The sequence below is a fragment of the Canis lupus genome, chromosome 19 (assembly GCF_011100685.1).
Source record: "Canis lupus familiaris isolate Mischka breed German Shepherd chromosome 19, alternate assembly UU_Cfam_GSD_1.0, whole genome shotgun sequence".
Lineage (NCBI taxonomy): Eukaryota > Metazoa > Chordata > Mammalia > Carnivora > Canidae > Canis > Canis lupus.
In genome coordinates, this window is record NC_049240.1 from 49265789 (window position 1) to 49332012 (window position 66224).

General features: G+C 35.0%; 1 long non-coding RNA gene across 1 annotated transcript; it reads left to right on the plus strand.

The window, feature by feature from the left end:
• The first annotated feature begins 28866 nt into the window (after positions 1-28866).
• LOC102156621 lies at positions 28867-50407 on the plus strand. The gene is made up of 7 exons (XR_005374301.1): positions 28867-28917; positions 32038-32198; positions 32408-32484; positions 36527-36663; positions 46699-46904; positions 48120-48205; positions 49500-50407. It is a non-coding gene; the product is annotated as an uncharacterized LOC102156621 (long non-coding RNA).
• The last annotated feature ends 15817 nt before the right edge of the window (positions 50408-66224 follow it).

Sequence of the window (66224 nt, forward strand, 5' to 3'; positions counted from 1 at the left end):
AATGAAAAAAGAAACACTTTAATTATATATTTATAATTATGTTATATGATTAACGGATAACTAATATTATATGTTTTGTTTAATTATTTAACATACATTGAAATCCTACTGTTTGCCCGGCCCCAAATGCCAATTTCTCTCCATCCTTGCTCTAATTTAGGCCTTCAACCCTCATCTGAAACTGTGGGATCATCTCTTTGAACGGTCTCAGCTTAAACACAATATTAATAAAAAAATACAATATTAATGATAATAGCACTTATTACTTAATAAATAAGTATATTAGCTTATTTACTCTACACAGAGGCCCAATCTGGGACAGACAATATTAACCATCAATTGTAGTTTTCAAATAATAAAATTAATGCTCTTAGGAATTAAGTAAATTGCCTATCAAATGTCCTGGCTAGTAAGAGTGGGAGTTAGGATTTGAACCCCGGTGATCAACACAGACACCACACTTATAGTCATGACAGTCTGATGCTTCATTTAAGCTTTAATCATTTTTATGTATTTCTTACCAGCTACCTCTAGGATCTAGGTGCCACTGGCCCCAATAGGTGATGCTCTTAGTTGCAGAGGACAAAATGTAAGCTCAAAGGACCTCCATGACTTAGTACCCCTCTTCTTTTGCAGACCTATTTTTGGCTACTGTCTATTTCTCATTTGTTTTCACATACTAGAGGAGTGTTTGTGGATTCACTTATACTCCATGCTTAGCCACACCTCTATGTCTGTGTTCTTGTGCACCTGCTCTCTGGAAAACTGTTCTTACTCATTTCCACCAACTATAATATTGGTCAGCAATTCAGTACAGTTATCATTCTTTGGAAACTTCTCTGATCATAAGATAAGTGAAGTGCCATCCTGCCCTGCTCTACAGGTCTAGCACGACGTGCATAAAACTATTTTATCACTTATTTTATTTAGATTAACTGCTCATGTGCCCCTCTTCTACTAGATTTTATACATTAGGAACAAAACACTGCTTATTTTTTGCTCTACCACAATGTCTACCACATTGCTTAGCGTATAAAATGCATTCAACAACTGAATATGTTGAACTGAAATGAACTTTTGGGTGTAGGAGGGGACAGAGATGGACAAGAGGCCCACAACCTCACTCAATTTCACTTGTTTATTTTGTCATAGCAAATATAACACTAGTGATCATTAAAATCTAACAATTCTGAAAGTAACTGGTCAAGAAACACTTTCATCAACACTGGGATAGTTCTTCCTGGTTTGCCTCTTCTATCCATGATTTCATTTGATCCTCACAATGAAAGTGTGAGGTAGACACTACTATTATCCTCAGATTAGAGAAGAGGAAATTCAGAGTTAGAGAACTTGGATGACTTCCCTGAGATCACACTGCCAGATGGCAGCCAGAGAATTGAAACCAGGCCATCAAACTCTAAAAACGTTTGTCTGATACTAAGCATTAAGGTTATTAAAAAATAGTAAAAGAAAACAAAAAGATGTGTTCCTTGAGCCCTCCTAACACATCAGTGACACTCCACTGGTGGTAAATGAGGTATTTTGTGGGCGAGGGGACAGTTAACAATACATATTTGTTCCTTGTGTGATAGAAGAAAGCTCTAATTTTGGAATTAATATACAGTAGTTCCCCTTATCCACAGTTTTATTCTCTGTGGTTTTGGTTACCCACAGTCAATGTGGTCCAGAAGCGGATGATCCTCCTTCTAACATATGGTCAGAGGGTCAGTATAGCCTAAGGCTACACCACAGTGTCTACATCATTCAGTCACTTCCTCTCCTCACATAGGCATTTTATCATCTCACATCATCACAAGGAAGAACGGTGAATATAGTACATAAGACATTTTGAGAGAGAGAGAAAGATACCACATTCACATAACTTCTATTTATTATTGTTATCCTTTTCTATTTTATTATTAGTCATTGTTGTTAATCCCTAACTGTACCTGATTTATAAATTAAACTCTATCATAGATATGTATGTATGGGGAAAACATAGTGTATGTTCAGTACTATCTGCCATTTTAAGAATCTAATGGGGCTCTTAGAACATATCACCCAGTTAAGGGTAAGGTACTGTATCTATGAAATGATTTTGTAACATGCAATATATGTTCTATAAAAGGCATTTAGTGATTATTCACTAATTTCACTTCTATCTTTTAATCTATGGAGTATATATTAATATGTAGCATATTGAAAATTTAATGGGCATCTTCTATATAATTATTACCTTGAGTTTTCTATATACTTTCATAAGTAAGTTTTTAATAAACATAAATAATTTAAAGCTCAAAACTATACATTTTCATTTTTATATGTTCTCCTTATCTTTGTATGAAGTAGACTTGCAACTATAATGCCCAGAAACCATAATACGACATTGGTATTAAATCGTTCTCCAAATAAGAGTGTTTCTTATTTTAGACCTAGCATAGGAGAAGAATTGTGTTCTATAATGTGATGATGTAAATAAAGATGAAGGCATCATATTCCTTTATATTTGCATTTTGTTGGTGCTGAAATTGAATAGGGCTGAGGTCATATTTGAAGAAGCTGTGAATTTTGGAAAAGAGGTTCAGAAATAATTTGGTAGACAGAATAAAATAAGAAAAGGAGATTAGTACTTTCATCTTATTAAAATATCTTTGATATTATTATGAACTAGAGAAAGTCTAATAGTATAAAATCCCCAGAAGGTTATTATTAAGTAAATACATGTGTGTGTGTGTGCATGTGAGTGAGTGTATATGCACAAAAAGAAAGTCTTACCAATATCAACAGCAATGGAAATTGAAGAGAAATGACTGATGACAGAGACATGGCCACACTGAGGCTGACACAACTAGGCTCATTGGCTGGATGCAGTGAAGATTAACCAGGAGGCCAAACAAAAATATTTAAAAGTTGTCAACTGGAAATATATTATCTCATCAATACACACACACACACACATCTATGTCCACTCATTTATATGTGCAAAATTTCCTGCCCCTCCCCAAGAGTTTATATGTTCCTATAATGCATACTTCTAATTTCATGAGAAATATTCCACTAAGCTTGTATCAAAAAGCACAGATCTGTGCTCCCTGATAGTGTTTCCTATGTATAGACTGCTGAAAATATGTGACTTCAATGAAATGTGCATGCCTTTGTAGGACAAAGGAGATAGAGACACTTTAAAAAAGTAGTGTTGAGGCTCTCAGGTGGCTCAGTCAGTTAAAAATCCAACTCGATTTCAGCTTAGGTCATGATCTCAGGGTCTTGAGATCAAGCATCGAGTCAGGTTCAGCGCTTAGCAGGGAGTCTGCTTCAGATGCTCTCTCTCTCTCTCTCTCTCTCTTTTTCTGCCCTTCTTTCCACGTGTGCTCTCTCTCTCTCTCTCAAATAAATAATCTTTAAAACATTGAAATAAAAAGTAAAATGTTGTAATTACAATGTTAAAATTCAAAAAAAAATAAGTGCAGAGTCTAAAATAAGCACCTAAAAATTCACACTCAAGTACCCAAATTTGGATATGTCTATGAATAATAACAATCCATTATACTTGTTTACCATTTTTATTCCCCAAACGCTTTCAAATCTAATTTTTTGAAGGACAGAATTTTAATACATGCTTCAGTATGTATTAAAAAGAGTATGTATGTAAAAGAGTGCTTCAGTTTTACTTAAGTAAAAACTCTATGTGTCATGGGGAGTTCAAATGCCAGCATACAATTTTGGTGACATTCTGACTTGCATCTCCCCAGATGGGAACTGAAAAATCAATGCAGCATTCTGCTTTAATTATCTTCCTAGAGACACTGATTATAGTACTGCTTCATCACCTGTTGGGAAAGTATTTACTGAGCATTTCCTATGGGCAAAGTGCTCAGGTAGGTGTTGATGGCCATATTTTGGCTCAAACATCCCAGAATCACTCTTTTCTCAGATAAGCTACTCTATACTTGCCTACTACATTCCATATTAAAGCAATTTCCAGGTTTTTAATATACTTGTGTTATGTTCCATTTTGCTAAGAATTAATTTTTTAAAAATAATTACAAAAACCTTGATGAAGCCACTGTATGTTAGTGTGCTGAGTAACACTATGATCTGCTGCTTTGTAAATTTTACAATGTTCCAATTCCCCTGAGATGGATTGAGGCCACATTAGTTACATGGTGGTCAATAGGCAAGTGCTCAAAATCCTTTGAAAATGGTATTAGTGTCACCTAATGACAGTTAATCCTATGAAATAATGCTTCATAGCCAAGTTTTTGAAGCCATTGAAATAAAGAGCTAAGAAGCCTTGAGATTTTATATAATCAGTCTTTAAGTTGTATCTCTTAAATATTTTCTCATCAAGGTTTTTGAAAGGACTTGGATATCAAACCATTTGGAGGTCATGCCTTTTAGAATGTCTTGATTTCAAGTTTCCTACATTGTTAAAAAGGGCAGAGATCTATGACATAGAAGTCAGATAAGCTGGTAATTGAGTGGCTATTCTTTTGCACATCTGGGAAAGGTGATTTTTGTGTGTTGGTCCTCTACTTTTACACATCAAAGACATCAATGGGAATGGCTAGCAGAATATAAATAAAATGAGGGGGGGTTTCATTAGTGATGAAATAGAAAGGATGATAGTTTTACACCTTGAACCTCAAAGGATTTTAATTAAATAATAAACAGAGGGAAATTATGAATTGAGTAAAAATACTGGCTCAGTCCAGATCCTTCACTCAATAGCTGCATGGTCTTAGGAGGAAATGCTAAAAATCCCTATCCCTTGCTTTTCTCATATGCAAAATGGGAAGGAGTTATATTTATATCTATCTCATAGAGTTGTGAGATTTAAATGACAGGCAAATGCTCAGCCTGGTGCTTCATCTATGGTAAGCCATCAACAAGTGTTACTTAGCAGGACTCATCAGCCCCATCTTCCTCATCATCATTACACAAGAGGGAATTGGGGTCAGATTCTGCCCCTCTCCCACCAACAGTGTTTTCCCAAAGGAGCAGTGTGGCCAGGATCTGAGTGGAGAAAATGCTGAGAGAACTCGGTTCACAGTCTCTGTGAGGGAAAACGACAGGATGTGGTCTCAATGAACATTTTACAAACCCAATATGGCAGGATTTCTTCCTTCTCTAGCAGCCAGAACAAACAGAAAGTCTCTAACTGAATATCAGAGAAAAAATACTACCAGTTCTATAAAAAGGCGCATTATGTCAAAACAAGAGGACATTCCTGAATACTTAGAGGAATTGATTCAATGAAATAGATATACTGTAAAAACACAATAAAGCAATCTAAAAACCACACAACAGAATTTCTAAAAAAAACACTACATTAGGAGCTTTCTGATTTACGATCTCATTAAGATCTGAGAGAATATTTTATTTATTTGCATGGAGGAGGGAAATGTGAAATAGCAACAATTTAAAATCAGAATATATTGCATGAGAAAGAAAAATATGATAGCTTCAATGAAACTGTAACGGGTTTCAGAAACTACAGATGTGAGAGAAGACTGCTTTATAGAAATCCGATTCACGGAATTTGTCTATGACTCAGATGAAAACTGTAAAAAATAAAAAGAAAACATGAGAAAAAATCAAATATAGATAGAAGGAATAAAATATAGACAAAAGCCCAAACAAGAACAAAAATCAGGAGCAATAATCAAATTATTTTTTAAGGAAAATGTTCTTGAAATGATAAAAAAAGATCCAGAGTTACAGATTGATACATCTCCACAAATATTAAGATCAAGAAAATTGAAGAAACTCTATTTTGAGGAAAATCTTTAACCCTAATGACTAAAAAAAAAAAATGTACTAGCAGCCAGGATAATAAGTAAACCCTGAGGCAATAATTTAGTATAGCAAGTGAAACAAATATTGTGAATTATAATTTAACAATTGTCACCTGGATCAAAACCAGATTTTCCAAGCAAATATTGGCGTTATTTGAGCCAAGAGTGTGCGGGGAGGCAAAATTTATGGGGGATTTCTCTTGTTACGCAGATGATTTCAATATTTTCTCATTCAACAACTAGATATTGAATGTTGGAATTAAGTGGCAGGCATTATGTACTGAAATTTATTTATTGATAATTTGTTTCTTACAAAGTTTACAATATTTCCCCAACCTTCAAATTAAAAAAAGTTATAAGAAGAAAATAAAAGTAAAAAGAAAATGCCTAAGAAAGTAAAGGGCAAGAAGGAGAGATAAGACTCTGAGGCAATTTAAGAACGTAACTACTATTCCCATTCCAAAGGATGGACTACTCCTCTTTGCAAGGAGCTAGATCATACTGATTTCCAAAGGCAGGGCTTTCTCATCTTCACCAGCCATCCCTCAAGGGCAGGAAGTCGAGGCCAGGGAAAAAGGGTCACAGCGACGAGGCCAGTCAAAACCTTTGAAACCTCCTCACATGGTGTCCCTCTGCTCTGAGACTTTCTTTCACACCACCACCATTTCAAACAGCACATGGGCACTCCACAGCTCTTGTTTCTTCTCAGAAAAGTCCACCATAGTTGTTGGGCCCTGTAACCTTGGACAAGCCATTTCCTTCCCCTTGGCTTCAATCTTTTCCCCTGAGCAAAAGTTAGAAATGGACAATATTCTTTATATTTCTAATTTGCCAGTGGCTTGTGGATTACGGTCGTGAGCCTCAACCTTGGCTAATCCTGGAACAGTGTGGCCAGTTTTTGTTTTGTTGTGTTTTGTTTTGCTCTATTGTATTTTAACACTGATGCCTGTGTCTTATCCCCAGATTCTAACATCAGTGGTGTTGAAATAAGGCCTGGTCATTGAGATTTTAAAAGCTGATCAGATAGAGAACCATGGAATGAAATCAATTTCTTGGACATCCAGAAAGTATATCCATGGAAAAACTTTGTGTTTTGGTGCAAAGTTGAATTACAGTAACCAAAACTTAAGTTCATTTGCTTTTGGGGTGGGGAGAGGGGTGATACCTGCCAATAAAAAATAAATGTCTGAAACTTCAAGAGCTTTTACAGAATAATCTGGTTCCTTAAAATCGAGATTTTGTGCCAAAGATGGCGGCTGTCTTGAGAGTATTCCTTGTGGACATGCCAGTCACAGGACCAAGCATATTTTCACACACCAGATAAGAAAAGACACTTCATGCGTAGACTGGAGCATTGACTCTGGGAAAAGGGAGCAATAACAGGGGGGACTCTGAAGCTAGCAAGCATTGGGGAAAACTGAAAAATCCTGCTCAAGCAGGACAAAACTTTTGCCATGAATTCTCTCTCCAGAGACGACCCATATGTCCCTCTCACCGTTTTTGATCTAAAAGGATCTCTCATCAACAAAGCACTCCCTGAGCATTCTATCTATAACCTCACCCCTTCTGTATACATCTCTGTACTTGGTGTTGTTTTATTTGTCTTCATAGGACCAGTTGGCTTATTCATATAGTTAATTGTTTGAGTGTGTGCACTAGTTCCACTCTAGAACGGTTTTGGGATTATAATATGCAATTAATACGCTGACAATGCTGGAAGGCTGGAGTTCTTGTAAAGAATAAACTTTAAATCTGCTCCAAGAGATGATCCACTTTTCTATTGAAAGACTACTTCTTAGTGTTTATAGAAGATCTTCATAGAACTCAACCTAAATGCTGTTATTTGAGAAGATGTTAATAAGCGATTAGATCATCAATAATATTCTTCAATAACACATCTATATAATGTTTCAGCAACTTCCCCTAATAGATTTCCATCTGCTGACAGGCTCCCTCCCAAATCTCCAGTCGATTTAACTACATTTATAAGAATCCTCATGGTTACTTTTATAGTAAATATTTGTAAAAATATTTAAAATGAACAAACTGGATGAAATAACTTTGTACCAATCAAATAACTGTTGAAAATTGTCTGTCAGTCATACAAAATATACTTTGAGGGACAAAGGATGTTATTACTGTGGTTTATAATAAGCTCTGCTTCTTTTTATTGGTTACTGGTCATTAGGGCCATTATCTCAAAACTAGTTAAAGTTCTTGATAATCAAATGATATGTTCAGTTATCAGTGCATAGCAAATTATCTCTATTTTCCAAGGTAGGCAGCAAGTGCTCATTCTATGTAAATGTCATAGAATAATATTCAATAGTAAAACCTGAAATTTGCTAGATTCTTCTATAAACTATTGAACCTAGGGACCCAAATCTGCAACTTGTTAAGAATAAATAATGAGTCATTTCATTTTAATCAAAAGACCAAGAAGTGATGGGAAACTTTAAGACAGTAAAGTAAAAACAAAAACAAAAGTGTATAAACTTGGCTTTGAATCTATACAGAGGGAATCATCTCTGAGGAAATAGTTTAAGTTAACTTGGCAAAGAAAGAGGCTCACCTTTAGAAAAAATAAAACTTTAAATAATTTGGTCAGTGTGTCATCTTTAACCATAATTTACATAATATGAATGAAAAAATAGATGATTTTTTAATCAAAAAAATGTTGCCATGAGATTGGAAATATGTGGATTTTCTTTTCTTTTCTTCTTTTCTTTTCTTTTCTTTTCTTTTCTTTTCTTTTCTTTTCTTTTCTTTTCTTTTCTTTCTTTTTTCTTTTCTTTTCTTTTCCTTTTTATATGTAGATTTTTAGAATTTAGGAAAAACTTCCTGACTATGGAGCTATTTTCAAAAGATCTATCCTGATCTACTTAGCCCTCTACCACTCACACTCTCCTAAAATTATAGTAGTAGTAATAATAATGATAATAATCCTAAATGTAATATGAGAATAGAATTTGTGTTGTTGTTTTTTTTTAGAGAGAGTGTGGAGGGGATATGGGGAAGGACAGAGGGAGAGGAAGAGAATCTCAGTCAGGCCCCATGCCCATTGCTGAGCCCTACATGGGATTTGATCTCACTACCCTGAGATCACAACCTGGGTTGAAATCAAAAGTCAGATGCTTAACTGACTGAACCACCCAGGTGCCCCAAAATCTGTGGTAGTTTTAAACTATGTCCAGAACTTGTTTGACTGTCCTCTCATTGTGAGGGAAGTTTTATTCCTCCTTCCCTTTCTTAAATCAGGACCCATCTTAGTGACTTCCTTGTGACAAAGCACAACAGAGGAGATCCTATGTGACTCCTTCTTGAGATGTTTGATCTAGGGAAGGCCATATCTATATAAGATACCTAGTCAGGTGCTCTAAGACTGCCATGCTAGAGAGCTCACATATAAGGGCCCCAAATAATAGCTCAGTTGACCTCCCAGCCAGCAACACCAACTGCAAGCCATGTGAGTCTGCCATCTTGATGTTCAACTCAGCCGAGCCTTCAGATGACTGTGTTCCCAGCAATTACACAGATGGCCCAAGCAAGATATGTCCAGTGAGTACCTCAAAAAAGTCTGACCATCATCTACAAAATTATGACTCAAAATCATTGTTTTTAGCAACTAGGACTTGGGATCATTCATTTCGCAAGTATATTAACTAGTACAGATTAGAAAGCTAAACTTCTACAACCTCTCTGGCCGAAAATTATACCCTAGGGATCCCTGGGTGGCTCAGTGGTTGGGTGTCTGCCTTTGGGTCAAGTAGTGATCCTGGAGTCTCAGGATCAAGTCCCACATTGGGCTCCCTGCATGGAGCCTGCTTCTCTCTCTGCCATGTCTCTGCCTCTTTCTCCGTGTGTCTCTCATGAATAAATAAATAAAATCTTTAAAAAATATTATACCATAAACAATAATTTTCTTAAATTGATGTCTATACCTAATAGCAAAGCTTCTCAAATATTTTATACTGACTTTTTTTTTTACTTTTAAGTTGCTTATAAATGCCTTAAAAGTTAAATACATTCTCATTTTTATATAAGTCCTTTGATATTCTATTTTTTGTCTTTTTTTGTTTTATTTACATTCAAGTTAGTTAGCATATAGTGTATTATCAGTTTCAAGAGTAGAATTTAGTGATTCATGAGTTGTATGTAATACCCAGTGCTCATTATATCAAGTGCCCTCCTTAATGTCCATCACCTAAACACCACATCCCCCCTGCCTACCTCCCCTGCAGCAACCCTCTGTTCCCTATAGTCTCTTATGGTTTGCCTCCCTCTCCATTTTAATCTTTTTTTCCACTTTGCTTCCCTTATGCTCATCAGTTTTGTTTCTGCCATAAATGAGAGAAACCATATGGTATTTGTCTTTCTCTGACTGAGGCATTTCACTAAGCATTATACACTCCTCTAGTCCCATCCAGGTCTTTGCAAATGGCAAGATTTCATTCCTTTTTAATGGCTGAGTAATATTCCATTGTATTTATAGACACCCCATATCTTCTTAATCCGTTCATCAGAAGGTGGACAGACATCTGGGCTCTTCCCAAATTTTGGTTATTGTGGACGTTACTGCCATAAACATTGGGGTCCGTGTGCTTCTTCAAATCACAATTTTTGTATCCTTAGGATAAATACTTAGTGCAATTGCTAGGTTTTAGGGTAAATTTATTTTTGACTTTTTGAGGGTTCTCCATTCTGTTTTCCAGAGTGGCTGCACCAGTTTGCATTCCCACCAACAGTGTAAGAGGGCTCCTCTTTCTCTCTGCATCCTCACCAACATCTGTTGTTTTCTGAGCTGTTCATTTTAGCCATTCTGACTGGCGTGAGGTGGTATCTCATTGTGGTTTTGATTCTTATTTCCCTGAGGATGAATAATGTTGAGCATTTTTTCATGTGTCTGTTAGTATATTTTACTTTATATATCAAATATCTGTCAGTTTTGCTTTCCCTCTCCCTTTCTGTTTGGTGATAGTTGCCATTTGTGGTATCCCAGGGAAAACTTCCTGCAGATTTTATTTAACTAGTATTGATTAACTCTTATAAACTAACAAAATCTTCCTAAGGATTTGTCCCTTGAACCATCATTTGTGGATGCTAAATAATTTTAATAAATTTGGCTAACTGGTTTTCTCCATAGATTTAGTCAAATATCCTTAGATGACTGGAAAATGCCTTGTCTATACATAATTATCATTACTTGATCAAAAATAGTTATCCAGGGTGCAAGTAAAGTTTTGGCAAAGGTGTAACCAACTCTCTCCATTAGATATTCAGGGCAAATTATGCCAACTACTTGCTGTATAAACATATGAGGAAGAAAAGGTTGTCAAATTAAGTCCAAATACTAACAAAAATCTACTGTATATTTATTTTAGCAGGAAACATATAGCATTAAGACATAATAAATGCATCTAATTAGAATATGAATTAAATATATATGTAACATTCCAGTTAGATAAGATTTAATAGACTCTTAAGAATTGTACTCTGGAGTCGTGATGTCTGGGTTCAAATTCAGCCTCAGCCCCTATTGTAGAAACTGCAAACCACTCACCAAAAACATATATTTTGTTGTTTTTCTGAGCATATTTCTCAGCATGCATTGCTGTTAGGATGACCATGTACCTGAGTTCTCAACAATTTAATGTAAGTGGAAATGATATGCAGCATCTAGGTCTGTCCCATAGAGCCTTATCCTTTCATTGTCTGGTTGTCATCTTTTGAGATCTTCTTGGAAAAAAATGTATTTAAGTTTAGCAGAACTTTGATCAGCTTGGTTTTATGAAGGATTATGTGGAAGAGAGTTTTCCTATCCCCAAAGCACAACTGACTTGGGACTGTGGTGGGATATTTCAAAATTAAAAATATATATCTTCTTTAGAAATCCTTTCAAAATAGTGTGTTTGCATATTACTGTAGCCACTAAACCCTAATATAAGCACTTACTAGCTATTTGGCCTTGAGAAAAATAACTCTCAGTGTCTCAGCATCCTCATGTGTAAAATGGCCATAGTAACACCTCCACATGGAGTTGTTGAAAGGATGAACTAAAGTAATATATTGAGTACTTAGAACAAATTATGATTGACAGTAAACACTATGAGATCTTCTTAGCCATCACCATCATCATCGTCATCATCATTACAATAATTCAGTACATAGAATATCTAGTTGGTAAGACTAGTTTTACACTACACAAATAAACACTAAGAATTACTTCTTATATTTGAACTACTAAATAAAAGTCCCAATACTTATTTCCTTTATTCATACATTAAAAAATGTAATGCCCACTGTTTACGAAGTGTGAATAAGGGATGCAGATATAACATTGAGTATGGCAGATGCTTTTCCAGTCCTTACAGAGCATATTGTTTAATAAAGAAAACAAATAATCATTCTACAATTGTAACATGTGGGGTAAGTCTCATATTCAAGGTAGAAAAAAATGACATAGAAATAAGTTAGTAGGGCACCCAAGAAAATCTGGAGATATCAGTAAGTCTAAGATAAGACCTTAGTGATAAGTGGGAATTATGTGGGACTTATCTAGTTGAAGGAATGAGTTTGGGGGCGGGACAGGGTGAAAAAATTTCTGCAAAAGGAAAAGTATATGCCAAGACTAAGAGGAGGCATAATAGAATCTTTCTTTTTCTTTTTATTTTTTTTCTTCTTTTTTCTCCTCCTCCTCTGCTTCTTTCTTTCTTTTGTGGGGAGGGGGGGGAGGGGGGAGTGGATTGTAGGGGGGAGGTGGGCGAGGGGCGGAGTGAGGGGGGAGGGGTTGCGTTTGTGTATGTCTGGGGAGGTGGGTATGGATTGAGGGGGGAGGTATTGTGTGGTGTTTTTCTTTCTTATGGTATTGTGGAGTTTTGTGTCTTTATTCTTTGCTTCTTCTCTTTCTCTTCTTGTCTTTTCTGTTCTTCTTCTTATTGCTGTCTCTATCTTCTTCTTCCTCTTCTTTTCTTGTTCTTCTTCTTCCTCTTCCCCATCTTCTTTTTCATATTGGGTGTGGAGATAGATGAGATGAGAGAAGGGAGCAAGGGTAAAGTCACAAAGGGACTTCAATACTGTGCTAAGATCTTTGGGTTTATCTTAATGATTATGGCTTTAATATAAGAGAGGTGACAAGATTAGAGTCTTAGAAATGTTACTCTGTCTACAAAGGGGAAATGGACCAGCAAAAAGAGATATGTTCACCCTGAGTGTGAGAGAACAATTACAAGGCTTGTAGACTACTGTAGGCGATAGATGATGGTAGCCAGAACTAGGGCAACAATAGAAATGATGGGGAGCAGTGAATGTATGAAAGACATTAGGTGGTAAAGCTACAGGACTGGGAGATTGTCATTTGGGAGGATAAAGGTGAGGAGTCACAAATAATATTCAGGTTTGTAATTAGGCTACTAAGTAGCTGGCAGCATTTGAGTGGACTCCCAAAGACAGTTTTGTTGATTTTGAGTTTGCAGCACATAGTGGATTTCAAAATGTGGGTAAGGAGTAGGCACATGGGTACTAATTTTCAGAAGTCAAGTCTGTATTTGTTATGAATCTGCTTGCCTGAAAGAATGGTATAAAAAGCAAAAGGAGACTGTTCTTGGTCTACTCAATAGTCTTGAATTGACCTGAGGCAAATTTAAAGTCAAGAAATGTGAATAATGTAATGTTTATATGTTTATCTAGCTGATAGAGTGATGTGGAGTAACTGGGATTTGAATGAATATTTACTGTGATGATTTAATAAAGGAGATCCTCCTGCATTCTAAAATGTATGTTAGTGATCTGATCATTCTATATTGGAAAATCTTTCCTTAGTTCTCATTTTTACTGCATAGAAACAGGAAGCTCCAAGAGGACTCCTTAATGAAACCCTGCTTTAAAAGAAAGAAAATCAATGTAACTGATCTGAAGATAGATTGAAAAGAGATTCTAGTTGCCTTGAAATGGCTTTTTATCACTACTTTATTGAATGAACCCATCAATTTTTTTTTATTTAGAAAATAGGATAAATTAAAATTTTGCTATGTTAATGCAAGTCATTCTTTTGTTAGAATTTGGAAAATAGAGAAAATTTAATGGAAAAAATCTAGAATACTTAAATGGAGGCATTGTTAATATATTTTTATATTTCTATCTCATACTTTTAATATGCATACATATTATTTTTACTACGAAATTTGCAATACGAATTTGTATATTGTTCTTATTTATTTATTTTAAAGTATACTCCTGTCATTAAACATTCTTTGAAAATTTAAGTATTAGAGTTGATAATACCTTTTTTTTTTTTTAAATCATTTTTAATTTATTCATGAGAGACGCAGACAGAGAGGGAGAGAGAGATAAAGGCAGAGGGAGAAGCAGGCTCCCCTCAGGGAGCCCTTTGGAGGACTCAATCCCAGATTCCAGGATCAGGTCCTGAACCAAAGTCAGACGCTCAACCACTGAGCCATCCAGACATCCCTAGAGTTGATAATACTTTAGACATCAAAGTATTTAAATGGATATAATATGGGTTCTAATCTTTCTTTATTGCATGTAACTCTGATGGTCTTTATACATGATACAAGAATCATGTGTTGTTCTTAGAAGTGGAATTACTTTTTAAAAAGTATGCTTAAGGGATGCTTACAACCACTTGGTTATTTATTAGGGTACAGTGGGGAAATCACATTCCAGAATGCAAGCTAAATGGAACATTTCTACTACCTCCTTCTCTTGTAGTGTCATTTTCTGTTTATTAAGTGTGCCTTATAACCAATGATTGTTTAGGATAGATATAATGGAAATTTTTATCCTGGTTGAATGGTACATTTTCCCTAAAGTTTACTTGGAGTGCAGATCTAAAGCACATTCGTAATTTTCTAAAATGGCACTATTTATTCCTACCCGATGCTCAATCTACATGGAAACCTTGAAACCATAGCTTTCTCCATAGCTTTAATGTGCTTTATTCTGCATGACATTGAAAGGCAGTGTCAATTATGATGAATTGTGAAGCTCACAACTAATGATACATTTAAGGCCAATTCATTTGTCTCTTTGATCATGTAAATGCATTGGCGTTCACCAAGCTGCCATGATAGGACATTATAGCTACTTTGGAGTCATTTCATTGTACACTTATATATCAATGCAGCTGCCACTAATGTTTACAAGTCCATGTGCTACATATCTTCATGATATTTTTGCAGAGGTTAATGCTCATGCACAATAGATATATTTATTACACAAGCAATAACAGACCCACAGGAGCCATTACAGCTCTTAAGAGATTAGTATCCATGATCATTCCCATTTTATTCTATCTTCTTCGTACTTTATTTAGCTGGTGAGCCTGTTTTGTTTGTTTGTTTTTGTTTTTTAAGTCCTATCCTCATATTGAAACCATTTGGTAGATTGTAATGATGCATTAGTATTATATCTATAGACTTTAGAAAATACCTTATTGGCATACAAATCAAACCTATTTCTAGAACTGCAAGTACTTTCTCTTTGACTTTGAAGTTGTGTCCCTATTCTTGCCAATCTACTCTTGATAATAGTTTAGACAATAATTGGCTATTGCATAGGAAATATTTCACATCTTGCAAAGGTTTTGGTTGTTCTGCAATAGTAAGTGATAGCAAGGCATAAAATGTTATTCCCTAGATCCAACACCCTGCAACATAACTTACAGAAGCTTTCTCTTCAAGAAAAATTCTCACTTTCAATTCATGTTTAGTCTGTTTTTCCTATCTTATCCCTAACAGCTGGGATATATCTGCTTCCAGGGAAATGTGTTATGTATGTTTAATACCAATAGCTAAAAAGAACTTTGAAAACTGAAAATAGCCTTGCATTTAGGTTTAAAGCAATCTGCCAAATAATTTTTAAATTGATCACCAAAGCAGTGATCATGACTTTATTAACAAAGATTATTAATGACTAAGGCCTAGTCTACAGAAATACAGAAAAGATAGCTAAATATAACCATTTTTACTTCAATCATAATCCATAGCATTCGTTTCTTGGTATCAGCAAGCCTCTTGCCCAGGGCCAATTTGCTTTAAGTAGAAACTATACTTACTCCATGGTTTCTGAGGCCAGTATGTGAAGACAGGAGTACCCCTCTTTTTATGGCCCTGTCAGTTTCATTCTGTTGGAAGGGCTTCAACTTTGCCAGATCACATACTCTGAATTCACATGCTTAGTCAGGAAGGCTCTCGTGACATTAAACCAATCTCATTCCCCAGGAGCCATGCCATTTTTGCTCAAATCGGGACTATTGGCCAATAGGGCCATTACTCACAGAATATTTGTCAGGCCAGATGTATTGATGTTCACACTGTACCTATGAGGCAATGTCTCTGGATACTGAGTCACCGGGAGGGGTGAACGACTCAAGGAATTACAACCCTTCAGATGTTCACAGGGAGGTCTCATTCACTCAAAAATCATGCTAGTATTTTGTTATGAGGCTGAATATCAATAAGAATAAAGGCATAGGTGAGTTCTGACCTGTCTAAGTGTATTGAAAGATGGTGTACATAACCAGTGCCCTACCTAGTGACCTCAAAACTGAGTGAAAGTGTTAATGTGAAAATGGTTTTGTCACCTTGCTTCAGTGTTAACTATGAATGGTGGGTGAACAAGATTTCCTAACACCCCGTATTTAAAGAATAATAAAGGTCCTGACGGATTGTTTGGTTTCCGAGGCCAACAGAGAACATTCAATGATGGCACAGTCTAGCAAAATCCCGGAACTAACTTCATGCTACTTGTTTCCATAAGAGATATTTTAAAAACCATTGTACTAAATGCTCCTTGAGCTCTTTCAGTTGAAGGTACCTAGACTGAGTTCAATCATAAAAAAGCTAATAGATTTTGTAGAGGGGAAAGAATCTGAATACAATCAGTATCACTATTTTTTAAAGAAATTATCCTTATTTATCTCATACTAATTTTGCACTAAAATATGATGGACCTATCCTTGTGATATATTCAAACCCCACTGTTATTTCCAAATCAACTAAAAAAACAAAGATCCTGTAAATTACAGCATGCACAAATAATGCACCCAAAACTATAAGACTATCTTATCCCTAACAAGAATGGTTTTCTTTCCAAAGGCCAGTCCATACTTTCTCTTACTTCAAAGGAATATTATATAGGTAGCAGTGAAAGATAAATGGCCCTTTCACATCCTGAGAATTTGGTGCTATTTGCCTTCTTTTGGTGAGGGCACCTTTTCACAATGCAGCATAGTAATAGAAAGCGCTGCTTTTAGATCGGAGTATAGAGAACCTAGAAGATAATGATAGGACATTTTTAAGTAACAGAGTGATCATAAGCCCCAGTTCATTGAGTGACAAAGGTACTCTTTCCTCTGGAAAAGCAGTGGGAAGGTCCTCTGCTATTACTAATCTAATTCCTGATGAGACAAGTAAATTAGTCAGTCAAAAAATGATGTCATTGCTATTTTTTGAGACATGGTGAAAGGTTGAATTTATGATGCTGGATGCCAGAAATGGTATTTATTGTCATATTGCATCTACCATATAGGTGACTAAGGTATAATAACTACCAAAAGGAATTCCATTTGGTAAACTGCTTTATTTTTTTTTTCTTGGGCAATATGAAGAGGATGAGAGGTAAACAAATTATATTTGTAGTATGAAAATGAACTATTTTATCTCATTTTTAAAAATATACAACTTTCAAACAGCTTCCAAATTGGGATCCTGCATCATTAAGCATTTGACATTTGTCCAGTTAAAACTATTGACTCATGCTTTCATTGCTTCCCCCTCAAATTACTACAGTGCCACAGCTGATCTGACTATATTTTCCATTTCTTATAAATAGCCACAAGAAAAGTATTAATTATCCTTGTACGATTTAATGCACCAACTGCCTTAACCTTTCAGGTTTTCTTAAACGCCAGCATAACAAGGCATATCCATGGCAGCAAATGTGATTTATGACAGGAATCTTTAATTTCTGTTTTTAAATATGTTACCCACCGATCTGCATACATTTAAATTCGCCTGCAACACTTTTCTCTGTCTTGAGGCTGTTGTTTAATATTCAAGGATGATTTTTGTCCACATACATTTTGGTCTATGTCACCTCAGATTAAATTATTACTGTTTGCAGCCTTTTCGGAGCAGGCCTCAGGCCCTTATTTACAAGAATCAATGAAACAGTAATGAAAATCCATTTTTCATACTATCAGCTCTGGCCTGCTTTTATTTAGTTAGCTGTGTCTAAGCAAGCAATTCATTTTGTGCAAATGTCATGTAGAGAAAAAAGGATGAGCCGTGAAAGGGTTAATCATGAAATAAGACCTAAGCTTTCCCCCATATAAAAAGCATCCGTAATGTTAAAATTAAAAAAAAAGCCCTTCTTAATGTATGCAAAGTAATGTATATTGACACATAAGCAAGGCTTTTCATGATGAATATTGAAATATATATGCAAAGCACAGGAAATGTGTAACATGTTATAGATCTTTCAGTGTACATTTAGAGGAAATGAACCATTTATATTCTACAATTTAGTGAATACCTACTGTTTATTGGTACAGAGCACATAGGAGTATATTTGTCTTAGTAATTTATTTAGGTAAATATATTTATTCTTCTAGGGGTTCTTGTGCTTTTCTTGGTTCTATAGTACTAGACATAAATATTTAACAATGCATTGTCTCAAATGTTATTCATGTAATTTATCAGAGAAAACAGTGGAGTTGTAATAACTTTTAAGCCTGCACCTTCTTTTAAACCTGAGATTGATTTACAATGCAGGAAACTGAGCTGGATTTTCTTCATACTGCCGAGGAGAATTATTTACCAGTTCTAACGGAGATAAGCTAAACTAGTCCAGCTACCAAAAAGCACGAGGTTCATTTACCCCTTTTTTGAATAAGCTTCCTTAAGCAAATACTTGGGCTGTAGAAGAAAAGAGGTTAGTGAGAGAAGAAAGCATTTAATTATTATGAATATATTTCCCTGTATTTGCTGACCTACCCATTTTCCTTTATACATATATGTATACACAGAAATATACATATATATTACCTCTTGTGAGTATTCCTCTTGGGAATTCCTTCTAAATTTTAATGCACTTGCCTATAAGGATGTCAGTTCAAATTATAGCTAAGGTCTTGTAAAAGTGACTGTCCACTTCTTAATATTACAAAAGAAATGAATAGAGAGTGAGAGCATTTGGAGTCTTCTTTGCTATGGACTTTCTTGGAAATAAATTGTCAAGACTCCAGTCCCAGATTTTTCTATCTGTACATTTTTTTTTTCTCTTACATTTGCTTTGAAAAGCTCTGCTTTGTATGTTTGGTGACATAATTTCTAATATGGGTGTAATGTGCAAATCTGAAAGTTAGCTAATTTGATAGTTCTAATTATCTCTTAAAAGCTGAGAGTAATTTTCCATACACCCAAAGCAGAAAATTTTTGCATCATAGACTGAAGCTGCATCTGAACTGTGGATCCAGTGCTGCCATTGCTCATAGAGATCAAGGCAGTGAACAGATAATTGAACGGGTTACTGTAACCGAGTCAGACATGAAACCAAAGCATTCGGTCAACCTCAGTTACCAAAGTCATACTTAACCTCCTCACGTGTTGCACTTGTTATATGTCCACACAGATGTCCTTGTTTATGTCTTTTTTTCCCGCCAATAATAAAGCCCTATATGTTGAGGTCTTAAAGTATAAAAAGAGCACAACCATTTGAATGATCAGAGTCTGAATCATTCTGGAAAATTGATCATTAACATTTTGTATTGTTCGAATGAATGTTGTTAGCTCAAGTCTGATAAGAAAGAAAATTAACTGGTTAGTGCTAGCAAACAAATTGTTCTTTTCTCATATCTTTTCTTATAGAGTCAGCCCACCGTGAGTTCGCCTTCACACACTGGCATTTATAAAAGGTGCCGAGAACTAAAAGGTTTCCTGCCAGACATATACATTTTAAAAAATAAAGTTACTGTGCTTTCAAAAAAAATGCTTTTAGTTTCTCAAAATGTTTAAGAAAAGAGGGAAAAAACTCACAAAGCTTTACTTCTCCAGTTTGAAAGCCATCCAAGTGAGTTTCATTTATTCCAGCCATTTACACCGCCTGTCCGTAACCCCGGCGAGTTGTGGCCTGTACAACTGAGTAAATTTTGTTTCTCTTGAGACATACACTTTCTCGTTTACACATTTTTTAATATATATCATTGCATTACAAATCCAACCTTTATATGACAAAGAAGTAAAGATCGGTTTGCAAACTCCTGTTTACAAATGACCAGTGTAAGTAGACCTGTGCTCCATGCTTTCCATTCAGAGTATATGATGAGAGATGATTCACTCATTCATTCTACATTTTACATTATAGCAACAACATTTGGTAAAGCCTTTAGAGAATACCAGTGTTATACGTTAAGTTTTAGAAAGAAAGAAATCTTGGGGTGCCTGGGTGGCTCAGTCAGTTAAGCATCTGCCTTTGTCTCAGGTCATGATCCCAGGGTCCTGGGATAGAGCCCCAGGTCAGCCTCCAGAGAGAGTCCACTTCTCCCTCTCCCACTGTTCCTTCCCTCCACTCATGTTTTCTCTTTCTCTCTCTCTCTCTGCTCTCTCTCATCAATCAATCGTCAATCAATCAATCTTACCCCTCAAAAAGAATCTGTTATTAGTTTCTTGTGTCTGTATTTACGGAGTATAGGAGATCAGTGTTGAAAACAGGTAGACAAAATTTTTAATATTTTATTTCTCTGTTAGATAGGATTGAAGACTTTTTTATAAACCTGTTTTTTTTTATTTTTTAAATTTTGTAAGATGACTAGATGCTAGATGATATTTTCCATAACAAAAAGGATATTTTTTTAAAAGAAAATGAGGTAAGAGAGGGGGTTTTAGTGAGGAGGAGGGCAGCCAACGGGGGTCAGAGCAAATAGCCCCTCACTCACCCAAAGAGGATGTTATCCTTTCCTTCATTTTTCAATGGAAATTATCCCCATGAGATATTTATCTAAATTCAGAAACAGTATCTTTTTAAATTCCTTTGAGAAGATTTAGAAAAGACCATGGTAATTAAATATAAATACTGCTTCCTTCCTAAGTGCTAGGTCAGTTGTGTGAACAAATGGGTAGTTCACTAGTGAGAGATAACCAGGGAGAGAAGGGGTAAAGCACTATGAAGGGTAGGCCAGATGTGGGGCCACACTGGGTTGGGATTCAGCATGAAATGAATGTGCTTGGGACTGGACACTGTTATTTTCTCATTATGCAAAAAATAGCTGAGTCCCACTCTACTTCCATACTCTCATCTGTAAAATGGTGATAATTGTAGTACCTATACCACAGAGTTGTGGTTGCGATGAAATAATTCAATATCTTAAAGCATCTTTAATTCTTCTTGGCAAATAGTAAGAGCTTTAAAAACCTTAGTTATGGAAAGAATATATAAGTGTTTAGGAATCAGTAGAGAGGATTATTTTAAATCGGAGATAGATGCAGAAAAGGAGGTGTAAAGGTGTAATTTTTAAATTAAATATGACAAAAAATGTATTGAGACAGCTTTGAATCCAAGAAAGAAGGGAGGATAGGAGAGGGATTATCTTCATTATCCCCCTCATTCTCCTCTTCTCTGAAGTAGCAGGGTCCCTGCTGTCAAGAACCAAAGCTGGTATGATTAGCATCGATTAAATAGCATGATTTATATGTGGGCTAGCCTGGGAACCTAACAACTACATGCTATAGAAAAACATATTACTAATGACAACCAGCCGATCTACAAGTGAACCTTTGGAATCTATTTATTAATATGATTGACTTCCATAGTTTATTTATTTTATCTAGCTTATCTTCATATTTTATATATTATTTTATTACATCGTTTTACCATTTAATTAACAAATGCATTTTAAAATAGCATTGATATATCATCATCTGTAGGCTAGAGAACCCGTAAGAAATAAGAAAACAAGAACCACAGAATATACATAAGCAAAATTTCTCAGGTAGATTGATTATTGGTTAATGATTTTCTCAATGAGCAGAGGCCAGAAAATATTTACTTTTTAAATTGTTTTTGGTCATCCCTAGTTTAGAATTTAGAAAATTGGCTTGATTTCTGAACATGTTCTATTGCATTGTCCACATCTCATATAAACTTGAAACCAGGAAGATACAGTAAAATGGAATAACCGATAACTATCTACTAGACCCCTGAAAATAAGTCAGTATTTGACCAATGTAGTTACACAAGAAATTGAACAAAACATTACAGTGGACACATTTAGTGACTAAAAAGAGGATGCAAAATAAAAGAAAAATATTTACATCTTTATCTTTCACGAATACCCTGTCATAGCACAGAATGTTACAAAGATGGACAACAAAAGGAGCTATGCTTCTGAGAGAACCAGAGAAGGAATCAATTTATCTCAAATATATTCAGACTTCATCAAAGAGTTATGACCATTTATGAAGAAAAAGGAAATATCAATTTCTAAATTTATATTTAATATTTACAAATATGTAAATTAGGCTCTCTCAGAAATGTGTAGCAGATGTCCCTATCTTCTTGATTCTGATGGACTGCTTAGGTATTACTTTAAAATGATAGATTGGCAATAAGAATATTATTTTCTATTCTATTTCATCGTATTCATTTGGAAGCATTAATTCTTTTAAAGAAGATTATACATGCAATCCAATCTTGACAGCCTGGCTCTATGTAATGGGATGTTCTATTTAAATGTGAGGACATATTGATCTCACTCTGAAGTATCTATCTAGTATCTATCAAGAGGATAAAGTTTGAACGTTTTCCATGGTGGGTCCTGTTCCAAAATTTTTGAAATTGAATATGCTATAAAGAAAAAAAAATAGTTATTTTTCCCTTCTTGATTTGGAGACATTTTAAGCAAAGAAAAGAACATTGAAGGAAGTTGTGATATTTCTTTACACAGGATCTTTTAGCAGGAGGATAGAATGCTTACCTCAAGGGAAATTTTGCTCAGGATCTCTGAGCCATAAACTGTCACAATCGCCACAGCATTCCCATTTATGGCAGTGTCCCTTCACATATGCCATTTCTGAGCACTCACAAAAGTGATTTGAACTAAATAAATCAATTTACTTTAAGATCTTGGATTTGTCTTGACTATTTCAAATTTGGTTGGTGGAAGTGTTCTCACTAAGTTATTTTTATTTCTCATATCCATGTGTAAGAAAATGGAAAATGTTTCTTTAACAATATCCATTCAAGGAGGAGTACATCTGAAATGGAAAGAGAGTGGAACATTTTAACAAAATAAAAATTGACCATAACTGATGACTAAAATCAAGAACTATCATTTTGGCATGTGTGTGTATATGTGTGTGTAGTATATTATATATCGCCAATCAAAAACTAAGAAAAATTTAGCATGCTGCATAAAGCATAAATAATATTGAATAACAAATGTTGTTTATTTAAATGTTCTACATTAAAGTGATTTAGTTTAGTATAATTCTCCCAGTAAAGTTCTGATTACATTTTACATATGAATATCCAGTGTAATAGCTGGTAATCAAAAAATATTCTATTTGACTAACTGAAAATATCTTTATTTTAAAACAAAACCAAAAGCTAATATATACACATTTCTCTATGTTTTTAATAGAAATACATTCAAATAAAATTTTGAGCTTTGATGATATATGGTAAACAAATATCAAAAGACTGTTTAAGAGTGTTTATTAGCAAGTTTCGGTTTAGGCTGTACGGATGGCTATATTAAAGAGTAATGTTTATTCTTAGAAGTACAGTAAGCATAGTACAGTTATATTAAGATGTAGATACTGTGCTAGTGAAGATCCCATGAAATCTGAGACAAGATACCATATTTTAGAGGGACTAAAATATGAATCTGGGCTATCTAATTGCCAATACAATGGATTTGAAAGTATAAGTATAGAATGTGTGTGTGTGTGTGTTTGTATGATATTTTCTTAAAGTTTTCCACTCAAACTGTTAATATAAGCAGTTATAATTAAAGCATAAGAGCTAGAACTTATGCCATATACATATGATATAGAGAGATTTTATATAGCTGATTTTGACTATTATTAGTAAAAACTTTAAATTAGAAGGCAACTACACAGACTACTGGGACTGCAATGAATTTAGTGCCAACATGCATAAAAAAAGAAAAGGAAACACTGTCTCAGAAATAAATGTATACCCATTTAATATTCACAGGAAGTCAAAAGATTTTCCTAAAAGATGCTTCCACTCATTTTTATATTATGTCCCATTATATATGAAATAAATTACCTCTTCCTGACAAACTCATGACTTTTTGTACATAATATATTTTTCTCAAGAGGCGTTTGCTATACTTTGTTTTTCCAAGAAGAGAGAGTTAGTCTTTTTATTAATTACTCTCTAACTAGAACCAAAAAAGTCAAAGGGATCTAATTACTAAAAAGCGGAAATTAGAAATGGGTTAATTTTTCTTTTACCTGGCTTAAAAATGACAAACAGTTCAAAACATATGCCCACACAATAATCATTTCTACTCGTATTTGGAATGCATTATTAAAATCAATTTGTATCACATAGCTAATGGCTGAAGGAGTTGGCCCAAATCCATTCTAAACGATAGTGGGAAATCAGCCTGGGAGTCAATTTGCAGAATATTCCCTCTCATTCAAGTGAATGTTTTTGTACAAAGGTTGAAAGCTGCAAAATGTTCTTGGTGAATGTTTCTAAGTAATCAAAAGGTCAAAATAAATTTGGAACCTCTTCTTCATGGACCCATACAAGTCAATCTGGAAATAAGTAAAAGGGACTATTTTTACTAGCTGATGATCATATATACATTCAAAATAATTTGTTACAATAAAATATTCTTAAACTGTATCCTAAGTGGCACTTTTTCTCGGTATTTTGAAAAAAAAATTATGAAGAGGCTGGTCCACTCCTGTGTCCAACCTACCCTGAAGCGTCTTCCAGTGCTGGCCATTCCTATCTACCATACCTTGATCTTAAGATATTGTTGGCTTCAAAAAAAAAAAAGATATTGTTGGCTTCATGGCTGGTCAGCCTCTGAATTCCAGGATTCACAATATTTTTTTGGTTCATGGTAATCCCTGCTATGTTTGCCTTAGCAGGAACATCGAATGGATAAGGCCACCCTTCTCATACTGAATCCTTCTTTATTTTTGGCCAAAGTACTAGACTGGGAAAATACTTTACTGAACAATTAGAAGAAAGCACAGGAAATGACAACACTGAAAACTTGCTTTTATATTTAAAAACTCTATTTGCTTCTCTCTCTCTCTCTCTCACACACACACACACACACACACACACACACACATTCACACTCAAACTCAAACCCAGGTAGCTTCTATGTTGCCTATATTCTGGACTTCCAGGGCCTTCTAGGGTTTGGGGTTTCCTTTAGACCCACCCACTACTTTAAAAATAACCATTTTATTAAGCCTGCATCAATTTTAAGGCAGGAACCTGACTGAGTAGCCTCTTCATTAGCAGAGCCTTGTTCCTGATCTTGTTTTCCTTTTGGAGCCTTACCTTCTTTCACTATCTCATAAGAAAGCTTTTTTTTTTTTTTTTTCCTCAACTTTCTTTAGGTAAATACAACCCACTGTTCTCAAGGGTGGTGTACCAAAAGAACCCGGCCCCGTCCCATGCCAGGGTAATATGTAGGACATGGCATTTCTCAGCATATGTTTTTGAATCACTGATTTATTTAATCCAGAGTATGGCCCTTTGTATTTGGTAACTTCTAGACTCTCATGGGTAGTTTTTTGAACAGCCACACACATTTCCCAAGGGCAAACAATGATTCTCCCAGATAATAAGATAAAAATCCCTATAACAGATCAACAATTTCCTAAAGGCAAGATATTGACAAGGCTACTTGTCTTTCATAGATATGGCTCTTCTTTTTCCCAGAATGCTGTTAATTTTCCTTTTCTGATCTTCCAGTTTTCAGACTAGGCACAAGAGTCCGCCACACATAAAAATGGGGATCATAATGCTTTCCTAAATTACATAATGCCCACCCTTAATTAAATTGTTTTCTTTTCTTTGAGCAAAAGTAGATTAGAATAACTGGACATTCACGTATAAAAAATGAATCTGTTCTATTAGAACAACTGAATATCCATATATAAAAGTATGTAAAAAATGACATTACAATCTTCACAAAATTACTCATAAACACAAAATGCAAAAGTATACAACTTCTTCTTAATAGGAGAAAATCTATATGAACTTGGGTATGAGGATGACTTTTTAGATATAATACCAAAACACTATCCATGAAAGAAATCATTGATAAGCTGGACTTCACTAAAATTAAAAATGCCTGTTCTGCAACAGACATGGACAAGAGAATAAGAAGAGAAGCCACAGACTGATAGAAAATATTTGCAAAAGACATATCTGATAAAAGACCATTGTCCAAAATACACAAAGAATTCCTAAACTTCAACAGTAAGAAAACAAACAACCTGATTAAAAATGAGCAAAAGGACCTGGGCAGACACTCCACCAAAGAAGACAAACAGATGGCAAGTAAACATATGAGAAAATGCTCGGGGTGCCTGAGCAGCTCAGCTGGTTGAGCTTCTGATTCTTGATTTCAGCTCAGGTCATGAGATCGAGCCCCTAATGAGGCTCCATGCTCAGTGGGGAGACTGCTGGAGATTATCTCCCTCTGCCTCTGCACTTCCCCCCACTCACATGTGTATTTTCTAAATAAATAAATAATAAATAAATAAATAAATGTTCAACGTCATAGGTCATTAAGGAATTGCAAATTAAAGAAACAATGAGCCACACCACACACCTTTTAGACTGCCCCAAAGCCAAAACATTGATAACCCCAAATGCTGAGGAGAATGTGGAACTACAGAGACACACTAATTGCTGGTGGGAAGACAAGATGATACAGTCACTTCAGAAGACAGTTTGGCAGTTTCTTACAAAACAACATAGTCTTACTATGCAATCCAGCAATTGTGCTCTTTGGTTTTTGCCCAAATGAATTGAAAACTTCTATTGGCATGAAAACCTACACAGAGATGTTTGTTGCAGCTTTATAATTGTCGAAACTTGGAAGCAACCAAGATGTCTTTCAGTAGGTAAATGGATAAAGAAACTGTGGTGGTACACTCAAACAATGGAATATTATTCAGTGCTAAAAAGAAATGAGCTATCAAGCCAGGGAAAGATATGGAAAAAACTTAAGCGTATATTTTGTATATTTAAATGAAAGAAGCCAATCTGAAAAGGTTACATACTGTATGATTCCAACTATCTGGCATCCTAGAAAAGGCAAAACTATGAAAATAGTAGAAAGATTAGGGATTGCCAGGGCTTAGAGGGGAGGGAGGGATAAATAGGTGGAGTACAGAATCTTTTGAGGACAGTGAAACTATTTTTACAACACTATAATTTTGAATACCGATCATTATACAGTTGTCAAAACCAATAGAATAAGCAACACGAGAGTGAACCCTAATGTAAATTATGGATTTGGGGTGATAATGATGTATCAGTGTGGAGTCACTGTAACACATTTACCACTCTGGTGCAGGATAGTGATATTAGGGGACATTATGCACCTGAAGGGGGAAGGCTAGAGGGAAAAAAATATATATATTATTATATATATATATAATATATATATTACCTTTTGCTATGAACCTAAAATTGCCCTAAAAAATCAAGTCTATGTAAACAACAAAAACAGTAAGTTTGTAGTCAGCATTTTCAGTTCTATTTGCACTTTTATCCACACCAGAACATAATACATACACGTAGGCATCATAGAGAATTTATCTTTTGTTTTGCACAGAGAACCACCCCCTTACCACATCACTCCCTCATTTAAGGGTTGAGCATGGTGGACTTGTTATTTCTATTAACTAAACCCATAAACATGTAGAGTAATGTAGCGTAATTCCCACTTCATCCAGTAATTCATTGAAGTCTATAGGAAGTTGAAGAATACTTTTACCATTGTTTTACTGTTAAAGAAGCTAGGGCAACAAGATTTTTTTTTTTTTTAAGCCTGTAAAGACTAAAATGGAAAATTAGAGCTGGAAAGAGAATGAGTCCTTAGAATTCTCCATCTCTCAAAATATGTGGGGAAAAGAAGTTTCACAGAACCAAGTCATCCTCCTTTTAATTTTATTGAATGACGTGGACGCTATCCACATTCCAGTGATATCATCTTTCAACCTATTAGCTTGAGTAATTGGATCAATGTTTGTCTCTTCAGATATTTCCACTATGACTTTCTTCGCTGCAAGTTTTTTACAATTTATAAAATAGTTCTCTGTCCCTATTTTCATTCTGTCTTCTACCTGGTAGAGTAGAAATAACCATTGATGCTGTCTTATCGCCTGGACTTGATCTGTTGATTGTACCTGAGTAGTGACTCTCAAATATTTTCTTTCGTGTACCCCTTTGCTAACCACTTTTCCTGACCCAGTCATTTTGTCCACCCTGTTATCAAATTTATCTCTGGAATTATAAATCTGTGTGTGTGTGTGTGTGTGTGTGTGTGTGATTTCCATGTTGGAAACAGACAAAGAAAAAACTAGTAACCTATTTCCCACAAGAAAAAAAATCGAATGCCTCAGCATGATGTTCCAGAACCTTCGAAATTTAGTTTTCACCCATCTTTCCAATCATATTGGCCACTACTACTCCATTCCAAATCCACAGACTTTATTTTCCAGGCCACGGGCTTCAGATATCATGTGTTTCATTCCTCCATGTCTTAAATATGCTCCCCCTTCCTGCTAAAACATCCTTCTCCTTCCTCCTGGTCGAGGCACATTCATGATGTAAAACCTGGCTACTATCATTTCATCTGTGAAATCTTATCAACTTTGACATCCCTGGAGAGAGCTAGGAGCTCCAGCCTCCCTAGGTCTTTATACATACCTATCAAATTTAAATCAGTCTATTTCACCAGACTGAAATTTTCTGGAGGGATGATTCATTTATGCAAAGCAGATAGCAGACACATGATAAATACTTTCTGGAAGAATGAAGAGACAGACGAATGGTTCTCCGTCTTCCACACTGAGGCTTAGAGGAGGTAAGTGACTAGATAACAGAGTAGAAAATGAATCAGAAAGATGGCAGGGGGTAGCGGGATTTCACTAATTTTCCTACAGACATCACCTGGGAAAGTTTTCCAAATCATAGATGCCCCACTTCAGGCCAGACCCGCTGTGGCAGAGTGTCTGAGTCCCACACCAGGATGTACATGTGTCTAAGGCTGCACAGGTGAACAGCCTCGGCAGGGAGACCTGAGAGCAACTCTTTACTGTGCCACTTCGTGCCCACCTCCCCTCACACCCATGCCCAGGCAAAGGCAGAGTTACTGGCACCACAGACACTGGAAGATTCGTGCCAATATTCCTAGAATTCCAGACTCTCCTTCAGGAAAAGAAAGGTGAGAGGAGTAGGGCTTGGGGTACAGAGAAGAGGAGGAACAAGTGCTGTGGGAAAGAGGGGCAACTTTGAGCCCAGGCTTGCCAAGGGAGTCAGTGTGTGGCCATTCACCCTTGACTGGGAAGTCAGGGGGATTGTGAGATGAGCACTTGCAGGGTTGCTGATATAATATATAGACTCATCAAGACATAAACATTTTCCCAGAAATTACAGAAAAGAATGGCTGGCATTTATTCAAGCTGAGGTAACTTCTGGTTCTCCCCCAATTCGTCACCTTCTTGAGAGGGCACACAATGTGAACGGACCAGAGATATAAAATCATCTAAAACTCATCTTCTGGGGCCTCTGAGTGGCTCAGTTGGTTAAGCATCTGCCTTTGGCTCAGGTCATGATCCCAGGGTCCTAGGATCAGCCCTGTATTGGATTCCCTGCTCAGTGGGGAGTCTGCTTCTCCCTCTCCCTCCCCCTACTCATGCTCTCTCACTCTTTATCTCTCAAATAAATAAATAAAATCTTTAAAAAAATAAAACTCATCTTCATTGTTTAACTTTTGCCACACATCCTTGGAAATGATATTCTGTGCCTTCAGAATAGTGTGAGGATCATATTAAAAGGGGAGAGGGAACTGATCTGTAGGTAGAGATTGTATCTCCAAATCCACATTTGATTTTCATTGTGTTTTTTTACTTCAGGGTGTGCGTGTGTGTGTGGTCTCTCTCGTTCATTTATGTGGGATTCTTTGTTTTTTAAGATTTTATTTATTTATTTGAGAGTTGGGGGAGAGAGAGTGAGAGAGCACACATGCTTGCACAAGCAGGGTGTGGTGGTAAGAGGGACAAGCAGACCCCTAGGCCCATGTGTCGGGAGATCATGACCGGAGCCAAAATCAATAGTCCAACAGAGCCACCCAGGTACCCCTGTTCTTTGGTGGGTTTTGCAACCAAAGACTTAATGATAAAGCATTCAATGATTTGTGAATCAACCTCAATCCCAAATAGCTGTTTCTTGATCCTTCTTCTGCCATTACTGATTATATACCAATTCCCTAGTTATCTTAAGCCACATACAATTTTTATTTTCTTTTTCTTAGTTTCTTCCTATGTACTGTTCCCTTTGCCCTGCCCTATAAAGTGCCACTTTCTGTGTGGTGCTACCTGCACGCCATTTATGTGGAGGGATGGTGCTTTGTCCCCTACTGGTCTGCAGAAACAATCAGTTCTGTGATTCTCCTATATTGTTCCGGTCCCCACTTTTCTTCACCCTAGAGGCAATTGCTGGTGGTGAGCTAAGACCCCAAAATAGATTCAATAGCAGTGCTGCATGATCTTTTCATTATCTCAGGGTTGTCTTTTCAGATGCTCTGTTTCATTTCTATGTTGTTGAGAAGTTTGAAAGCTCCTAAGTCTAATGAGCATTAAAATCCTCAGGAGTAACTCTTCTCTTCCCATCAGCTATTTCTCGTGTGTGTGTGTGTGTGTGTGTGTGTGTGTGTGTGTTTTCAGAGTTCACTTCCCCTTTAATCTAGGGGCCTCATTAGTTGCTTTTATACTGGAATAAAGAGTTGGATTTTATAGAATGGAATTTCACACTCTGAAAACACTGACATTTCCTCTGTCATCATGACTGCATATGGCGGTTGCTGTTACTGACATTTGTCCAAAGATTTAGTATCAAAGATAAACTTATTTTTCTTAGGTGCACCAAGCTGGTCTTTTTTTTGTTCCATACATATTCATGTCAAATATTCAAGAGTCAAGAAGAATCTTGGCTAATCATATTAGTGCTTGCGGGAATAATTAGTAAAAGACAATACACGTGTGTTTGCATGTATGTGATATACAGAGCGAAAGAGAGAGACAGAGACAGAGAGACAGAGAGACAGAGAGGGAGGAAGAATGAAGGTCTAGGTTAGGGCAACTCTCAAAGTCTATTTCATTTATCCACTGAAGAAACAGTGCATTAGAATTTCAGCAATATATACAGAGCCTAATGTGAGACCTTTGGGAAGGATGCTTTAGAGGCACTAAAAGATTATCTCTGACATTGAAAATGCCTGGTCTGTTGTCCTTGCCTTTTAGACCCTCTGTCTTCAAAGGCGTCGCCTCTAGAAGGACTGACTGTAGTGATATGCTTATAGCTCCATTTGCAGACTTTCTTATAGGTTCATAAATGGAGACTAGAAGGAGGAGGGAAAGGAATAAAATTTAATAACTGAATAAAAATGTAAATAAAGATTTGCCTAAAATTACTTGTCCAAGAAATAATTCTCCCTCCCCCTTAAGCTAATACTTTGATAAGCTCAGTACAGTGATCCTGATTTGGAGCGTGACCTTTGAAAATGCTCTCCAGCTTGATTAAAGATGTATTAAATTTGTTTAAATAAACCTCGTTGTAATGGCACATCATTTGTAAGAAGCTATTAGGGGGCTGGAAACTGTGCTGCTGTATTTGCATGAAAATGTGCCCTGCTCGAATTGAGGATCTCTCCTGAATTAACTGCAAAGGGAAAGTGACACTTTCATAATTTTTTCTGACAAAAAAAAAAAAAAGAAGAAGAAGAAGAAGAAGAAAGAAAGAAAGGAGAAAAGGAAGTAAGGAAAGGAGGAAAGGAAGAATGACTTGATGCAAAGCTCTGCAAATGAAGGGAGAACTGGGTGGGAACAACAGAGCCAAGCTCAGTCTGATGGGCACCCTTGATGTTCTCAGGGTGTTCGGTTAAAGGCGATCAATAATATTTATCTGCCAATTACTTTGCTTCCAGAATGGCTTCATCTTTGAGTCTGTGTGTGTGAGCACACGGATTGCTTGAGAGTAACCAGATCCATAAGGATGTTCAAAAGAAAGCTTGTATTGTCCTATGTCTTGAAGTTCCACGACTGGAGCCCCCTCCCTGGCTTCAATTTTGGTGCGGTCTCTGCAAAGGTAATGCTCCCTGGGTTTGTGGAGAAGCTTAAGCACCCGAATGCCCCCACCCACCACTCCCAAATGAAGTATATAGTTGCCAGATGTACCGTAATTCCTGCCAATGGCTCCTAAATGAGCTGCCACTCATAAAAGAAGGGAAAAAAAAAAAAAAAAGGTCTCTCCTTTAAATCAAATATTAAATTAAAACCTTTCCCACTGTCTTGTAGGAGTCCTGGTTCCAGGCCATCTGCCAATTTGCAGGAGCTCCAGCCTCTTCTGAGTTACCGTTTTCTGATCAAATCAGGTACAAGGATGCCCAGTTTTAACCTAGTTTCTTCCTCCTCAGGCCTTGTATTTCACTGGTGAAAATGTGCAGTTTTATCTGTTTACTGAAAACTGCCACCATCTCTCCAGCCTGTGGAGTCTTTCTAGGGGGGGTACAGGTGACCAGTTCTCTGTGCCACCCCAAGAGGCGGGGGTGCTGAGGGTCCGACCTGCAGCTCCTTGCTGCTCTCAGCCACTCTGCTCCAGCATTGTGCTGAGAGTTTTCACTATTCTCTTTGGAATCTTAAAATAGCCACATGATTAGATAATATTCCCATAATTATAAGTTGACAAACCGAGACTCAGTAACTGGCCTGAAATCACATAATTAGCAAGCAGTGAAGCTATGTTTTCAGCTTAAGTGTGTCTGACTCTAATGCCCATGCCATTTTATTATACTAACTTTGACTGGAATTTACCATCTGGAGATAAATTAAAGGACCCAGCTATGAGACATGACTGGGAATATTGATTAACAGTCCCAGGTTCTGAGACACATAGGAGTGTGTCCCCAACAAAATAAACCAGCCACGTAGTAGCAGAACAATTCTTTCCGGGCCAGCAATGCTTAGGGACGAAGAATTATTTGTTGCAAATCATTTAGAACCTTCTCTCTCTCTTTTTTTCTCTCTCCTCCTCTTTCTCCCTTCCTTCTCTCTCTCTCTCTCTCTCTCTCTCTCTCTAAGTCTTTTAAGCCTCGACATTTTCTGGCAAATAGTTTTAGCACATTTTCAACACTGAACCTTAATTTTGTTTTATTTTTCTAAAAGACCCTCATGCAATTTGAGATTAAATGTGATCAAAATGGGTTATCGTTTTGAACATGACCTGTGGCTTCTAAGTAAAAGTGCTTTTTTTCTGCTGTCCAAATTTGCATGAAGGCAATTCTAAAAAAAGTTTAGAACAATGGAAACATGCACAGAGTCAGTACATAGTCTTCTTAAGTAAGTATTTTGAAGAGGATGATGCAAAAATAGAAGGAAGGGAAGGTAATTCAGGAAGTGTTTACCAGAAGACCAGAAAATGCAGAAAATGCACAATTATTCTTTGATTGATTTGAGAGGAAGTCAAAGCATGTTTGAGGCTATTTCTTTTTAATTGTTTTCCTACCAATGTCCATATGAAGTTTTAAAATGAGAATGTTTGAATTAAAAATTCTTTAGAATATTGTGAATCCAACCCTTCTCATTCAAATAAATAAAAAAAATAGATAAATAATTAAGCAACTTTAAATTATGGAAAGGAGATTGATGATGGCAAGATGGTTAATGAATGGCAAGGTTAGCTAGAGTTTCCCAACCTATAGCTTCTCCTTGTTTTCTCTCTACTACATGACTCAGTCTCACCCAATATCAGATCTTAGATTTGATGTCTCCCAACCTCAGAATCTTCAGAGAAAAGTGGCACATTGACCTTGTAAATTCTTTTGTGCTCTTTTGCTTTCCACCCAAAATCTACTTCTAAATTTTCCCTTCCAATTTGTTACAGAAAAAAACACCCAATAGAGAATACACAGAAAAACTGGGAAGCACTGAATCTATTATTTCTCGATAGGATCCTAGTTAAGATTCTGTTACGGTTGATTCAAATGAGCTAGTTGTTCCTGTCCACAGTTTTCACCAACTTGAAGCTCTAAACCTGCATCTCCTACACCATTTTAAAAAATATATATATATTCCATGCGTAGCATTTTACGGTAAGATAGTGAATGAAGGCACTCCCTCCTTACTTGTCTAAGTGGGCTACAAATCCCATCTGTGCTCCCTGGAGGTGGGTGGAGGCCCACGCAGGGGCTCCTGCTCTTGGCCTGGGATCTATGTATGTGTTTGTTTATTTGTCTTACTATAGACAAAGCAGAAGGGATCTCTCTCTCTCTCTCTCTCTCTCTGAAACTTTTGCACAGGGGCCCAGAATTTAAACGAATACTCCTGCCTTCTAGTGCTTTTTTCCTCCTCATTTCCTTTTAGTTTTTAATTTACCATTCCCAGCTGAGATCCTTGAGCAGATAGAAGCAACCCAGCTCCAGGCTAATTGGTTCATCATGCACTTTATGATAATTTTCATTCTGGATTTTGATTAGGTCAGTATGGGGACTGCTTTGGTCAAAGCTTGTAATGATCTGCCTATTAACTCTGAAATAGGGTCTTTGACTGTACTCATCTTATTAGATATCTCAGCTGCCTTTAACTCTGGTAACCATGAAATATTACTGAACTATCTTAATGTCTTATGCTGGACTCTGATATTTTCCATATTAGTTTTAGCCCTATTCAGTTCAATATCTTACTTTTATTGGAAGTTCTGAATGTTGCTGATGGGCAGATGACATACTGTTACCCCTTAAGACTGTTTTGTAGGATCAGCTTTTCACATGTATCTAGTGTGGTGAAGTGTGTCATTGCTCCTCTGAGTCAGCCAGACGTGGTGGCATTTGCCGCTCCACCACTTACTAACTTCTCTAACTAGTGACTAACTCACTTACTCTCTTTTTGCCTCTGTTTCTCCACTATGGTCCCAAAAACTGTTACTACGATACATCTATAAGGCATGCCACCGCGTTCAGCACGCAAGAAAGGTTCAATTAATGGTGCTATTGTTGCTTTAGGACTATCAAAGCAGATTTAAAACTTGAAATGTAGATTTAGACAGAATGTAACATAAGGGATATTCCGGACTAAACTAGAACAATTTGGCTTCAGTTTTCTTGATTTTTAGAGAGCGATATTTAGGGAAGTGGAAGTATTTACAGTTGATTCTATTCTCACTTTCACTTTATGTGTCTGACATTCTATTAGGTTTTTGGTTAATTCTATCCCGGCCTTGATTGGTATTGATTTCTATAAAACATCACAGAGGGGTGATACTTTGTTCATATTTTGTTGACTCCGATTCCTTTACAATTTGTTTGTTAGCAATTTTGAGTTCATTTTGGATTATAAATTTTGTAATCCATTGTCCAACCACTGCTTCCACTTCAAGTTCTTATTTTTCTTCTCTTTAATATTCAATTAGTTTAGCCATTTGGAAACTTGTTTATAAGCCTTGTGGTAACTCAATCAGTTACTTCTGATTTTGTTCCCCCTTTATAGCCTATGATTTAAATTTTAAACATCAATAAATTTTATTCTTGAAAGGCTAAGAACTGCTAACAGAAGTACTTTTACCCAACCAATGTGAAAATTTGAAATGCAGTTTTCTAAAACTGGCTGTTCTCAGGGAGAAAAAAAAAATCTACTATCCTAAATTACCTGATAATCAGTAAGTTTAGAATAAACGCCATTGTTTTCCACACACACACACACACACACATATATATATATATATATATATATATATAGTTTTATATATATATATTTTTTACCTCAACTCACCTTTCTAAAAAAAATTAAAAAAAACTCACCTTTCTATAGTTCTCTATTACGTTGTATCTTTAATAAGTTAGCCTTTAATTATATGTGTGTATGTATATATATATATGTATATATATTTCTGATGCTTCTGCATTGACTCTTCACCTACAAAAAAGGGATAAAGATTTTCATATTATTGACACAAGTAAAGATTCCATTGTTTTTAACATGTATTTATTATTTTTCAATGAAGAATAAATTAAATCTTCAGTCACATTTATTGAGATTTATCAACTATTTAATAAGCCACAGTTTTATAGTTGTTGGGTCATATTTATACAGAATTTAAGTGGAAAATAATCTGAAAGGGGTTGTCAATCTGCAACAGATTCTGAACCACAAGTTGTGAAATTGGATGTTCTTCTTTTCTTCCCAAAGCCATTTACTTGAGAAAATTTGCCCTTGACTAATTTCAGTAATTCAGAAGAACCTCAGTTCACAAATTAGATATCTTTTCTTTCCCCATACAGATAATTATACTTTTACTTTTCTGATTTGTGCAGAGTTACATTTCAGACTCTTTTTAAGGGGATTTTTCTAAGAATATATTTTTGATATATTATTTAGAAATCACTCACTTACAAGAGAATTTTAATTTTCTGACTGTAAAAGACAAGAAGCATATGTGAAATAGTGTGGAGGTGCTGCTGTCTGGTGGCTCAACCCTTGGTAGCTTGCTCAACACTTTGGTGGCTGCAGTTTGAGGAAGGCATTATGGAGCTATCCTAGAATCAGCACCTCACATTGGGGTAAGTTCTTACGGGTGGGATCAACATATTCAGGAATGTTTTACTTTGTGTAGTAGGCTTAGAAATGAGGCACTTTATTGGGCTGCTTAACTAACTTTGTCTAACTAATATATATATCAGACTCCAGATTTATTCATATACTACGTGGACTGGTTCCCTTTCTGGGGGTAGAGCACTCCTGTTTACTTCCAGGAACAGCTCTTTTATCAGAATAATCCAGTTATTCTTGAGCATGGAAAAAGGAGCATCAGGAGGGCAGGAGTCTGATCACCTCCCTGGGAAGATGTGTCGCAGATACAAGAACATTCTTTTTTGTGTGGGACTGAATAAAAATGACCCAGCCAAAACTTAGTTCTTGTATTTTTATCTCTCTTTACATGTTCTTTAAATTAAAAATTAGATCTTGCTGACCACATCAATTTTTCCAAGATTAATAAGCCTAATCTATCATTTTTTTTTCCTTAAGATTTATTTATCCATTCGAGAGAGAAAAGAGAGACTGTGGAGGGGGAGGGACAGAGGGAATCTTTCAAGCAGACTTCATGCTCAGTGCAGAGCCTAACAAGGGGCTTGATCCCACAACACACAAGACTGTGTGTTGAAACCATGAGTCAGATGTTCAACCGCTAAACTACCCCGACACCCCTTCTTTATTAATTTAGGATCACCCCATTACTGTAACCTAGCACTAATTGTAAAAATCTCAATTTCAGACATTCAAAAAGATTTTAAAGTTATTCTTAGAATTAATAAAATATGGCTAGTAGTGTTGGTTAGCGTCTTCCCCCATTTGGGCTGCTATAGCAGGGTACCATCATCTCAGTGGCTAATAAACAACATATACTTCTTTCTCACACTTCTGGAGGCTAAGAAGCACAAGATCAGGCTACAATAGATTCAATGTTTGATGACAGTCCATTTTGTGGTCCACAGACAGCTTCTGACTATGTCTGCACATGGTGGAAAGGAAGAAGGAGAAGCTTTCTGGGGTCTTTTTAATAAAGACACTAAGGGCTTATATCCCATTCAGAGGGCTTCACTCTCCTGACCTAATCACATCCCAAAGGCTCCACCTCTAAATGCCATCACAGTAGAGATTAGGTTTTAAGATATAATTTTGGGGAAATATAAATATTAGTCTATAGCAATTAGATAACAATAACTTTTTCATTGCAGATCCTTGCATAGACATGGATGCTTGCTTTATTACTTTTAATGTGGGAGAACAACTTGCCATTTAGATGTCTTTGATAAATATCTAAACTCAATCATTATATATTGACTTAAACAGGTTTCTCTACTTGCCTGTAATGAGGTCTGCAATGTTCTTTCATTATTGCCTTTCATATTTTTCTTGGTAGAAGCAATATAAAATATAATTTAAACCATTCTTCCTATTTCAACATTGTGTCAGTGATGTAGTTCTCTGATAATCCATATCAGAGAACTAGAGGAATAGTCATATAGGATCCAGAGTTTGATTTTTGGTTTTACCATGAACTATGTTAATTTTTTTGCTTTCTGGGATGCCTGGTGGCTCAGTGGTTGAACGCCTGCCTTTGGCCCAGGGCGTGATCCTTGAGTCCCAGGATCGAGTCCCACATGGAGCCTGCTTCTCCCTCTGCCTATGTCTCTGCCTCTGTGTGTGTGTGTGTCTTATGAATAAATAAATAAAATCTTCAAAAAAATTACTTGCTTTCTTTTTCAGTACAGATCACAGTAGTACCAGTACATGTTGTTGCATAAGTAGAGTCATATATGGTGGCTGGTACAATACCTGACACATAGCGGGTGATCTGTAACTGGTGTATATCTTTTCCAGATCCACTCAACCCCCACCTCACCTTCTCTTCTGCATTCTCCTTTGCAAATGTGATTTGAAGACAACACAAGGCAGGGTAAATAGATCTGTATTAAAGATTGCTATTACAATCTGGGGCATAAGAGTTTCCATCCTAGTTCTGATTTTTATTGACTCATGGACCTAATTGAAATCTCCCCCTCTTTCTCCTCTGTAACAAATGTTTGTTGTCTCCCATTTGTCAGTGTGGCTTGTGTTCCTCTCTCCGTGTTCCTCTTTTTCCTCCTGCCCATTAGCCCTTCTGTTGTCTAAACAAACAATTAAATGACAAAATGTCATATCAATCAACCCCATTTCTCTATTTTCATTCACAGTTAAGCTCAATACCAGCAGTTTCTTGCATTCCTTCCAGTTCTTCCATGTCCTTTCATTCCTCAGTCAACCATAGTATGACTTCCATATATATCTCTCCACTACAGGTGGCATCATCAAAGACATTGACAAAGGATTCCTTTCTTTATCTTCCTGGACTTTTTAATTGCATCACTCACTGCTGTTATGAAAACACTCTCTCGTGGTGTTAACAGTTCTTTCTCTCCTAAAATAGTTTTATGACTCCTTTTGTTCTTTGTTTAATTTTAATGGCTCCTAATATTCCATCTGCAGGTCTTTCCTTTCTACCCTTTACACTGTCTTTAGGCAATCTATTCCCAGAGTTGCCTTGTATACCTTCAATGTAAACCTATCAACTGATCTCAGGAATATGCACATCTCCCATCTCCCATCCCCTCCTGCTAGTCTTAGGGATACTTCATGGTCCAGGTTTTGAAAGCTGACCTCATCACTTTCCCTTCAAACTCACCACTCCTTTATTTCCTGAGACTTTACTATTACTGAAAACAGCAATCTGAATATTTTGGAGTACTTTCCCCATAATCTTAAAAACCATCCACATTGATTATAGTACATGAGATCTACTGAATAGTTCTTGAATCTGTCCCCTCACCTCCCTCTTGTCAGCTTTGCTCTTTCTCTCATAATTGCTCATCAGTCTGTAACCAATGCAATCAGTGGGCCATAATTGCTTACCTCCCCTGTAGTCCTGTTCCCTTTTCCCAACAGCCGTCGTTTGTTTTTATTTAAGGATTTACCACTTCTACCATGGTCAACACTGCCAGTCTAGTGTTCCAACTGGGTTTTGGGGGTGAAGCAGGAAATTTGGTTCTCAGCCAATGGACACACTCTACCAGGCAAATCTAATAAGAGAAATGTCTGAACTCTTATAGAAACAACCGGAAAAGAGTTTTCCTTTTCCTACTGGATTTAGGTCTAAGAGAATGAGGATTGAAATATAGCAGCCACTATGCCCCTGAGACACTAAGAATAAGACCAACATAGAGAAGGAAAGACTAAAAGAAGAAATTATTTCTTGATAAATTAAATTTGTCAGTTAAAAGGACCAATACACCTACTTTTTTAATAGGGAATTTTGGATTATCTATTATGAATTATTATTAGTAGTAGCAGCACTAGTACCTAAAATATACTTAATTGAAATATTTCTTAATGACTTCTGCTCTTGTCAGCCCACATCTACAATGACAAAGCCTAAGGCAACAATGTGTATGAAGGCCCATAAACAGTATGTCTAAATATTTAAAAGATTTAAGTCAAGTTAAAAAGCTATTAGGTCATCTTTGTTGAATATGCATTCATCAGGACAAAACTGAAGACAGTGTAAAGTTCTATTGTTTTTTAATGACTGAAAATAAATAAAATATCAAAGATAGAATTTAATTATTGAGTGTCTGTTTTGTGATATACTGGTAAAGTTTATATGGTTAGTGAAAGAAAAAAAATATGAATTAATAAAGTCTCCATTCAATGTAATTTACTTTTTCTTAATTTCAGTAAATTAGTTATTATCATCATAATTTTTACATAATTTTAATTCTAATGGTAATGTTGATGTAAAAGATTAAGGATAAAATGCCATCACATTCACCATGCACTAAATTTGTCTGTCATATAAATTTCTTAAAAAGGAAATGCAGGGGCACCTAGGTGGCTCAGTCAGTTAAGCGTCTGCCTTGGGCTCAGTTTCCGCTTGATAGTTTTCTTCTTCTAGAAAGGAGAATGTTCTCTTTTCCTATAAGTGGAAAGTCAAGACTTGTACGTGAAATCTAAATTCAGGACTTGTATTCCTAACCACCGTGTTCCACTCTCTAACATGGCCCAGTTGTCCATTCTGCTATTATGCATGTACTGCTTCACTTTCCAAGAACATGTAGTAATTCTGATCAGCTAAGGAGAAATGTTTAAACATAATTATATGGCAACACCTATTGAACTCTATCTTAAATGCTTACTGAAGTGAATTATTTTGTCTCTTTCCATGATATAGCATATTTATCCTTAAGTAGATTGCTCACCTCTTCAAGGGCAGAAATTATGCCTTATACATCTTGATGTATCTTTTATTGCTAAAAACAATGCCTGTGGCATGTAATAGCTATAATCCTAATAAATCCATTTTTATTTGAAATTCTACCTATATTTAAGAGATGCTTTGTGTATAATGACTCATAGTGTTATTTGCTTTCCCTCTCCAGTCAATTTGGTGAAATTTCCAACTAGAACACCATGTCTCTGTAATTTATCATAGGGCCATTCCTCTTCTCCACTGGGGACACCTTCTCCTTGTTCTACATCTGTGTGTGCTTGGGGTGGACACCTGGTGGAAGGTCTGTTCACACGCATGCAGATGGGTGCTGGGAGCAAACCGCCCCCTCGTGAAAACTGGCTTGCTACTGAGAGAAATACCTTATGTCCTCTAATCCAAAGCCATCCTGCATGTTTTCCTTACCAGGATTTAAAGAACATACTCTGTTCCCATCCAAATGTGAAAAGTTTAATTTCAAAATAAAATGTGTCACAATAGCAAAGAAACAAAAGGGGAAAGATTCCTTATGTCATCACCAGTTGACATGTCTTACTTTTACAGGTTCTGTATGTAATACAAACTCTTAAAAAATACTCTGAATAAAAAGATTAACACAATTTTTATTCTTGTGAATCTGAAGCATTTAAGAAGAATGTCAAAGAAATATTTCCCTCACACTGTCCAGTCTAGACATGATAGTTTAAGAATGTATCTTTCGCTCTCACACATGTGCAAATTCTCTTTCCTTCTGCCATGAAAATGTTCTTACTCTAAACCAACACTGAGGATACACAACCAGTCATTATGAACCTAAGGACTTTATGCACTTTTGTTGCAATTATCTTTATCTGCTAGAGGGCATCAATTAATTCATGAAAAAGCGGGCAAACAAACAAAACTGTGTGCCAGCTATGAACCAGGCATTTTGTCCAGTGGTTATACAAACAAGCATCAGATGAACTCCTTACCATCCAGCAGAATTGATAGTCCTTGTTAAAATGCAAATGTTATCTACATAAGTTAACACATCAAACCACTTAACCACAAATGGTTTGTCAAATTACTAGTCAGTCACCCAGAGGACACTGACCTGATGGAATAGAACTTGATGTAGGTAAATGTGTGTGAGAAATAACAGGGATCAAGCCATCTGCATGTAGGATGATGCCTACATGAAATTTTCAGACCATTTGGTAGATCATGTGGGTTTGTCAAAGAGGTTAGGTAAACAGAAAAGTAAGTTCAGAAATTTTAAAGACACAGTTGTTTCAATGTTCATGCAGATAACCAAACACTTAAAGGTTTACTATTTTCCTCCACTGAGGTAGATCTAATCAGGAAGACTTTTTTTTTTTTTTTTAAACAAAAAGCAAAATTTTCCCACCGCTTTCACAACATAAGCAAAGCAAAACAAAATGGAAAACAATACTTGTGTGGCCGATTAGGGTAGAGGGAAGGCTGCCTGTGGCTCAAGACATCTGCCCTAGGGATATCAACAGTCCCACACAGCTTCCCTAAGGGATGGGCCCAAACTTCCATATACCTTCATTCCAGTTGTGGGTTCTGAGTATCTTTAGGCACATTCATTAAGAAGCTTTTAATTTTTTATTTATTTATTTATGATAGTCACAGAGAGAGAGAGAGAGAGAGAGAGGCAGAGACAGAGGCAGAGGCAGAGGCAGAGGCAGAGGCAGAGGGAGAGGCAGAGGCAGAGGGAGAAGCAGGCTCCATGCACCGGGAGCCCGACGTGGGATTCGATCCCGGGTCTCCAGGATCACGCCCTGGGCCAAAGGCAGGAGCTGAACCGCTGCGCCACCCAGGGATCCCCATTAAGAAGCTTTTAATAGAAGTTGGAATATTCCTTATGGAGTAACTCAATATTATTCCATTATGATTATCTACAATTCTATTTCTTATCAGAAAAAAAAAATAATGGTGACAATGATTAGCACTTATGAGTTCAGCAAAGTCATCTACTTTGAAAATAAAGAGCTTGCCTCTTCCAGAATCTCTGAATTCACTTTATTTTGAAAAAAAATTTAGAATATGATTTATTTATTTTTAGTTTTGCTTTACATTCTAAGCAACAAGTATTCAAATGAATACATTGAATAATATTTAGAAAAAGAAAATCCTTTTTCCTGATTTTAGGATAAAAAAGAATCATCCATGTAAGTTTTATTTTATTAGATCACTTACGGACATTGTACATATCCTTTTACATATACAAATATATTTTTTCTCAGTTCAAGTTGAATAGAAACAAGAAAATATATATTATATAAATAACAAGACATCACTTCACAGCTTTATAATATAGGAAAGGGAAAATAGGTAACCTTTGAGAAGAAATAACATGCTATTTTCTATTCCAGAAATTGTTATTTTGATGGGAAAAAAATGCTGATCATTGGGAAGCAGAGGTGTTTAGATTTAGAAATCATATTATTTGAGGGCACCTGGGTGGCTCCATGGTTGAGTATCTGCCTTGGGTTAGGGGGTGATCCTGGTCTGGGGATCGAGTCCAACACCAGGCTCCCCGCATGGAGCCAGCCCGCTTCTCTCTCTGCCTATGTGTTTGCTTTTCTCTCTTTATCTCTCATGTATAAATAAATAAAATCTTTGAAACATTAATAACAATTAATATGCAGAAGTGAATGTGACTTTTCTTCTTTTTGCATTTTTCTTGACTTCCCATGTTTGAGCATAGGACTTTTACTACTACAGATTATTTTGATTAGAAGATGAGTGAATACTGTGTAGTAGAATAATAAGGTGATCAAGCCTCTCCAGCTTCCCCTAGCAGTGAGCTACTGTGTTCAGGGGACCTGGAATATGCCATCTTCCTGCTCCGTGTGATTAGCAGGCAGTAACAGATCCTTTAAATATAAATTCAGTGCATATTTAGGGACAAGGCACACTAACTGAGAATACTGCCAGTGGTCTATTCTAATGAGCTGCTAACTAAATTGGAAAATATCAGTGGATTGTCCATCCTTTACTTTGAAACCTTTAAATAACTTGGAGAAAGAGAAGTGGAAGTGGGACTCCAGAGAAAGTTGAGCAATATGACAGTGGTGAGTTTTACCTCCTGTCTCAGCAAAGCTTTTCCTGTCATTTCAGTTAGCATTTCTTCTCATACACTTGATGCTTGTTCTGGTGAGAACAGTGTTGTTATCCAAGTGTGCCTCCCCTCCATCATTTTTCATGCCTTTGTTCAGGAATTTAGTTTCCAGCTTTTTCCCTTGTTTTTAATTTTGTCTTAAATTTGTTCCCAAAAGTTATAGTATTGACTTTATTGATTTTATGATAGGATGCCTTGAGATAGTTATGAGGTTGTAATTATAAAGCTATTGTTTACAAACATAAGTGATCATTTTTAAGGATAATACAGGCTCCGTTTGCTGCATTTCAAATGCCTGTTATTTTTTTCAACTCTTGTTACCATAAAGAGCTGAGTCTACTTTAAATAATGAATGACTGTCACTTAATTCCTATGAATTATCCTGAATGTTGAAGTCTATCTTTATTTTAAAGGTTAAAATCATATGAATAAAATAGTTACATGCAAATTGTCTCTCATATTCTAAGGAGAGCTAAGGCTTTTGCTAAATTTTGCATCAATGTCATAAGTTGATGCATTATTCTTTTCTCAAATTGATAATAGCTGGAGAAAAAAAAATCTGAAAAGAGGTGATCTCCAACCAAAAACCTCAGGAATTTTCTGACATATGAGTTTGTTATTTGGTTATAAATTGAGATTAAGACAAGGAGGGATAAGAATGTCATTGACTTAATATTTTTTGAATATTTTAAAATACATAAGAAAGTCATTGACTCAATATTTTTTAGATCATATGCACATCATGAAAGTAAACCCTAGATGTAAGGGTGGCTAGGAGAAGAGTAATTGATAAATAGAGCAAACAGTAGTGCTTCTTAATGCAATAAGGAATATACCTCCCTTGAAGCAGAAGGAAATGGATCTTTCTCTCCACCAGCCTCCTCTCATCCATGTTAATTCTTGAAATGAGATTGTAGTCAGTTTGGTTCAGATGGGATGGTGTCTTAGTTGGCTCAGGCTATGATAAAATACCATAGACTAAGTGGTTTAAATAGTAGAAATTTATTTCTCACAGTTTTGAAAGCTGGGAAGTCCAATATCAAAGTTCCAGCAAGGTCGGTTTCATTTTGAGGTCTCTTATTCTGGTTTGGGGACAGCCACCATCTTCCTGTGTGCTAACTTGGCCTCTTCTTTGTGGGCACATGGGGAAGAGAGCAAGCTCTTTGGTGTCTTTCTGTATTAGGGCACTAATCCCCTCATATAGCCCTAATCTTAAGGCCCTAACTTTCAATGCCATGACCTTGGAGGTTAGAGCTTCAATATATGAATTTGATGGAGACATAAGCAGTCTATTATAGACAGTGAGATATTTTTAAAAAAATAAAAAAGTTTTAAATCTCAAATCTTATAGGAGCCAAGCAGGGCTGTGTCTTAAGATGATGCTTGTGATGTTTAGTAAATTCTTCTCTATGTAATGAAGAGAACACTGGCTTGAGCATCTGTGAAAATTGAGTTTAAATTCTGCTTGTGTAATTTCTTAATTGTGTGTGATTTTGAATTTTTAGTGTCTCTAAGACTAAACATTCATGCACAATAATTTTGACCTATTTGTTGTATTGCAAAGTATAACAGAAGCAATGTACATGAATATGCTTAAAAATAGTAAATACTCAATAAAATACTTCTAAAATACTTTTTAATGAACCTGATCCTATGTATTATTACACAAATAAATGTGCCACACAATTAAGAGACCATTAAAAAAATAACTGCAATTGACCACAGTTACATAGTCAATATACAAGGAAGGCCATATCCCATCTTATGATCTTTCCATCATTCCATCGAATTCTAAAGCCACTACATTAATATATGACCAAAAACTTGGCCCAGAAAAAGTCCATAAAGGTATTATTATACATTTAAGTCATATGTTAAGTAGTTTTACAACCAGCAAGAAGGAGCTTTTCCAAAGAAAATTGTTTGCAAATATGACCTGTCGGATTATGGCATGATTATCTCAAGGAAACCATTTTTCTTCAGTTTGGAAGTATTTTTGTTTTTGTTTTTTTGTTGGTTGCTCATTTTAAGTTCATGACTCTCAGATTCTTGGTATGTAGCTCTCCCTCTGGTGCAAATTTTCCTTACTATTCAATGGAGAGTTAGAAAAACATATTAAAATACCAGGATACAGAACATGGCCTCATTTTCAGCAAACCTATCATATGAGCAAACATGAATCTATGTGTTCATGTCTAGACTTTGGCTCGATATAAAGATAACTGCTCCAACTCATAATATGTTTCACCACGTTTATCTTGCCTCATTAAACTTAATTCCCAGAAGAAACCTGCATGAGCGGCTATTGATGAGTCATTTCCAGTCACTCCATTGACTAGAGTAACCAAGATAAGATTTTGGAAATGAGTACAACCTAGAAGGAAGGTGGGTTGTAAAAATAGCTTTGGTCAAGCTTGAGTCATTTTACTTGTATGTATGAACTTAACAAATACAACTTAAGAAATAGTGAACGCCTTCAACTTTAAATGAACTTTCAGTGTCCAAGTATACAGTGCCATTTTCTGTCTTCTATTTCTTTGTTTACTGTACTTTTCTTCCTTCCTTCCTTCCTTCCTTCCTTCCTTCCTTCCTTCCTTCCTTCCTTCCTTCCTTTTTTTTTTCTTTTTTAAAGAATGAAATATCCTTTGTTCTTCCTTGTGTCCCCAGGACCTGAAACTGAGAGTCACAAGTTGGTCAGTCATGTGCCCCGGGGCCTCTATGCCACTGGAACGGAGCCCACTGCACCGTACTCTTCTATATTGCTTTTACTAACTAGTTTCTTCAGTAGAACAAAGCTGAAGACTCTAGATAAACTGATACAATTGGGGATGACAGACCTGTGCATGTGGGTTGTTGGATAAACAGAGAAATAGGTATGTCAACTCTTATCTGAATTGTGAATGCAATCATCACCTAGCTGAGAATCTCTGGAGAAATAAACTAATTAGCCAACAGACAGAAGAGGTTCCAGGTTTTCACAAAAGGTATAGTGACACATAGGCAATATGACCTGTTCCATGATTTTTACATCATGTCATAATGATATCACAAGACACAGGAAAAGCTGTTCAAATGATCAGATCCATCATCTTATACTGCAGGTTCCCAAAGAATGTAAATAGCTGCTTATCAATTTGGATTAGTGTAAGTGCTGCCAGACAATTACAAAGAGCAACAATAGTATATTCTGATGGTCCTTAGTGATAAATTCAATGGGACAGAGAGATAAACCAAAATTAAATATGACACGGAAAATTCTGGGTTAAGCCCTTGGGCAGCGGTCTACCTTATGCTTTACTTAAATAAGACTTAGTAGATCGGGTGATATCAACAGGTTTATTGACCAAATTCATGTCAAATGATTCTAGAAAATCACAAAATACAAACAAGAAGTCCAGGTGATCATTCTGTGGCTCTACTGTGGTAATAATATTACTAACAAGTGTATTAGAAGCTAACATTACTCATTTGTGTCATATTTTTTGACTTTCTCTTATTGAGGGGGGTTTTGAAATGAATACATTCTTCACACAAACATACGCACGATGCACCAGTGATTGTGTAGTTGAACTAATGTTTTCAGAGATGATGAACACAAATAACAAGTGAAAATTTGAGGGCCACAACACTACAATTCCAAAGGACACTCTTTACATTGTTTTCTCTATTATAAAAATGAAATACACTAATACTACATTCTATCTAAAAAATAAAAGGAACAACTTACAGGTCTACATTACTGCAATATGTGCTGTCTGTTGTGCAAGCATTCCTCACTGGAGATTTTTAAATCAGATTGATCCCATACTTACCTTTACGATGACTTATTTAAAGCAAGTCTCCCTCGAGGTCATACTGTCTTTAGAGGGGGAATGGAGTAAATGAAAATTGTTGATGCAAAGAAAAACAAAATATATTCTATAAGCCATCTTATTAGCTATCTTATTTAAATATTTAATCTCTCTTACCTCAGGAAAAGGAAGTCTGTTTTTATTTAATTCTATTGTTTAAATAACTGACCACTACACTTTCAGTTAAATATTATATTCTTATACTCTTCTCTTTTTCTTTTCTTCTTTCTTGTTAAGAGTCATAGCAACCTGGGTTCTGTGATGAGACTGTCACCTCTGAGCCATGCTGAGTAAGAGGAGACTTTCAGAATACGGACACGAAGGTACAATGGGCCATCTGCACGCTTTCACCAGTGCTAGTGCAAAGACTCTTTGGCAGGAGAAAGTCAAGGAAAGAGAGAGAGAGAAAAAAAAAAAAAAAACTTAGAAACTACAGATGTTTAACCTTTCAAATTTTTGTCATAGGCGACTCCGAAGCAGATCTATGAAACCACCATATTCCCCATGACCCTGGAGTGAGCCAGGATAAAGTTGGGCTCAATATTTCTTGTTATCATTCCAATAATACTATCTTGGGAAGAGAATATTTCCAAGAAAGTATGTTCAATTCTGGAAATGCTAATGGGTTGGCAACTTTCCCCCAAGTCTTTCTAGCTGCAGGGAACAAACGAGGGCAGAGTGCAGCCAGTTACTGGGAGTACTTGCATTTCCTAAGTCCTCCAAATTGCTTACCTACTAATCCCCAGTGCTTTGCTTTCCTGCGAAACAGGTCCCATTCCTGGGAATTTGAAATTGCTTTAATGGATAAAGTGGTGCCGGGGACATGTTATTACCTGTATGTGTGCATGAAACTCACATACATGCTTGCCCCAAATCAAACATTTATTTTCCAACCAGAAAAGAGGAAGTAGATTCAGATTCAAGTTTCTTTAGGGACGAGATCATGCTGAGAGGCAAATGAATGGCCACTGTGGGGAATTTATTTCTCCTGCTGAAAAAGCAAAGGCTAATAATAATTGAGGTTGATTTGCAAAATGCACAGCTTTACAATAATCATATGATACCTAGTAATTTTGAAATTGAGGTAAAAAAAAAAAGGAAGCACTTCAGAAGCCGGAATTATGAAAATCAAGAAGTTGCTTAAAATATTTGAGAGTGTGCTTAGAGAATCAAATGCCATATGCTTTATTTGCTTCTGAAGAGAAATCGTCTTTTCTGTTGGAACAAATTGCACACAGGTGTTTGATACAGAGTTTATAAGCTATCAAGAGGAGCAGAATGTTTCGGGCTGGGGTAGGAGGTGTTAATTTGGGAAAGGTGGTATGAGGGGTGGATGGAGAGAACAGAACAAGTAGGAAAAAAAAAAGAAGTATTTTAGCCATATTTGCAAACTGGGTGGGGTTGTTAGAATTGGAATTTACCACCTGAGGGCAAACCCACATTAATTTATGCAGTCAAATTAGGATTCTGCTTTTCAACTACTTTGCTTATGAGTCGCTGGTGTAAGAGAAACAAGAAACATAATAAAATTAACGTACATAGTGGTTCTGTATCTATTTCTGCCAATTATGTGGGAACTATACATAAAACTAGCTTAAATTTCCTTTCCACTCACAGGTCTCAATGGAATTAAGGATGACCCATTTTACTGATGAGAAAACTGAGACCAAATTTTAGTTGACTGCAGTATGCATAGATTGGGTGTGTAACACGCATTGCTTCTCATACTGACAGATCCAGATACACAGGTCATTGATGCCTGATATGTGAGGCATCAATGTGATAATCTCTCTGGGGAAATACAAAACACGGTTTTTGAAATGGAATCTATAATAAAATATCACCAATGCAAATTGACCTAGGCTCATAAAATAGGGTAGAAAGTTTGACATTTCAGAGTCATGTCCAGGATATCCAAAACAAAAACAAAAACAAAAACAAAAACAAAAACAAAACAAAAACAAAAAAGCAAAACCAAAACCAAACCAAAAACAGAAGCTGTTAACTAGAGAGTCAGGCCCACTTCACCAATTTTAAGACGCTACATTGAGTTTTCTTACTAATGTATAGACTGTCATGCTTTAGTTTATGTGACACTAAAACATTGGATGGAAGGTGGAAATTTAGCTGTCTTCAATAATCTACCTTCCCTAAATAGGCTGTTAAAAGTCATCAGAGTGACCCTTTGGAGAGAGAATCCATTAATTGGTCTGTATGAAATAGTCTGGATCTCCCTTTAATCTCCCTTTAGCCTGTCTTTCCAGTAAGTATGAATTCAAAAACAAGTATTCATAACAAAACCTTGTAAAAACTCCAAAAGCATATTTTTAAAAACACAATCAAAGCAGTTGAATATTATTGTCAAGGAATTATCTACAACAAACAGAAGATTAACCATTGTAATCCCCACAATTACTTTATTCATGGTAAATTTCCTTAATTCTAAAATAAATTTGTTTATTATCTCTGAATATAGAATGTTTAAAATCATTTCTCCCTGATTAAATGCTAAGTTATTGAGTTAATTTTCATTGTGTTTTATTTTTGGAAAGTAAGTACAGAAACTCAGGTTTTGTGTTTTATTAGAGATAATTTTAAAATTTAAGCAACAAACGATCAAGCGTTAGAAAGTTCTGTGAGTTCCTTTCTGAAATTAACCAATTGCAAATGGAATGTTGAAATTCTAAGACAGACAACACTTTTGCTAGTGAATAACTTATACCAAAGTCAATGTCATAGAAACTCAATGTGAAAATATCTCTTTCTTCTCAATGTATTAAATAATAAACTCATTGGTAGTTTTTGAAGGGAAGTCCTCATGTTTGGTTTGAATAATCTGAAAATTCTGTTTGGTAAACTTGATTTGATTTACATTCTGTCCATTTTTGACAGGAAATTATAATTGCAGCAATCAGAAAAAAATAGAAAGCATTAAGAGATATAATATGCAATTTTGGACCTAGGTTGCTAATGATATTTAAATCTTGGAAAACCCAAAACTAGAATATTTTTTTGTTGTTGTTCTGATTGTAGCTACTTGAAAATATGTGTGGAGGTAGAGCAAGGGGGTTGAACTGTAGTGATTTGTTACTGGTAAATTCCCAAACTGGATGACTCACTAGCATATAACCAGCCCAATCTGTACCAATTTTACAAACATAAGGGCTGCTGATAATTACAGCATATATAGCTCAATAATGAAAAGATAGTTTTAAATGATAATTTTATTTTCCCCATTTAATTTTTTAACTTTATTTTCTTCAAAAGTTTTATTTACTCCAGTGTAAATGAGTAGAATTTCTTTATGATTTGCAGATTTATGACTTTATTTACAAGAGTTCAATACATAGTTAAAAACATATAGGGAAAAATTACTTAATCCGGACAGTTTGGCAATGTTGCATAGTGACAAAATCATTTAAAAGATGTGAAAATATTTTTTTTTTATTCCTTATAACAGATCTTCTATTTCAGAATAACTGACCTAAGGTCATATGGATACTACCTTGTTCATCTTATTTTTTTTATTTTTTTACTAAGGATTAGTTCTGAAAGGGACTAGAGATAGGGCGGGGAACTGGGGAAGATTTTCTCTTTTCAAAATAATTCTCTCAGGTAACCAATAATACACAAACTTTTTCATAAGTATTGGATTGCTAATTTTCATTCTAATTATTACTAATGAAAGTCTTAAATATGCAACTTTGAGATACCCAATAACTCCTTTCAGTTTTAATGTGTTCCTTGTGCATTTTAATTTTATTGCTGAGTGGGATTATCTCTTGTCTTTTCATTGCCTTATTAGTTCTTTTGTAGGAAAATAATTTATTTTTTATTTTTTTAAAGATTTTATTGATTTATTCATGAGAGACACACAGAGAGAGACAGAGACATAGGCAGAGAGTGAGGCAGGATTCCTGTGGGAAGCCCGATGTGGGACTTAATCTCTGGGCCTGAGATCTACCCTTTAGGAAAATAATTTAGTGATCTTCAAAGCTAAAGAGTTTGACAGTCTAGTTCAAGTTGATCAGATCTTATTTGCTACTTAAAACTGAGTTCCAAACCTAAGGTATACTATTATAGATGTATTTCACAGAGGCAAATATTTGATGAGAAAAATTTAAAAATCTAAAAACACAGCATGAGAAATCAATTTTGGAGTTTTCTTCAACAGCTGTGTTCTAGCAAAAATAAATATGGATACCTAATTAAAAATTATAATATTATAACACATTCAATAATTGTATTAATCTTGGTGGACTCTTTCCTCTAGTTATCTCCAGTGAGGTTCATGAAATACTCATTGTACATATCCCTACAATCTGGAATGAATTAGTTGTTTTTTATTTTCTTTTTATTGGTTAAAATAATTTGAAAATTAGGGATGATTAATGTCCTTATTTTCTCCCTCTACCTTTACTGGCAATTATATTCTGGCAACAGATTAACTATAGAAAAAAAAAAAGTTCACATGGAGACTACATACTGAAAAGTTGTAAGTGGAGTGTTAGCTATGATAGTTACTTTAAAAAATATAAAACCTATAACGTTCTATTTGAGATCATATATTGACTATATATGATCTCAAATATATATGACTATAACTTTTAGTCAATATCCAGGTAATATTCTCAGAGAGTAACTGATAAATAAGATAATTCTAACTGAAGACATTCATTATTCAAAAGGCATTTCAAACTGGTAGTAGACCAGAAGATAGAAGCCAGACCAAAATGGGACCACAGTTGGCTGACTCAATACTCTGAGATGTGATGGTGTTGGCATAATGACATCACTACTCTCTTGGGACCAATCATTTGTAATGCAGGTGGCAGAATGAGACTGAGAGACTGATCTCATCAGAAAATAGCTGATCCAGACAAAATGACTTTTTCAGTGTCTACAACTGCATTTCTGTCCATCCACGTCACTGGAGTAGAGGATATATGCAAGTGGCATTACAAAATTAACATAGTTTAAGGGGTTATAGGTAATCTAGAACCAAATCTCCTGGTTGACAATGAAAGCTCTACTCAGGTATTAATTAAGACTTTAAGTACTATTTGGACCAAAGTCTTGTGTAAAAGCCTAGTAGTCAATAAATAGGGATTACCACTATCTTTATTTTTTTTTTTAGATTCTATTCAATAGAAAAGTTCCTGTCCATCCTTCCTTCCTTCCATCCTTCCATCCTTCCTTCTTTCCTTGCTTCTTTCTTTCCTTCTTCATTCCTATGGACTACGTACTACAAAATTTAGTGATATAAACTGATAAGATATGGAAAGAGTTGTGTAAATTCAATGATTTCTCATCAATGTGACTTCTTTTGGGTAGATATATTACAATTATAAAGATATAGACATAAAATTTAATTTAAAAATTCTTTATTTTTTGATACTTTTTCTTCATGTACATCCAAAAATAAAAACATGAAAGTTGAAAATTTGTCTTTTAGACCCTGCCTGTCTGAGCTTTTGGTTCAGAGCAGTTTAGATGGTGTCAGATTAAAATACATGCCATAATAGTCATTAAAGTTCCAAAGCTAATGCAAACCTGATTCAAGCATCCCCAACTGACAATGTTTTATGCCTTCTAGATATCTGATTCCTTGATGTCTCTTCATTTGCATTTGTTCTAAATGCATCAAGAAGAAAACCTTGAATTCTAAAATGAAGAATAAATTTATAACTGATTAATACTAATTGTTGTTTGTTTAGTAATTATCCTTAAGTTTTCAAGGAAATGTTGCTATTATTCACACACCCTGACAACACAGATGGACGAGTCTTTGCTGCAACAACATCCATGTTCAGATGAACTTTATTTTATAAAGTAGAGAGCTAAGTGTTTTATGGAAAGGGTAATAATCTGTTTACTGAAAGATGTAGATTTTCTTTAGGAAATTGGTTTGTTCTGAGTTGGGTAAGTTATCAAAGGCAGAGAAAAGTTGACAATCTATTTGCAGCCATCATTTAAAATTCATACCATTTCCTTCTCACTCATTACAAAAAACACCACTCTGTGCAAGGTTCTACAAGCAAAAGTTCTTCCATTTGGATGGCCTTAAGAGAGCCTTGCAATGACAGATGGTTTGGTTAATTACAAAATTAAACTTTATGCTATTGAGACATAATTTCAGTGAATAATATTTTCCAGACAGAGTTTAATAAGCAGTTTGTGGTTGAGTAGCCTTTTGCCCAAAAAAGGGAACCAGGTCTCTGTGACTACCTTCTACATTCAGAGAGCATGAGGGTAGAGGATGTTAACTTGACTACCCTAGGAACTGAGTTCCAGTAACCTTATCAGAGCCTAACAGAGTGACCCCACCCTAGATGTTGTGAAAGAAGGACTGTTGAAACAGCACCTGGCATTTCACCCTGAACTCCTATAACACTTGCTGATTCACTGACCACAGTCAGGGGAAAGTACACTGGATGTTCAGCTGGCCTTCCTGGGTGAGTCCTTCTGGTAAACATGGACTCATCTGAGAAATCACAGGTTTTTAACATTCACATACAGGAACTTTGATTTTTTTTCTGAAATGTGGTAAAGCGGATCAATTTTTTACATGTTGAAATCTACAAAGATTAAGATTAGAAATCTAAATCTTTGTAAAATCAATATCCTTTAAAATCATGCATACATTTATTGTTGTTTATGTATTGCTTACTGAAAAGCAGTTGGGAATATTAGTATCTGGTATGATCAGAAGTTTGATTTTGGGTGAACAGATATTCTCCAGGTAATTTGGGGGAAAAAATGTTGACTTTACTTGACTAACTTGAATGGGTTAAAGAGAAGAGATTTCATACTGAGGACACCAGCCTTGATATTCTAGTTTTAAGAACTAGTATCTGATCTGAGTAGAACCAAACAAGATTTATTTTGATCTGTAAGAAATTAGAAAATTGACAATATATGCAATGGTCTATGTGATTTTATTTTTACATTTTTTATATGCATGTTTAGTAAAATAGCTATAGATATACACACAAATACTAAATTTATGGTGGGACCAACTTATACTCTAGTGTGTTACTGGTTCTCCATGAAACAAACAAAGAGAAATTGAGCTAATTTTTCCCTCCAATAAATTGTTGACTGTTTTTACTAAGTGAAAAGTTTAGAAAGATTACAAAATCTTGATGATAAATTAACTGCTACCCAGAAAAAATTCAAGTAATTACCCTACCATAAAATTCTCCTGTCTGATTCCCTTCATCCTATCTTCAGAAGCTTTTTGAAAATGTTAGTTACATGATGGTGTAATCATGTCTTTTTCATCCTTATTTCACTACAGGAAACTTTGTCGTAATGTATATCAAATATTTAGTGGCAAATTTTAAAATCAGTAAATGACTAGATTGAAACTTTTTAGCAATTGACAATCAAAATTTAAATTAACTCAATACTTGGTACTTCTGTGAATATTGTTTAGCTGATAGAATCTACAGATTCCAAATATGCTTTCTGAAATTAAAACAAACAAACAAAGAAAAACATCATTGTTTTTAATGGCAATAGCACACTATGGTCTAATGACCTAGGGGTAGAGTTGTGATAAATGACTTACGAAATGTATTCTAAAATCATCACAAAAGTATAGACGCCACATTTTCTGTGATTAGAATATTTTTATACATTAGTGGGGAGTGAATGAGTAAAGAGAATCAGCATTTGTTGGGTTCCCCTTCATATGTGTGTCATCTTAATGAAATTGGTAAAACAGGATACCAAGGATCAGAGCAGTTGTTAAATCCTTCAGAACAGATAGAATGAAACTAAGTCTTACCAATTCATGAAGACTTTTCCCTGTCAATGTATTTAATTTTTATTTTTATTATTTTTTTTTAAAATTTTTTTAATTTTTATTTATTTATGATAGTCACCAAGAGAGAGGGAGAGAGGCAGAGACACAGGCAGAGGGAGAAGCAGGCTCCATGCACCGGGAGCCCGACGTGGGATTCGATCCCGGGTCTCCAGGATCGCGCCCTGGGCCAAAGGCAGGCGCCAAACCGCTGCGCCACCCAGGGATCCCCTGTATTTAATTTTTAAAATCAACTATCTTAAGGTATAATATACATAAAATAAAATGAACCTTTTTAAGCCTATTGAAAAAAATGTGCCCATGTATAACTAACCACTACCACAATTAACATAGAATATTTTTATTAATTCAGAAAATTTCTTTGTGTCCCAATTTAGTCAATCCCCTTTTCCCAGTCAACTCTAAGAAGCCGGTGATCTGCTTTATGTTACCCAATTACTTTGTTTCATCTAGATTCTTGCATCAGTAGTATCATAGGGTATGTACTGTTAAGTGTCTGGCTAATTTCACTCAGCATAGGGATTTTGAGATTCATCCCTATTGTATTGTGAATCAAGTTTCCCCTCCCATATCCCTGAGTTCCATTGTATTCCATGGTATGACTTTACCACATTTTGTTTACCCATTTATTTGCTAATAGATATTTATTTGGGCAGTTCCCAGTTTTTGACCATTATGAATAAAGTTTCTCTGCATATTCACTTACAAGTTTTTTTCATATGTGGACATGTTTTCATTTATGTCAGGGAAATACTCAGAAGTGGGTAGGTCATATGAAAGGTGTTGGCTTAATTTTATAAGAATTTCTCAAACTGTTCTTCATAATGGGTGAACTTTCATCAGGAATGTACGAGATTTCCAGTTGCTCCACATATTCACTGCTACTTGATTTTCAGGATTTCAGTTTTTGCTTTGTTTTATTTGCTTGTCTTCGGTATTCTTTTGGGTGTGTAGAGATTTCTTATTGGATTTAATTTGTGATTCCTTGGTGACTAATGATATTGATCAAATTTCCATATGCTTATTGGTCATTTGTATTTCTTCTCTTGTGCTGTGTTATTTCGCATAATTTGCTCTTTTAAGGGTTCCTTGTCTTTTTTACATATTCTGAGTATAAAATTTTGTCAGATATGCACTATGAATATTTTCCCTTAGACACTGGCTTTTCTTTTCCTCTACTTAGCAATTTTTTATTTTTTTGTAATTCAAGCTTTTTTCATTTAGTTCTGTGATCCATTTCAGGTTAATTTTGGTGTATGGATAAATGGAAAAGATTTACCTTTTTTTTTTCACTTGGATATACCACATTTTCCAGCACAATTTTTTGAAAAGAGTTTTTTCTCCATTTAATTACCTTGGCACCGTTGTCAGAAATCAGTTGCCCCCACAGATACTCTGTTATATTGATGAATATCCATTGTCAGCATCACATTATCATGATTACTTTAGCTTTTTAGAGAATTGTTAAATCAGGTGGTATCTGTCCCCCAACATTGTTCATCTTTTCAAAGTTGGTTTGGCTATTCCATATCCTTAACTCTTAGAACCAGCCAGCTTTTCAATTTACACACACACATGCATACACACACACACACACACACACACACACACAAAATACCCATTGGGATTTTTATTTGGGTTGTGTTGGATTTATAGAATAACCTGGAGAACTGGCATCTTACAAATTCTTCCAATGCATGAAACATTTATTTACTTAATGGCTTTGGGATACAGTTCTTATTACATAACATATTTTGTTAAATGTATCCCCATTTTTAAATTTGTGATATTTTAATTATTTTTAAGTTTTATTTTTCTGAATATACATTGCTAAATTATAGAAATTCATTGATTTTTTTGTACATGAACTTACACCCCATCATCTTTATAAATTATTAGCCCTAGTAGTATTTTGTAGATTCCTAGGATTTTGTATATATAAGATTATGCCTTCTCCAAGTAAATACAGTATCATTTCCTCTGGTTCAAAATATAAGTACTTTATTTTTTTTTCTTGTGTTAACACACAAACTAAGGCTTCCAATACTGTAATTAATACAAGTAGTAAGATGAGTCATTCTTGCCTTGTTTCAGTCTTAGAAGAAAGCATATAGTCTCTATCTTCTTACTTCTGTGTAACGTAAATCTTATTAAATGTATTGGCCTATTATATAGATTATTTCAGTGAATGTCCCATGAATATCTGGAAAGAATATACATTTTGTTATTTTTTTAAATTAATTTGATTAATTTATTTGAGAGAGAGAGAGAGAGAGAGAGAGAACAAGTGGAGGGGGAGGGAGAGGATCTCAAGCAGACTCCACCTTGAGCGCAGAGCCTGATGTGGGTCTCGATCTCAGGATGTGATTACAGGGCCCTGAAATCATGACTTAATCAAAAGTCCCACCAACTGACCCACCAGGCACCCCTATGTATTTTGGTGGTGGAATTGGAAGTGTTCTATAAATGTCAAATAAGTCAAGTTGGTTTTTAATATTATTCACATCTTTATTTTTACTACTTTTTAAAATCTACCTAAACCACTAACTTCTTTTTTAATATGTATTTTATTTTTAAGTAATCTCTACACCCAACATGAGGCTTGAACTCACAATCCAGAGATCAAGAATTGCATGCTCTACCGACTAAACCAGCCAGGCAACCATAAACTAGTAATTTCTGAAACAAATTTCAGAAACAAATTTCTGTCAATATCTCCAAATAGAATTGTTTCCATTTCTTCTTTCATTTGTATCAGTTGTTGCATCATTTATTTTGAGGCTCTGTTACCAGATGCATACATACATTTATCATTATGACCAGCCTTCTTGTCTCTGGTCCTAGTCTTTGTCCTGAAGTCTTATCTACTTGATATTAATATCATCACTTCCCCTTCCATATAATCAGAGGCTAAACAGTATATCTGTTTTATTCTTTTTATTTAATGTATCTGTGTTTTACGATTAAAATACATTTATTATGAAGAGCCTATGAATGGTTCTTCATTTGATCCAGTGATATAATCTCTAGTGCGATGCTTAGAACATTATGTTTAATGCAATTATTGATGTTTACATTCAAAACTTGCTGCTACCTTTTGCTTTCTGACTTCTTTTTACTTTGTTCCTATATTTTTTCTTTTTCCCTTATTTTGAATTAATGGGATTTTTTAATGATTTCTTTTTATTTACTTTGTTGGCTTATAAGCTTTACTTCTTTGTCTTAGTTCCCTTATAATTGCTCTAGAGGTATAACACACATATCAAACTTACTGCAGTCTATCTATGTACAATTTTATAATATTCCATGTCAAATAGAATAATATTTAAGGATAAATGTCTAGCCCTTCTTTGTTGTCTTCTTTTTTTTACATATTCTATATATTTGATAAATCCCAAATATTATTTTTGCTTTAAACATTCGATTATCTTTACTGCATCTTCATTTTTCAAAAATTTTCCTGTGAATTGATGAGACTGTGTCTTTTGTGCAATGTCTAACATGTGACCAATCCATCAAGAGTGAAGTGATGTTAACATTCTAACTGCTGTCTTTTGGATATATCAGAGTGATAACATACGAGAGTGATGTAAATTTTCTGATATGATTGTAAACTTGTTCATTTTTATTTTTCCTTGTAGTTTTATCCATTTTTGAAGTTTCATTTTGGAAGTGGGTTTGCTTAGAATTGCCTTTACTTCCTGATGAATTTAATCTGATACTAATATAGCTATAACAGTTTTCTTTTAGTTAATATTACACAAGTATATCATTTGCTATGTTTTTATTTTAAGTCTTTTTGTGATTTTACTTTAACACAAACTGTTTAAAGCTTTTTTTTTAAAAAAAATCCACCCGATAAACCTTGTCTTTTAAAATTATAGTTTACAGGGGCACCTGTGTGTATCAGTGGTTGAGTGTCTGCCTTCCGCTCAGGTCATGATCCTGGGGTCCTGGGACCAAGTCCCACATCAGGCTCTTCGCAGGGAGCCTGCTTCTCCCTCTGCCTGTGTCTCTGCCTCTCTCAGTCTCTCATGAATAAATAAACGGAATATTCTTTAAAAAAATTGTTGTAGTCACAAAATACTTGGGTTTATATTTTATTTAGAACTGGCTACGATTTTAAATTTCTTTAGGTTTATTGATTTTCTTTTTAATCTTCTGGATTGATTGATATTGAAAGTCTCAACAATATGTGAATTCAACTAAACAAAATCTAGAGATAATATTGTTAACCTCCTCCCAAATAGGTACTTTAGAATTATTCTTTAATTAAAAACACTTTTAGTTGCTTTTGTATTATTGTGATCCAATATTTTGGTTTTCTTTTTATATGTAGAAAGTAAATAACTGGTGTTTTATGTAGTCAATGCTTTTCAGAGACATAAAAATTACCAAATTTTTGACTAACGCCCTGCTACTTTTACATTCCTTCCAAAGTAATTTTCTTTCTTATTTTTTAGGTATTTGTTCACAAATCCCTAAAATGTAATTTAGCTGGGTATATTAGTTCCCCAAGGCTGCTGCTATAACAAACTACCACAAACTAGGTGACTTAAAGCACAGATGTTGTTGATGGTTTCACAGTTTGGTGTCCAAAAATCTGAAATTAAAGCGTCATTAAGGCCATGGTCCCCCTAAAGAATGTGTGCTTGCATCTTCCTAGCTTCTGGTTGTTTATCTGCAATTCTTGGCACCCTCTGGTTTGCAGCTACAGGACTTACATCTACCTCTGCCGCCTCAAAACATTCTCTCTTGTGTGTCTTTGTGTTTCTTTTCATCTTATAAAAAAATCAGTCATGTTGGATTAAGGGCCCACCTAACTCCAGTCTGACCTAATTTTAACTTAAGTAATTAAATCTGCAATGACCCTATTTTCAAATAAAGTCACATTCTGAAGTACTACATTTTAGGACTTCAGGATATCTTTTTGGGGGACACTGAGCATAAAATTCTGATAAGCAGTTGTTGCTATTGTTGTTTTACCATTTTATCACTTTGAAAATAAAATCAATTGTTTTCTTGCTTCCATTTTTTATTCTTAAAAAAGTCAACTCTTGTTCTTCTCACTTATCTTTAGTTTGTATTTTTCCCCTTGGTCACTTTTAATTTTTTTTTTTTCTTCATCGCTATTCTGTAGTTTTCCAATGATTTATACAGGTACAGATTTCCCTATGTTTTTACAGCTCCTGGTTGAATTGGCTTCCTGAGCCCAAAAATGATTAAATTGTATTGATTCAAGAAAATTATCATCAGATATTCTTTTGAATAATGTCTCTCTCCAGTTGTCTCCTTAATTCTTCTGGAACTCTGGTTAGATATGTCTTAAAACCTCTCTGTCTCTTTTCCATTATCATTTAAACCTGTGACCCAAGCCACTCTCGCTCCAAGCCAGTAGAGATTACTTTTATGTTCCCATGGCAAACTATGACATCAGTATTTATTTTTGCTCATGATATGTACATTCATTATTTTTGGAATGTAACAAATAACCTTAATTTCCTACCTGTATGCACATACATAGACACAATTTCTTTTAATCTGTTTTTAGTGGAACTGTATGGATAGGATTTCAATAGACATTTCATCTGCCATATTAAAAACTAGAAGTTCAGGGCTCACATACATGTGTTTAATGTTGAGTTCAGTTTAATATGAGGAAAAAAATCCATAGTTTTACTCTGACAGGGACTAGAAGATACCTGTAATCTAAATGATGATAAAATATAAATTATTTTTCTTTTTTTAAAGTATTTTTCAACAAAATCTCAAAATATGGTATACAAAATACAATTGACAAGAATGAATTAGACCTATCTTTTCCATCAAAATGACAGAACTTTGATACAAAAAAAAATCTTCACATGGAGAAACTTCGAAACTTTGAAAATGAATCACTATTGAAATATTTAATCAAGTCAAACGTAAAACAATCATGTTCATATACTACTTATAATCTAACGTAAAATAATTATTTTTGTTTTATTTTCTAAAACTAGTCTCTATGTCATTACATTATTGCTTCTTTTTCTATTTGCTAGTATTTTCTATTTTTGCTGAATTGTTGGAAACTATATATAGATACTCAAGTATGCATCAAATTTACAAACAGAAGGATATTTTATAACTTTGAATGAAATGCTATTAAAAGTAATTGCATTTGGAATCATCTTCTTTGGCTTCTAGGCTAGCAGTTTTCCTGTTCCTTTCTATTCTAACTGACTTAAAAATAAATTCTATTAAGTGTGGGAAACTGGGAGAGCTTTTTCCACAGCATACTTTAAGTGGCAGTGATACAGGATACAGAAGTTCTTTCATTTTGCATTGTCCATAAGATCAGATAAGAAAGACTCTATGAATTGATCAATTGATTGTGTTATAAAGTTACTAACTTGTTATGTTCAGTATTGACTAGGCTTTGAAGTTTTTAACCTTTGGGAATCAAAATATTTGTTGTATTTTTCTTGCAAATTGGAATTGTTCTGTGATTTTTTTTTTAAAGCTATGCATTAGGAGAAATACATAGCAAAATCCAGAATATAAGTTTTAAAACAGTAAAAGCTGCTTTGACAATTGTGAGTTGGTGTCAGAAAAACAAAATACAAAATCTTAAAGTTTGTATTATCCTTTTCTGTAGTTATTTTTCATGTCAGTTATGGCATAATTAAAAAAATACTTCTGTCTTATTTTATTACTGATTGAGATTCTTCTACAAAATGTACAAAGTTCAGAAAAAGCTTAAAAACACATATATCACAATTATTAATAACATATAAAAAAGGTGTATTTTTATACCCTTTCTTTAGGTTGAATTGCTAACATTAGCATGTGGAAGAATAAGAAATATAATCTTTTTCTTAGTGCTTCTAATCTATATTCTGATAACTTCAAAGCTAAAAATAATTTATTGTATTATTGAACATGTTCATTGAACTATATAGATTTAGGGCAGTGTAATCAATTTACTTGAATTGAATAATTCAACTGCATTCTGAGAACTTTTGAACTGAATTTTTATTGCTGGTATCCATAACGTGATTTTTGCTGAAATGGTTTCCTATAATTTTGTTTAAATCAGTAGGAGTTGAGTATAAAAGATTAAAAATGTCTTCTAAAATTGTCTTTAAAATGTAAATAATTGGTGAATTTGGGCCCTCTATGTATACATAGAGAATTGGAAGTATTTTCACTGTCTTGATTGGCTATATCAGCCAAAAATGAAGCACTCAAGTCATTTTTTTATGGTCTTCACTTTTCTGTTTTAAAGTAATGTAAGACATTTTGTTTTAATTTTTAAAAATAACCTTTTATTATTACAGAAGTCATAAATATGTATTGTAAAAATTTGTGGCGTTTAGACAAGCAAAAACAAAGTGTGAGAAAGTATAATATTCTCAATATCCACAAATTATATCTACTGATATTTTAGTGTATATTTTTGTATATATTTACACGCAAACACAAATGCACAACAAACATATATGACTGCAATTGTTTTTAATAAACTTTAATTTTGTAATAGTTTTAGATTACAGAAAAGTTACAAAGATACTATGTTCATTTTGTAATCTTGATTTTTCAATCATCGATCTCAATCTTTTCATTTCAGTAAGTTATCATTCCGTCTAATATATAGACAATATTAACATTTCCTGAAGTCTTATACAGTCTCAGACCAGGCGCTGCTGCTAATTGTCATTCCCTTAAATAGCACGTAATCTAATAAAGCTCCCTTCTCATGAGGAGCCCACGTCAGCTTTCCCACAGAAACATTCTACCTTCTGGATTTGTGTGCTTGCTTCTTTTGCTTCTTTTGTTTGATTCCTGTTGATTCATTTTTCTTTGACATAGTGTGGCATGAATAAAACAACTGTTCTGGAGTCAGAAAAACTGGATTTTTCTTCTGAGTTTCTTGATAACAGTGTGACATTTAGACAGTCACTTAACCTTTCCAAACCTCTATCTTTTCACCTGTTTTTAAAGAAATATGTTACTGGATTAGAAATTCATTTTTAATTTTTCTGACTTTGAAATTGTACTGCTATATAGAAATAGCTCAACCTGTGCATACATTATAATCAGTTTTAGGTACTTATTCAAGAGAAACATTTGTATCCAGGGCTATTAATACAACTGATATTTTGAATATAATAAAAATGGGTGTTGATCACTACAATTGAATTATCAGTTAAAATTCATGATAATAATTAAAATTATTATCACAAAATTATTTCTGATAACATATTTACATGCATCTTTCTTATTTATTTATTAAAATGTTCCTTTAAGTAATTTTAAAATTATCTTCGATGAAAATGAAAAAATGACCTAGCCAACTATAAAGGTCTTTTATTAGCATCCATTAAGAATGAATTTTAACATAATAATAGAAACACATGACATTTTATATCTTAAAATTCTTAAATAAAACAATTGTTTTTTGGGAAAATTTATTCTTTTTTTGGGGGGAATTTATTCTTTAAAATGCAATCGTTCTTACTCTTTTGTGAAATGCTGTTTTTATTAAACTATATGACTATGGCTAATGCCTTAATAAATTCAGGACAAATTTGCATTCCACACTATCATGTAAACAGAGCAAGAACATATTTGACCAGAGGGATCTTGTACAGGTACATGATACTATTTTAAATCTGTTTTTAGCAACTGTTACTGAAATAACTTTAAATGTAAAGAAGAGTTGCAAACGTAGTACAGAGAATTGTCATATCTTTTATTCAGCTTCCATTGGTATTAACTAACATCTTATATAAACAAGATATATTTATTAAAATGTCGACATTAATACTGGCTTGATACTATTAACTAAGTTACAGGCTCTATTTAGGTTTCCAGTTTTTCCAAGATACAACATCGCATTTAGTTGTAACCTCTTTAGTCTTCACCATTCTGTGAAAGGTTTCTGGTTTTTCTTCGTCTTTCACAATCTTCCCATTTTAAAGAGTAGTGGTCAGGTATTTTGTAGAATGTCTTTCCACTTGGCCTTCTATAACATTTTCTCATGATTAGACTGAATTTAGGGCTTTGGGGAAAGAACTGCATCAAGTCAGGAGGTAAATAATATCACGTGGCTTATTAACAATGACATTGTATTTGATCATTTAGTTAAGATTGTGCCTGTCAAATCACTCCATTATAAAATTAGTATTTTTCACTTTCACAGTCTAATGTTTTTGATATCAGGATAATGCAAGATTCATAAAATTACCTGAAAAGTGTGAGAGGACAAAAGTGGATGGAGGGACAAGCAGACTCTGTGTTGAGTGCTTAACTCAATGCAGGGCTTGATCCCAGGACCCTGAGATCATGACCTGAACTGAAACCAAGAGTGAGTCAGAAGCTTAACGGACTGAGCCATGCAAGCATCCTTATAATTCAATTTTTAAAATCATTACAGGACTATTCATATTATCTGTTCCTTGAATGAATTTTAGTAGTTTGAATCTCAGGGAATTGGTCTATTTCAGCTAAGTTGTTGACTTGTATGGTCACAAAATTCTCCATAGTATTGCCTTATTGCCTTTCTAATATTTGGCTTTAGTATTGATGTCTTCTCTTTCATTCTCAATATTGGTAATTTGTATTTTCCTTTGATTATTCTTGATCAAATTAAAAAATATTTTATTTATTTATTCATGAGAGACACATAGAGAAAGGCAGAAACATAGACAGAGGGAGAAAGAAGTAGGCTCCCCATGGGGAGCCTGATGCAGGACTTGATCCCATGACCTCGGGCAGACACATTCAACCACTGAGGTTTGATCAATATTTTTAAAGATTTACCAAGTTCATCATTTTTTCAAAAAATAACCTTTTAAATGTACTAATTATTTTTTTTCTGTTTCCAATTCCAAAGGCAGACACATTCAACCACTGAGCCTTGATCAATATTTTTAAAGATTTACCAAGTTCATCATTTTTTTAAAGAATAACTTTTTAAATGTACTAATTATTTTTTTTCTGTTTCCAATTCCATTGAATTCTACTCAAATATCTTGTTTTTCTGTTTGCTTTGCATTTAATTTTTTCCTTTTCCTGTTTCTTAATGTCCAAGACTAGGTTGTTGGAGTTGACCTTTCCTTGTTACTAATAAAAACATTCAATACTATGTATTTCTTATAAACTTTAGCTGCACTCTCAAATTTTGATATGCTGCATTTTAATTTCCATTCAGCTGAAAATATTTAAAATTTCCTTTGAGTCTCCTTCTTTGATATGTGGGTCATTCAGAAATATATTGTTTTGTTTCTAAATTTGGGAAAATTCCCAGATAGATTTTTGTTACAGAATTTTGAGTTGGTTCCAGGATGGTCTGAGACTATACTCCATATGACTTCTGGTTTTTAATTTGGTTCTTTTTTTTAAGATTTTATTAATTTATTCATGAGAGATACAGAGAGAGAGGCAGAGACACAGGCAGAGGGAGAAGCAGGCTCCATGCAGGGAGCCCAACGTGGGACTGGATTCCAGGTCTCCAGGATCATGCCCTGGGC